This window comes from Poecile atricapillus, chromosome 2 (genome assembly GCF_030490865.1).
Source record: "Poecile atricapillus isolate bPoeAtr1 chromosome 2, bPoeAtr1.hap1, whole genome shotgun sequence".
In the NCBI taxonomy this organism is placed as follows: Eukaryota; Metazoa; Chordata; class Aves; order Passeriformes; family Paridae; genus Poecile; species Poecile atricapillus.
In genome coordinates this window covers 32,087,683-32,159,181 of record NC_081250.1, presented here as the reverse complement: position 1 = coordinate 32,159,181, position 71,499 = coordinate 32,087,683, and the positions used below count along the sequence as shown (strand labels likewise).

The window sequence follows — 71,499 nt, the reverse complement described above, 5'->3', positions numbered from 1 at the left end:
TTGCTCCCAGCTGTCGAGATTTCTGCAGCTGTTAATCCATTATTGTCAAGAACTTTGTAAAAAAGCAAACACTAAAATTCTGGTAGACATTCCCATTTGCTTAGATATAAGTTTAGATACTTTTGACTTAAACTGAAGCACAAGTAACTTTTAAACAGCTAACATTATTCAGGTTTATAGCAATTAATGAAAAGCATAAGTTGTATAATTGTACTAATAAGACCACAGACTGGATGTGTTCATTCCTGAGAATTCACCAAAGTATGCAGAATAACCCCCTCAGTCTGTAGATGTTCATATTTACCCGAGAGCTTGAGCTTAAAGGAACATGCCACAATTTCTCATTCTTCATTTTGTTGTGTGACACTATTCTAGTAATGCAGTACTTCACCTTTTTACAGTGAAGTATTTTCTTAATTTTACATGAAAACTTGTATTCCTGATGGATAAACTACAAATTTCCCTGTTTAGTTTTTAATACTTTGGCCAGTGAGTAAAACTGGTTGTTTAAGGTGGTTTTTGTAAGTATTTTCTACAGCAGAAAATTTAGCCTCTTTTTTTATCGGTTTTTCTGCAATACGCATTAGACAGAACATTTGTTTCACGTTGGCTAAAGCATCTGGCTGCTGGACATGCATAACCACAGGCAGCAGCAGGGTGTTAGGCAGCTGTTAGCAGGCATTGGCTGTCTCTACACAGGCTGGATGTAGAGCTCTTCCTTCCCTTGAAATTTGATCTAGATGTTGTAAAGAAATAACCTGCAGAATTTACAGCAGTTTCCTAATCTGCTTTTGCAATGTAAGATCTTAAGGAACACATTAGAAAAAAATTTGCAATAATTTAAATTGACATAAAACTAGAACAGATAAATAAAATTGCACTAGACAAATATTTGTTGTTATGGTATTAGTTCCAAGGTAGTGTTGAAGGGCTAGAATTTTTGAGAATTCTGCTGGTTTTGCGATGTTTCATTAATTCATGATTGTTTGTTACCTCCATGGTAGTCACTCTTTCAAGCTGGGTGTTGGTATAAAATGTATTTATTATACTGGGAAGATTTAGCTCTAAATAATTAGGATTTCAAATTAGAATCTAAAATGCCATGAAGTGTAGATATGTAACATAATGTTTCCAGTACTCTTGGCTACAAGCCAAATGGTGTTGAAATGAAATTAGTTTATCCTTTTATTTTATCCAGCTGGTCTGGCTTGAACCCAAACATAGCCTCATATTGGTACAACTGAAATAACATAAATCTTCATTCTTTTTTGAGGAAATGATAAAAGAAAAGGTTCTTGGTACTAAATACTGTTCTGTCTATACATATGTGGCTTCATATAAACACTTTTGTATTGGTCTCTAGAGTAACTTACCCAGTGAATTTGTTTTGTGAGTTGACATCACACCTTCATACTGATCGAGTCTAAAGCATTTTTCCTGAGTACCAAAACTTTGAGTTGTGCTTCTTTCTTTTCTTAAAAATTGAAGTTTAAAAAAAAATAAAATAAAAAAGGGCACAATTATTTGTTGTCCAAATATCCAGGGTGCAGGATTAGGAGAGGGGAAGAGTGATGGGGGAAGTAGGGCAGGAAGCAGATATTTCTAAAATTGTCAAACTCTGGGGGTTTGAGCATTATCCAATCACTTCAGACTGTCAAATGGAAAATCTTTGTTAAAAGATGTCTTCTAACACTGTAAAGGAAACCTATTAAGACACCACATATTAGTCTGCCTGGGAGTGGGTAGTTCTGATGAATACCTTCCAAACATACACAGCTGCACCATTCTGCAGGGAAAATGTTATGTAGGAGTGAATCATCTCACATTGTAATAAGAGAAGTTGTTTCAATGCTGACGTTTATAACTGACCTTACTGTTCCAAATCAGAGGGCAGTGTTTCCAAGGGTGGCTTTGAACAGCAACACTTGCAAAACTCATTGAAGCTGAGAAGAATTATTTTTGTTGTGAGAATATGTAACATTTGTGCTGAAAGAGTATGGCCTCTAACCACTAGCTGTAGAGCTGCAGTGACTTTTCTGAATGGATTTAAATGTCGTGAATTGCCTTGATTATCTTACAGAATTGAAAGGTACAGAAATAAAGCTATTTTAGCCACACTTCTCACTAAGGAGGTTTCCTGTGAGAAATTCTAGAAACTTCTAATGGAATTGTCCAATACCTTTTGTTGGTGTTTGAGGCTTACAGTGCTGTATATAGATGTACAATATATTGCCTTTTGTATTTGTATAATTCTACTTTTAAGACTAGATGTGCACATTTGATATTCCCTGAAGTCTGTGGAATATCTGCATCAGTCTATAGATGTCTGTCTTCACATGAGAACCTGAATTTAAGCAACTGCCACACTTTCATTGTTCAGTTCATTATGTGACACTGTTTTGGAAACACAGTTTTTCACCTTTTTTGCAGTGAAGTGTTCTCTTGATTGTACATGAAAACTTACATTCCTAATGTATAGGCTACAAGATTGTCTTTTTAGTGTTTAATAATTTTGGCAGTAAAATAAATTTGGTTTTTTTGAAGTTTGTATGCTTTTGTAAATACTTTGTACAGCAGAAAATTTTGCCTCTTTGCAGACTTTGTTGAAATGCACATTACATAGCAACATGTTTGTTCCGTTTTCATTCTACACATCCAGAAGTCATAGTAAGGTTGACTGCATTATTTAAAATATGCTGAATACCCATTTTATGCAGCGTAGGGTATGCAAATGCAGCCATGTCAGGAAGGACACCATGGCTGAGAAATGCTGATGGGTGAAGGGTGAGCTCAAGCAGATGAGTTGTAAATTGGCAGAAGCAGATGGTGAATCCTGTCAGTAAAGCAGCACTACTTGTGCAGCTTGGTGGTTTTGGTGGTGTGATTATTAACAGTGGTTTGATCCACAGCCATTATCTGCATTGTGTCCAGGGTAGCTCTGGGGGCTATTCCTGCTGGTAACAACAATAGAAGCAAAGGTGGCAGTGAGTACCTTGGCCTTTTCTGTTCCTCTGCCCCACTCAGCTGTGGTGCCTTATTTTTCCCTAGTCTTCCTGCTGCTGCTGATCTCTGCTAAATATTTTTTTCTGTTGCATTTCACTTTCCTTGCCATATCCAAATTCATTTGGGCTTTGTCTTTCGTAACCCCACCTGTGCATGCTTGGATGGTGGATCTCCCCAGGTTGCCTGCTCTTGCTTCCACCTCTTGTGTGCTGCTTTTTTATGTCTAGTCAGGAGCTCCTGGTTCGTGCTTCCATGCCCTCTGCCATCTCTGCTTGCTTTTCTGTTTGTAGCCATAGACTATTCTTTAATGTGGAAGAGATGGTTCTTGAAAATCCTCCAGCTCTCCTGGGCCTTTCTCTCTAGGATGCTCTCCCATGGGCATCTGCAGAGAAATTCCTTGGAAAGGAAGCTCTGTTCTGTAGGTCCAGGGTTGTGATCCTGCATTTAGTTAAGGGTTTTTTTCCTTTGCCCTTACAAATGTAGTCTCTGGTGCAATGCTGTAGAGAAACCTGGATGAATGAAAGAGCTGTAGTAGAGGGCAGCAGTGGGAAATCTCTCTGCACAGTTTCCTATTCTTCAAATGTCAGTCTTTAACTGTGTCCTTTGAATGGACAAAACTCAATTTCCCTTCGTTTAAGTGGGTGAGAAAGGAAATCGATTCCAAGCATCAGAGTAGGTAAAAGTTTTGCTTTGCAAAAGGTAAATTTGACTTGATGTTGTGATTGTCCTGTAAGTGTGTGGGATTTCCAATTTCAATTACAGTGAGTGAAAGGCAGTGCTTTAAATGGGCTCTTAGGTCGTTTCAAGGTCGAATAGCTATTGATTAGTGAAAAAAACATAAATTTCAAGACCTTTTCCCAAAATGTGGTACTCCAAAATACTGCCTGTATTTGAAAGATGAGAGTATAGCTGAGAGCCTGCTGAACAATTCACAGGGAAAGGGGTGTATGAAGGTATTACAGGCAATTAGTAACGAGTTACAAAAATTACATTTGTTCCTACAGACTTCACGGCTGGCTGCCTGCACTGAGCTTGTAATAGTTGTTTTTCATGTTTTATGTTAATCTGGCTCTGTATTAAAGATGACTTCAGTATGGGGGTTTTCTCCCAGCCCACAGCTGCCAGGTAATAAATACACCTGCTAATTCAGGGTAGTGGGAAGAATGTCACTGTGAAACTCCAGAAGCCTTTGTGAAACAAGCCTTCACTTCTCACAGTGCTTGCTTCGTTAACTCGATTCCTAAATAAGGTGGTGTTTAATCATCTGTTACTCTGCTTGTGCAGGGACAATACAGCAATTTAATGGTGCGGAAGGACTTGTGGAAGTCAGTCTGAGTCACACAGCACTTCTGACAAGCTGCCTGGTTGTTGTTCTCATCAGCAGTGCTGACTAATACTGGCAGTCCTCCACACAGACTTGCTTGGTCTGGAGTACGATGGTAGGTTTTTGTGCTGTGAGAGGGCATATTTCAGAGGTGATGAGAAATGTCAGCTTCTGCCTCCACAACAGACAGTAAATGAAGGCATGTCATGTATTGGCAGAAGAAGTCCTTGGTGTGGATATCGTTTTTGCAGTACAAATACTCAACCAGAATAATGAATGTTCGGTGCATTCTCTGGAAAGATACTTCCTTCATGCATGAAGTCACAGAATGGTTTGGGTTGGAAAGGACCTTAAAGATCATCTGGTTTCAGTTCACTTGCCATGTGCAGGGATGCCACTCACTAGACCAGGCTGCTCAGAGTCCCATCTAACCTGGCCTTGAACATTTTCAGGGATGGGGCATCCACAGCTTCTCTGGGCAACCTGTTGCAATGCCTCACCACCCTCACAGTAAGGAATTTCTTACTAATATCTAATGTAAAGTTACTCTCAGTTTGAATCCATTACCCCTTGTCATGTCACTACGTGCTCTTGTACATCATCTTTGATTTCACTGAATCACTGAATCTCACTAATTCAAAAATTGCATATCAGACATACATGTTATGTATGTGTGTATTTTACACATATTGTTTTCCTCTTCAGCTATCAAGGTATGGAGATTGTAAAACTGCCTTGGAGACTCCTGGAGCTGGCAAAAGCTTGGACCAGCACTGGTGTCAGTGACCTAAGATACCATCTAAAGTAGATGTGAAAGTAGGCACTGAAAGCTTGTATTGCCACATGGTTTTATCTGCCAGCAGTAAATGCATTTGGATATAAATTCCAAAGGCTCTTGAAGTTATTCCTTAAAGATCCTTTTGTTGTTTTTTTTTTTTTAAATCACAATGCTCCTATTTTTTCCTTTTGCTTTTTCTAGTTGGTAAAATACATTGTGTTTTCATTATTGTTAATAACCTGCAGTTCAGAATTTATTAATAAATTGGGAGGGAATTTGTATAATGTTATATATGATAACATTTTGTGAACCAACTGTCATACCAAATGTCATCTTTCAGCAGACTGTCTTGCCCCTAAAATGTTGGTGTTTAAGAAATCTGCTATAATAAATTAGCAAAACTAATTTCACAAGGTAACATCATTGATATTTCCTAGGAAATAGTTTACTTGTTCGTTCACTGGGATTTATATTCCTGATTTCAGCCATTAGAAAATGCCAATTCCAACTGGTCTTTAGCAGAACTACTGATTTTGTCTCTCTCTGTATTGACTGGAGAAAGATACAGGCACTGTCAAACTGATTCAGGACATCCTGAGCCAGGGAGATCCTTTCTGACACCCACAAGGTGTTTGTCCCATGTCTCCCTCTCTTCTCACCCTGAACAACTGGCTTAGCATTGCTGCCTTCCTACTGATTCTGACTGAATTGAATCCCTACATTCCCTTTCTTGCTGAATTTAGCCAAAAGAAGCTTTAGCATAGCATCAGTGGCTTCAGCAGAGCTTTGAATGTCAGCAGCTGTCCCTCTTGCTAAAGGCCTTACAAGCAGACAGATGTCTAGGAAGAATAGATCTGGTTTAGTGGTTCTCTGGCCAGGCTGTGAAGATCAGCTTGAAATAATGTGGACAGGTGCTGGGATTTAAGATTCAAACTGCATCTGTTCAGATTATATGACTAACCATGAAGTAGTTGCATTTTCAACCACTTTCAAATGTCTGAAGTATGAAAGGAGGAAAGAAATAGAGCACAAATCTCTCTATATCATTCTTGTTTCTGCTAGTCTTGCTTTATGATGCCACTTAAAAAAAATACCTTTACCAGCTTTCAAATTTTAAGGTAGAATAGCAGCAAGGCTGCTAAAGCTTCCTTACAAGGGGATGATGATATGTGTTCAGCTCTAGCTGAGTCTTCTGACAAATCTTGGTTCTTAACTATTTGGGTTGAGAAAGAGCCCATTGACTCCCTTGCAACCTGTATCAAATTCATATCTTTAAGCTTTCTTGGTTATCCATGAGAACTTGCTTTTTCCTGCTGCCAGCACAGGAAGCCATGCTACAAAGACATTGAGCAATTCCTGCTTTGGCATCATTGCACGAAATAAAGTGTGCTTATGGACAACTAAGAAATTACTGAGCAATGGGTTTCTCCAAGATCCACACTGTTTGACCCACCTTCTTCATAAAACCTGTCATGTGTGATACATACTGCAGCACGATATGTGTGCCCCATTCTCCATGAATGGCAGGGTGTTACTGTGCCTTAGGAGCCAAACTGGATAAAAATGGGGATGTTTAGGAGCAGAGAGAGTTTTGACGCATTCTGGTAATGGTGAGATGAGTAACTTCTTAAATACACCAACAAAATTAGTTACAAGGTAGATCTACTTATAAGGTGCTCGATGCCATTATTCAGTTTCAGGCAGAAAAGCAGCCTCTTGGAAGAATCTTGATTTGCTCTTGAGATACTGAACAGTTTTAATACACCTTGACATTCAGTACCACGTTCATAATCCCTGTAATTATTCCTTCCTACTCCAGTAAGAGTAGGCAGTATACAGCACAAGTGCTGAGGGATAGTTCTGTTTCATGCTTTGAAAGGAGGAGTGTGTCGTACAAAGCACACTTTGTACTGAGCTGTGGGAAAAGAGGTGAATGGGAGGCAAAAGCAGAAGCTTTAAGAGCAGTTCAAAATGTCGCTTCCTCTCTGCCTGTCCCTGGGCATTTTTGAATGAATGAAGAAACTGCACACAATGAGACACATATAAAGCTGTGAGCTTTTGGAAGAAATGTCTTCTTCCCTGGCTCCCACCTGACTGCCAGGGCAGGCATCTTAGCATCAGGCAGAACTTGTGCTGTGGCATTCTGCCCTTCCCTGCCTCTGCTTCCTTCTTGGAGAGGAAGCGAAGTGCTGGAACTACCACAGTAACAAATACAGAGAATTCAGTCCTGAAACAACCTAGCATGGGCTGGAAGAACATTTGTGGGCAGTGCTGGTGGCTGCGCTCTTCTACATAAGTGGAAGTGCTGATGATTTTCTTCTCATGCTTTGCTGTCAAGAAATGTGTGGCTGGTACCTTTTGGAAAGCACAAAATTAAATGCTCAGTGAAGTTGTAGCCAAAGTATAGAGTCTCTGGCATTTACCATGTTAGGAAGGAGAGGAAACTTGTATGGAAAGTTGGCATTGAACATAAAATTTGAGCACCTGTAAGGAACTAAATGAAGAGGGAGCAGAATAGAATGTCCAGTCTAGTGGGGTCAGAAAATCTTTGTGGTGAACTATTGCTAGAAGAAAAAGCTGAATTCAACTTCTGTAACAGAAATTAAAATGTAAATGCAGATTCCTTCACTATAAAAAGAGAACAAAGGGGAAAACATAAAGGGGGAGGAGCAGGAAGCAAGTGTAAGAAAGTATTTTCCAGAAGATTGACATTGCCACCCCATGGCCAGTCAGTACAAGGACAGTGATGCACATCCAATGGCCACAGGTTCCTGTGCTCAGTGTCACTCGCCGCCCCTTCTCGGAAACGCTGGTGGAAGGTGGGGCACCCTGGGCAGTGCACAGCCTGAGCTGCGCATCATTCCCTCCACAGGCACCACGGTGACCCCACAGCATCCCTTATGTGGCACCAGCTCTGAATAGAGGGGACTCATTATGCCAGGGAGAACAACCCCGTGACTCACAAGATCAGTGCCTGATCTGCTCTCAGTTATCTCAGTTAACGTAACAGAAATCTTCATGTGGTTTGTGGGACTGTGCTATACAAAGTACTTGCATTAACCTTTTTCTTTGTGGCTTTCACTGCCTGAATGGATGACATGAAGCTCAGCAAGGTTACAGTCCTGAAGGCACTTTGTGGGTCCTTTCGTCAGAAGTGTGGTCTGACTTGACCAGTTTTGCTCGAATTTCTCAGTATCTGCTCAGTGAGCAGGTTATTAGCTAGCATAAACTCCTCTCTCATCTTGCCAGTCACTTCTAACCTCTACACTATTCTGACAGGCAAATCAAAATGTTAAGTCAAATAAAACATCGGGTCCCTGTTAGGGAATATGAGCAGGCCACCATATGGAAAACAGAAGAAAGTAAAAGGGGAGGTTCAGGGTGCCTTGGCAGCCTTTTCCCTATGGACTAATGTACAGTCCAAAGGAAAGGAAACAGCATGAGAGAAAATACTGACTCATTCAACAGCAAATGTAAGACACCTGAATCATTTTTCACACAGGTATGCAGATGTACCTCTTTGTAAATGTGCATATGACTGTCATCAACAGAACTCACCCCAATCGTATTTCTTGGGAAAATTTTCTGTAGAGTTATCTAGAAGTTGGCTGAATTATCTGAATATATCTGAATAACTACATGACATACAAAATTCTATGAGAACTTGTGGTAGAAGTGAAATACTGATTAGTTAATTAATAAAACAGATAAAACCTAACTTTTTCTAAGGTACTGCATTGTACAGATGAAATGAGAGTTTTGCTGTCATAGTTGATCTGTGCTAATTACAGCAATTATAATACTTGCAGGGAAGGAAATTTGCAAAAAGTATATTAAATGTTCAGCATTCAGCTGCTTGTCAGCTGAAAGGAAGGCAAGTTAATTGAATGTAGCAGTCAATCCTCTTTCTGTTGTTAATCAGTGGTTAATTATAATGTGCAGCTACATGGCCATATGTCACTTGCTGTGGCATAAGAGTAACATGTCGCTGTTATTGATCACTGCACTGGAGGTGCTGAGAGCTGCTATACCCCCGTGCTAAATGCCTTACAGAGAGGTGACTGCTTTCAGTGTTATATAAAAGTAATCTTCATTCAAAGTGTAGGAATTAAAATTAGGCCATATATTCTACCAAAGTCTACGTATAGTATATGTACTATATGTAATACGTATAGTACGTTGTATTAGTCTGATTTTTGAATGGTAAATAGATATAAAAAAATCAAAGAATCATTGAGGTTGGAAAGAATCTTTCAGATCATCAAATCCAACCACTAAGCTAACACTGCCCAGCCCATCACCAAACCATGTTCCCAGGTGCCACATCTACACATCTTTTTAGTACCTCCAGGGATGGTGACTCCACCATTTCCCTGGGCAGCCTGCTCCAACGCTTGACAACCTTTTCAGGAAAGAATTTTTTTCTAATATCCAATCCAAACATCCCCTGACACAATTTGAGGCCATTTCCTCTTGCCCTGTCACTTGTCACCTGAGAGAAGAGACTGGTCCCCACATTTACTCTGGAGAGCAATAAGGTCCCCTCTGAGCTTCATTTTCTCCAGGCTAAACACCCCCATCTCCCTCAGCTGCTCCTTGTAAGATGTGTGTTCTAGGCCTCTTACCAGCTTCACTGCCCTTCTTTGGGCTGAAAACCAAAATAAAATAGATGAAGTGGCAGAAAGATCTCCTAGGAGAAGGCACAGAATTACTGAGAAGAGAGCTACTGCCAAGTGCAATTCTTCTGTAGACTTCTTGAAACTAAGCAGAGCAGCCCAAAACTGATTTAATGTTCCTGGTTATCTGGAAATTGGCTACTTTTAATCTGTAACAGCTTTGGTTGTCTAAAGGACTGCTTTTCTCAAAAGTTTGTTATCTGTTTGATGATTTACTTGTGCCTGCTCTAAACACTTCTTAGAAAACAAGCATGGTCTTCAAATGAGTGTCCCATAGAAATTGATCCTCTCTCTCTCCTGTCCTGATGGATTTTCAGGCTCGAGGACTGGCCTTTGTGGTGCAGATCCTACAAATGACTGTGGGAATGAAGACTAAGCCTTAAACCTCAGAGTCTGAGTGTTGGGTACAGTAGAGCCCAAACCCGTAACCTGCAGCCCCTGAAACTGGAGATGATGGTGTAATTATCACAGTTTTAAAAAGGTAATGAGCAATTAGATAAGCAATGCCCTAGAATATATTGCCAGGTATTCCTCTAAGTTTCCCCTGAAGTAAGCACTTTTCATCTGTGAGGATCAAACAGAATCTAACAATGTGTATGAGGTAAGAAGAGCAATTCAGCATGGTAGAGAAGGTGGCTTAACAATGAAAGGGAGGCACTTTCCAACACATTATGTCTTCTATTCTGCTTCAGGTAGCTCAATGTTGGACATGGGATACAAAAATGTCATGTTTTCTGATGGCAGAAAAACCATTATTAGTTCAGTTTATTAGACTGTGCATTAGCCAGTGTGTTTAATCATTTTTCTTGCCTAATAATTAAAAAAAAAAAATGTGAGAAACGTGTTGAAAAGGGGAATTAAGTCTTTACAACATGTAGTTGTTTGAAGATAAGAAAGTATCCAGTACCCTCACCTAAAGGAGAAAGCAGGCTACTTAAACCTTTATTTATTCACCTGTGTCTGGAAAAGAGGGAATTGTGTATCTGCCTGAATATCTGCACCTACCTACATGGAGGACTCCAAAGCATGGATGAAAAATTAAAGGAAGAGTAAAGGGTAATTAATGCTTTGCCGATTTAGATTAGAGCCTTTGATGTCACTTGCTCCTCGTGACAGCTGCAGCCAGAAAGGCTTGCTCCAAAAGGAGGGCACAGCATTGATCAGATTTCAATAGATCAGCTGCAGTACTGCTTTCTTCTGACACTATTCACAGCACTTCATGGGTGTCTCCAGCATCCTTTCAAAATAGTTCCACTTGCCTGGAATGACAGTGGATATTCTGTATTCTATCAGCAAACATCTTGATTTCTAAATTCAGTGAGACTGGCAGTGTTGCTTCCTGTGAGAGAAGAATGTCCTCCATCCTGGACTGTGTTTTTATTGCATCTACCTTAAACTTCCTTTTTTAGGTCCACAGTTTCCTAGAAGAACATCACATGCATGCAGATTATTACTTGAAAATCAATGGCTTTCAAATTTGTTTTTTTTCCCAGGCCAACACTGAGATACCTCATGGAACCAGAGCTTTCAACACACAGGCTCTGAGCTTCTGTAGTGGCTTTCTCTGTTCAGTCCTAGGTCTTTAGTGCTGTTGCCCTGGTTTTGGAGCATATCTGGAGGCCACCTTTCAGTCATACATGTGGTGTCTGCTCAAAAGGTATATCAGTCATGTGTGCCTCTATGGCATAAGAGCCCTCTCTAATCTAATCTCTAATCTTGGGTTGCTCCCTCTCACCTTGGCCTTCGTAGGAATACATGAGCAGAAAAGCAAGTGGGTGTCATTTCTGACAGGTCTCTCTGCTCCAAAAGACCAAGTGCCTCTGAGAGGCACTTTTACTTCTCAAAGTGCAGAAATCTATCCAGGAGCTGGTATCTACTCAAACACCAGACTGGGGCAGCATGCCCAGAAATGTTGGCATTTGAGTCGAAAATGTAAGTGTTTATACATCCCACTTCCTGCATTTGTCTGTGTAGTTATGGTATGGATCTTCTTTTTCAGGCAGAAACAAAAATACCATTCCACCTTTTCCCTTTTACTCAGATGGTGTTTTGCAGTGTAAGAAAAAAGGAGTCCTTCTGCATAAGGAACAGCTACCATTTATGATTCCTGTGAAGGAGGAAAATGGAATATCTCTGTCATAGAGTTAAACAAGACACGACAGCACTGACACCACTGGCAGCTGACACAGACATCAAAGTGTTACAGCTTGAGGTAAATGGAATTTGTTTGTCCTCCTTGCATGATGGAATGCATGTTTTCAGATAAAATGGTCTTCTAACAGTGTTTATCAGATTTTTCGCCTTTCCTCTGTGTTAACAGGAACTCAGCTGCCCTGAGGTGAGTGAGAGCAAACCAGAGTAGTGCAAACCTGGCTCTGGAGGAAGGGAGCCTATCCCACCATTTAAAGGTATTCTATAGTTTAGGTTTCAAGGCATTTAGTCCATAAACATTTTCTAATGTTTTGTATTTCACTTGCTGGACCTAATCATGACCTTGCAATCAGAGAAACACTTGCCATCTGTACAGGGCTGGGAGGGAGCATGAGATTTTCTTGCACAGAAATGCCAGCATTTTAAAATGCTCTGTTCCTAAATGGGACTTTTACAAGGAAAGCATGTCAGAAACACTAGTATGTGTCTTTTCCATTGCTGGTCTATGTGCTGTATATAAAATATATAGAAGGAAATTATCTCAGTGAGGCTGAATGGGACTTAAAGGAGCCTGGTCTAGTGGAAGGTATCCCTGCCTATGGCAGAGGGCTTGGAACTAGGAAATATATAAGTTTACTTTCAGCCCAAACAGTTCTATGATTCTATGATCCTATTCCATCTTCTGTCTACTCCTGACAGCTTCCAAAGACTGTGCATGCAGCCAAATTCTGCCCTCACTGTCAAAGATCTGCCCATGCCTGTTTTTGTGTTACTGTCACATAAACTTTACAAGGCAACTGTTAGAGGTGCCAGTCTTTCAGTCAGCTCCCCTCAGACTTCTCTCTTGCAATTTGTTAACCAAAACAGTATTTACCATGTACCTATCAGCAGATGATAGAACACCCTTTCCTTCTGTAGCCAGAGTAACACACCAAACCTTTTCCTCAGCATGTGTCCCATCTTCTTGGAGATTTGATAGTCTGAGCTTCATTTGCAACTGATGCCTGGGCTGGCCTCTTTGCATTGTGCCTCTATGCAGGCAGGTTCATGAGGCATTTTTTTAGAGTTTTCCAATGAGCTTCTTTATATTTTAATGAAAATGCTTATGTGATGGCTTCAAAACAGCTGTTACACAGCTGAATGAGAGCTCATTACATTTTGGCAGTGGTTCACGCACCTCCTTTTTTGAGCTCCTGAGTGCTTGTGGCGTTGCTGAATTACTGTCAGCACACAGTGCCTGGCTGCTTTCACAGCTTAATGAAACTTCAGCAGTGTAATTTTGAAACTCTGTAATTTAGTAATGCCTGAATTAAGACTCTTTATCCTTGAAGATGATATAGCAAGTGGATTATTCATTGTTCTGGGCTCTGGTGACCTGTCTTGCCTGGCAAGTCAGAAGTTGATGTTGTCAGTTATGAGCATAGAAGTCCTGACAACCCCCAGTGGAGCAGATTTTATTGTCACCGCAGGCTAGGCTGGACCTCTTCCAGTCAGGTCATCTCCCTCCTCCAGCAGGTCTTGGTAGTCAACTGAGAGTATCCCTCAGGTCACCTACCCTGGTCTAGCTGTGTGAGGGAGAAAATTTGGTTTAAACCTATTTTTGCACATCACTTTTTTCACCCCTCAAATTGATAGTTTATTGTGTGGCAGACACAGTTCTTAGCAAACCAGGCTTTCCCCTCTCCCGAGCTCATTTTTTTGATTTGAGTGCCAAATATACATGTAGGCAGAAGCTTGGCAAGCCTTCTATGATCAACTGTAAGAGAAGAAATACAGAGTGAATTTCTACTCTGGAGCTCTATAGATCTAGAGGCACTCCAGAGAGGACAATTATGAGACTGTGCTGGATTTAAGACATTTTACTTGGGTGGAAAATCCAGTTTGTGATGTCAATAATGATAAAACATTTGAATGTTTGGACACAAGCTTAGCTTCTCAAAGATTTCACACTTATCTTGCTCCCTACTGCCAGTAGCAGCAATTCCTTATTGCACCTGCCCTCTTTCCCTTCAGTTGCTCTGAGGGAGCAGCTCTTTTATGCAGCACTGAGCATGTCACCAGTCCTTGCTAAATTAGCAGGTGTAACATTCTCAATACATTTAGAAAGACCCTGCTCAAGGTTACAGCAGAGGCCAACTGGCTGGTGAGCTACCAGTGGAGTTTCCACTTGCTGCAAAAGTCCGATCTAAATTTGAAAGAATAAATATATAATTATGTCAGAACAAACACAAAACGTGTCTAAGAGCAAATACAGCCAGCTCCCAGGTAACATCTGATTAGTCCTCTGGGAAAAGGCTTTTGCAGTACTTAACACAAGGACTTTGAGCGTCACTGACATCTGGCTGACAAGGTAAATGGACATACATATTGTAGCTTATTTTGGTGTTACTATGGTGAGGGAGAAGGACAAAGATATTTATTTCTCCATGAGTCTTTTTACTGGGAGGCACAAAGGGCTGTACAGCCTGCTGCCCTAATCTTGTAATTTACGGAAGTTGATATGTAAACCCTGCCAAAGCTTGTGAAAGAAAACACAACCAAGTCTCCCTTTCTGCCTGCTACAGCCCAGCCTTGTTGTAACTGAGCCCTTCTAGCAGTCTCCTTCTCTGGCACTACAGATCTAGAATAGTGTGGGGTGTTGGAAGGCATTATTCACGTGTCTGACCAACTTTGAGGAAAACTGTGACTCTGGCTAAGTCCTTATTGTCCTTGTATCAGGCCAACACATTGTTTCCTCATTTTTATTGTTCCAGAACTTGCAGCACACTTTTTCAGCCTTCTTCCTTTACATTCTTTCCAATCCTTTGTTTTTCATGTGGCTTTCCATGGAGTAATTTGTTTTTTATCAATAACTACTCAGCTATGATCTGATGATTATTTTACTCCAGTAGTACATGGATTTCCTCAAAGAAATTTAAATTCCATGTCATGAAATGCTGTACAAAATCCATCTGTGTTGGGCAAACCAGCCTTCTGGAAAAGCTGTAGGAGGAAATGATCATCTATGTACCTGTAGATAAATTGCCACAGAGTTTGTTACTATGCCACATCTAGGAAGGAATGTAAGAATTAGAGCAAGCCATGAGCATCTCTGTCCCTCTCTCTGTTGGGGAATTATGATATGGTCCTCAACAAGCATGACTGTTCATTTGTGTAGCAGTGGGAAATTGCTGTAACACAGGAATCAGTGTGAGAAAGTTCAGTGTGAGATCTTATGAAAGGGGAGAAGGTATTTATTTACAGAATCTTTAAGCAAGTTGATTTTAGGCACACTCATTCTGCTGTAGAGTTAATTCTCTGACACTCTGACACTTGTATATTCTTGATCACCTCAAGAGAGATCAACTCTTGATGGGACTCTCTTGATCAACTGGGACTCTATTGATCAACTCAGAGAATCCCAGTGGCCTGGCCAGGATCCCTTGAGCTTGACTCAAAGGAATGGGGATCCTGCTGCCATGTCCTCACTACAAGTCCTTCACTAGGGCAAACAAAGTGGTCTCTGGTCAGATCTGCCATTTCCCTTAAGAGGCATCAGCTGGTATGTTTTACCTCAGAATCCTGTTTACTTTGGTCTCCACAATTGATAGGCCAGGATGCTGCCACATTGCCTGTTTTTCCATGTTTTCAACACGTGCGTTTTCCAGACAAGCACAACAGGAAAGGCAGGGCGTATCTGACACTGCAGCCTTGGTACCATTCTCCTGGCATCAGGATCCTGGGTCTTTTGCTGTCAGGTCATCTCTGTTGTGGCTGTTTTCAAAGTGCAGGTCTCTGTCTTGACATAAAGAGAGCAATCCCTTAACTTTCCTGCTGGGAATGGTTTTCTGTGTTAACAAGTGTCCATCCATTTAACCCTCTGATCTGCTGCGCCTGCTGGTGCTTTCAAACATTTTCATTCATTCTTAATTCTCATCGTCCTTTACTTTGCTGTTACAGATCACTACAACTGCTGTAGATATTCTTGATGCCCTTTTATTAGAATTCATAACCTCTCTAAAATATCTAATGTAATGCCCCTGCCCCACCCCCAGCCTTTGACAGCACAGAGATGAATGCTCTGTTGAAGTGTAAATGAAGCTTGTAAATGTAATATATCATACTTGGTGAAAGAAACTCTAAAATCTGGGGACACACACACACTATATCCCCTATATCTGCTGAAGCACAAACTTCTTGAAATGCTGAAATATGTGTGAAATAATGAAAACTCTGAGGTGGCCAATATAAACAGCTTTAAAAATAACAAAATTACACCTGCCAAAATAGTAATGGAAAACTGATAGTCTGTATTTCCCATGACGTGCTGGAAGATTTGAACATACTGCTCCCACTGATGTCATGAAGTTACTGCTCTAAATTTACTGCTAGTAGGTGGAAACCAAACCATTCCTGCTTTAATATCTTTTCACTTGTTCCCAGCAATGGAATTTATAGATTATCGCTGACAGGAGGCAAAATGCTGACTCTACCTTAAACCTTGAAGCTGAGGTTTGCTAGTGCTGACCAGTGCTGGGTATGAAGTTGAGCTAGCAGTCAGTGTTAGGTGTGCAGCTACATGGCAGCATTAGACACTTTGAAATGCAGGATAGCATGGTGAAGTTACTAATTAGTCTTTTGCAGATAGTTATTAAAAGCCAGTGGTAATTAACTGAAAACTCACCAGTAGGAGCTTGCATGCTCCTGGCTTTTAGCGTTTTTTCAGCTACTCACTATTATTTGAAAGTAGAATCTTAAAACCTATTCTTTTAGTAACCTTGTTCTTCATTCTGTAACTTGATTAATTTGTGACAGCGAGGCTAAAATTTGTTCCTGATGTCAGTGACTTATGACACAGATGCAGCTAAATGGGATAGCCTGAAAACTTCAGCTGCATTAAGGAGAGAATAAAATTGCAAATGCATGATACCTTAGAGAGAACAGAACGTTACTGATCCAGCAGTTTACCCTATGAGTTCTTACGCAGAGGAATGTTTTCTAGGGACAGGTACTTGAAGACCTGAAAGGACTTTAAGGTACAAGGCTGGATTTATTAGAGTTGGAGATAAATCAAACTTTGCACAAGCTAGAACTTGCATTTTTTTTTCCCTAACATTGAGATCTAATAAAAATGGAAGTTAAATGTGGTTAAGATGCCACAGAAGAATGCAGTAAGAGATGCCACACATTGTCCTATGTACAATCTTAATGCAGAATGTTCGTTCATGATCTAGCATGCAAACATTGGGCCATGGTCTGTGACTATTTTTGTAACCACACACTTTCTGTCTTTTTCAGAGCTTGGACTGGACTCTGGACTCTACACAATTGTACAGAACAAATGAATTAATACAATTAATTAATTGTACAAAAAAATTGTTCTGTACAGCTCAACACAATTGTACAGAAGTGCATGAAAACATTTTTTTAAAAAAATTTGTTGTGGAAATTGGAGTAAAAAAACCCAGTACTATCTGTTCCTGCCTCTACTATAGAACTCCTATGTATCAACCTAATTACTCCAATAATTTTTTAATGTCAAATATTTGCATAGGTGGTTCTAGGTAGCTGAAACACTGAGTGCTTCCAAGCTGCAGCTGAAGTTTGATATATGTGCCTACACATACATCCTCTGAAATGGTGCTGGTATTGATATCCAAGCTGGCTTGTTTTCAGTTAATTCTGATGAACCTGCAGTTCTGTGTACATTTATATACATATAATGCATAAGTGTCTATACACATGTACATAGAATCATAGAATTGCCTGGGTAGGAAGGGATCTTAAAGAACATCTCATTCCAACCCGCTCTCTTGGGCAGAGACACCTTTTGCCAGACCAGGTTGCTCAGAGCCACATCCAACCTGGCCTTAAACACTTCCAGGGATGGGGCATCCACAACTTCTCTGTGCAACCTGTTCCACTGCCTCATCACCCTCACTGCAAATAATTTTTTCCTGTTATCTAATGTAACCCTACTCTGTTTGAATCCATTCCCTCTTGTTCTGTCACTACATGCTCTTGTAATAAGTCTCTCTCCATCTTTCCTGTAGGCTCTCTTCAAGTGCTGAAAGGCCACAATCAGGTCACCCTGAAGCCTTCTCCTCTCTAGGCTGAACAATCCCAATTTTCTCAACCTTTCCTTGTGGGAGATGTGTTCTATCCCTCTAATTATCTTGGTGACCTCCTCTGGACTTGCTCATGTCCTTCCTGCAGTGAGGACCCCAGAGCTGGATTCTGTACATGTATGTGCGTGAGTTGCAGATTTTTCAGAATGAAGACAAGTTAGTTTGGATACCAGTGGCATTCCTGTGATAAGCACAATCTTCCCTGTCAATTATAAAGCAATTGCTTCATGACAGGGACACCAGAACTTGCCAGGTAGCTGGTGAGAAATGTTTGTGCCTCAGTGTTTTCTTCACCCTTCAGAAGTGCTGGTTACTCTGCAAGTCTTAAAGACTTTCTCTGTCAACTGAGAATGCCCTACTGAGGAGGAAGAATATAACCTTATCAGAAAATTGGTTAAATGTGTTTGCTAAGGACTCCCATGTTACGGTAAGATGCCCATGAAATGACCATGGAGAAATAGTTTTAGTCAGTGCATTTAAAGTGAAACAAACAGTAGTTTAGAAAAGGCATTGTAACCACAGGTTCTTTACACGGCAAATATGGCAAATGGTGAATTTATTTAAAAGTATCCACCAACCAGAGAAGGAGAAAGAGAAAAATATGACTCTCCTCGCCTCCCCTCAGTGTGAACAAGGTTAAGTAGCATTTGTGCAAATGGATATATTTCTGGCTTGGAGCCAACTGGGGAGAGAAAGCAGTCACTATAGATAGAATCCCAGAAGGTGTAACAGAAGTTGTAGCAGGCTGTTGGAGGCTGAAGTATGTCAAGAATGAGGTTAGCAATCAGTAATTCCAGAGACTTTATTTAATAAAGTGGAGTCTGCTCACAGGTAGCAGACTCCACAGAATTCTAAACATGGAAGCAATTGCTGGTGTTCTTCTACTACTTGGGACAGTAAGTATAAACATTTTTGATTTACTAAGAGAAGGACACTTCAACACTCAGTTAAGGGTCCTGGCCACTTGACAGCAGCAGGCTTTAAGTTCCATAGATGTAAAAGTATCTTTCCCCTGTCATTAAAACTCTCACTTCTGAAGGAACATAACCAGATGAACTGATCTCGATCAAACACGTATTTTATATGCGGTATAATATTTTTTTTTTTAATATAAAAACTAAGTTTACTTTCCCAATAAGATACTATTTCTTTTTTTTTTTTTTTTTGGCATAGGCACACAACAACATCATGTTCTCTATTCAGACAGTACATCCGTCCACCCCTTATTTTCCTTGTAAAGAAGCACAGGGACAGGCTTTTGGCCAATCTGCCTATAGCAACAGCTACTGCTCTAATACAGTTATTTTGCATTATCTGTAATGTTAACCCTGCCCTCTGTAACTCAGCTGGGCTGGCTCAGCACAACAAACACCACTGTAAGTAACAATGATGTGTTTCTGAGGCAGTAATATCCTAACTGCTTTTAAATCACTAATATTGTGAACATTTCACACATATTTTACAATTAAAAGGGAAAGTTGGGTACAAATAAAATATACACCATCTAGGACCAGTGAAAGAAAATATCATTATGAAGGTAGAGGTGTAAACCTGTGAAGCTTACAGCAGGCAAACCCAGCCATACCCCCAAACCTCAGACTTATTTGCCCCTAATAATGGTTAGCAGTTTCCAGCAATGTATAATTAGGGATTAATAAAATACCTCTGACACTGGAAACCACATTTCTCAAAGCAGTAGGTTTTGTTAATTGAATTATTATCTTTCTCTCTGCTTCTTGAACTAAGGCATCCAGTGGTTTACTATGAGCCTGTATACAAATGCCTTCAATTAGTGGTTATTTCAAGGAGAGTTTATGTTCTGCAGAAGAGCAAATGAATCTTTTCCCTTTTGAGATAATTGCATATTCAGGCCTCTGTGAATCATGGAAAGTGATGACAATTTGGAGGTAACAATTCTTTGTGAGGTGTACAGTTCCACAAGGTACAAGGAGAAATGACCAAGAAGCTTAAAGTGGCCTCTTTTATAATACATTCTTACAAAACTTCACACAGCACTTAAAAATATGTGAAGCCATAACACATTACACATAACAAGAGTCAGACACAGGCTATCATAAAGGTTTCTGGAAAGACTACAGCCTAACTTAATGAATAATAAATATGCCTAAAAATGCAAAGTACTTGTTTTAATAATAAAATACTACTTTAAAGTGGATCTTTAGGCATTTGATCTGACTGCCACCCATCTTCTTGGGAAGTATATTCTTCTTAAGATCTACAACTTGACTATCAGGTTGCCTGCTATTTCATCAGTATAAGCTCTTCAGACTCCACAATTTGGGCTGCTAGAAATAATTTCCATAATGTTTCCAAGAGTTAAAATAGTTTATGTGTGCAAAGCACCGGATTACATCTTAGAAATGTGGATTTTGTTCTTGTTTCTGTAGGCCACCCAGATGGGTAATCTGCAAGGTTACCACTCTATTTCTCAGTTTCTTCATCTGTAAAATGGGGATAATTATATTCACTAGATTTTAAAAAACATTTCAAGATACATGTGGTTAAGAATTAAGCAATGTGAATTATCCCTCATGAGTAACACACAGCACTGACTTATTCACTTTCATATTAGCATCTTTATTTAAACATTTGCAAAACACTCATTTTGTCAAACAGCAACTGCAAAGAAGCTTTTTTCCAGCACAAGGGTAACTAGAATAGTAGAGAAGTGATGAGACACTATCTGGTATTTTAACTTCAAGTAACCGCAGTAATAATAAGAGTTTCCAATTCAAGCCTGCCCTCCGCTGGCCTTAGCAGAACACTGCTAATAAATTTTGGATCAATAGTGTCCTTCTGTAATGAAGTGAAGAAACTAAATTAATAGAGGCTAATGCATTTATTAATTGACTCCTTTATTCAGCATTTATAAAAATTTTGTAATAGTAGTTAAATTATTTGTAATATTTTTTAAAGTCCTATCTAGGCTCCCTGTCAAATTCATGTTTTTCAGGATTTCAAAAGCTCATCAGCATATCATCCATATTAGAGTTGCTGGAACTAAAATACAACATGGGAAGTAATGTTCTGCATGTGGCTTTAAAGAAATTTAATAGAAAAACTACAGAAAAATATTCTGCTTTATACAATTAATGACTCTAAGACATAGTACTGTATGTATTAGTCATGTACTGACACCCTAAAAGAGACCAGGATCAGTCTAGTCTAGTACTGTCACTAGAAGCAGCCTGTCCCCTTAAGTATGAGAGGATAAAAGAAGACCATTTATTACTTTAGAAAGAATTTTCCATCACAAATACCACACACAAATAACTCATCTCTAAACTCAGGACGACTCATTTTCCTTTCTATTTTTAAAGCAGGAAGGTAATTGGGGTGTGGGGAACTATCTTATTTATACTTACACAGATTCAACCAAAGTGATTTCAACCCCAAGGTGACATTGGTGTCTGAAATACAAAATCTGAATCATTATGTACTGGATGATGTGATTGAGCTAAAAAGCCTCTTGTTCATGCATCTTGTCATCTTCATGCTTTGTTATACATAACAGCATTTAATCTCTTGTGACTGCTACCTACATCTAAAATTAAGGAGTACAATATTGTTTCTTCAGATGTCTTAATATGCACTTGAAAAAAAAAAAAAAGGGAAAATATAACTGTATTACAGAAATGGCTTTTTTTTTGACCGTTTAACTGCTTGGAAATCAGGTTAGATTCACAGCTTGTGCCAAATGTGTGTAACAGACTTTTTATAAAGCAGAACATAAGGAATTTTCACAAGTTCCTTGAATGTCCTCTGCATCTGCTAAAATTCTTGCTTAAATGGTTCTCATTCAAAAATGAAACCTTTAGAGTCTATTAACATTTTACAAAAAGCAGCAAAAGGCACACAACTAATCTGCCATTATGGGTTTGGGGTGGGTTTTCTTGTTTATTTGTTTGTTATTTTTTTTTCCCTAGACAGGAAGCTAGGGAAAAGCTACTGGAATCTCATTAATCACTGTAGTACCTACTGCTACAAATCACCCTTTTAAACCAGATTCCAGCATCTAAAATGACTAAAGTGCAGTTGTTCTGTACTTCTAGGAGAATAAAGTTCGAGATTTTTAATAGTCCTTACTGAAAAGCAGCAGCAATGATTGAAACACTGACAGGTATTTCCCTGAAAGGTCATTTGTTTTCTGTGCAGTAGTGGAAAGAGTCTTAGATGAACTTACAGCCATGTGAATCAGGCTGACAATATATAGAGAAGACACACTAGTGTGTCTACTTGACAATGTTTTGAAATTAGTAAAATCTAAAATCGTTTTTCTGGGCTAAATATGGCATATGACTCCACTAAAATAGACAAAGTATGGACAGAAACTGTGTATGAAAGGCAAAAGGGAAGAATTTTAAGAGACAAAATTTTTTTGTAGTAGAGTAATAAAAACTTCATTAACCATGAGTTGCGCTTCATTTAATCTTGATAGCACCAGATGAGACTTGGGGAAAAAAAGACAAGAGCTTTCCTTGATCGCCTTCTGGTATCCAGGAAACACCTTAATTACTCTTCATTATGATACTATATTACTGATTCTAATCTTCCATGTGCTGAAGATCTCAATGAATTTTCAGTAAAATCTGAACTACTGAAACACGAAAACTAAAGACAAACCTAAATGTTGATACTTTTGTCCACGCTGGTTGAATTTCCAAATTTTGAAAGGCAGCTCTTGCTGGAGTATCACCCTCAACAGGAAGCTCAGGCAGCACACCCTGACTGGGCTTGGCCAGAGGAGGTGTGAACTGCTCCTCATCTTCTTGGTCATGGTTAGGCCCTGCTGAATTAGGAATAAGACAATAGGTTTGTCCTTAAGTTTCTGAAGTCAATTCGCCCTAAGTGAACAATGAAGATAAAATTAATACCTATGTTCAGTTTAACTAAATAATTAGTTCAACATTTAGATTTACTATGAACTATTCAGTTTGTATATATACACAACACATTTCCTTTGTCGATTGGGCAATCTTATTCAAGATCTGAAAATACACATATTTTTACCTTTCCTTTTATGCTCTGGACTCTCTAATTTGTATTACAAGTTGTTATAAACTGTTCTAATGACATCAGTAAAACATAGACTGTGCTATGCTTTAAATTCTATTGAAATTAAAGCTGTACTGAATTAAACTTTAATTTGCACTTAAAAAAAAATAAATCTTAGTTTCACCAAACACTCTTCTTGTTTTGGACATTACAAGAAAAAAGAATACTTAAGGATATATACAGTAACTGAAATTACATATAATTTGTTTTACTGGGACTTAAGACAAAACCCAGAACAAACTGGCAAAAAGCCCACACAGACCTTTTTCAGCTCTGCCTGGCTTATTTCAACTCAGAGGTTTTTCTTTTTGCTTTACTACGTTTTCTCCTAGCTTGTAACCCGAGTTAATTAGTAGCTTTTTGTACACCTTTATCTTGCAAAATCTGAGAGTGCATCCAAAAGCTCTATTGTAAATCAGTGAAGCGAGTGCTGTGCATCAATCAGTTGCATTTTCAAATATTTAATTGTCAGAAAAAGTTGTTTCAGCAGCATTTTTTTTTGTAGTTGGATGCTAAAAAGGGCTATTACAGCACTCATTGAAGAGAGAAAGCAGAATATGACTTATAGTTAGAATTTATTTTTCAAATGCTGCAATTCTATGTCCTGTATCAGAGAGAAAAAATTCATTTTTCTCTGCAAAGACATTATCAATTTCATGGTTGTTTCACCACAATACAATTTACTAAGGTTGGAATTGATATAAAAGAAAGTATACAAGCAAAGACTTCGGAAAATCAGAATATATTATTTGTTTTCGTCACCTTGTTTAAATCAGAGTAAAAATTTGCCTAAAATAAGCATCTTTTAAGTCCTTTAAATATAGGTGTGTGCTGTTAAAACAACATATTCTTCAGCAACAAAAATCTATTTGAGATCTGCTGACAAAGAAATGGTTTACATTAATAAAATACCTTTAGAGGAAAATCCTCCTAGAGTTAAACCATTGATGCTCAGCTGCTAAAAAGGGAGCTTAATTTAAAAACAATGAATGAATAAATATGGGTATTAGCTTTGGCCTCAGAAAATCCTTTTATCCATCAGAACTTTGCGTATCAATGAAAGTATATAAGGAATCAGATTATTGTTTTCATCCTTGGCCAAGTACTGAAATCATAAAACCATGCACTGAAGAACTGTTGTATTTTTAGAAAAACTATCTATGGTAAAAGGCAGCAGAATCTCTAAGAGTAACATTTAATTTTCATTATTAAGTAAAAATGGGCAGAATGGGAAAGTCACGCTTCAAACAGAACAACACTTGTGAAGCAGGTAATATTAAATTTTTAAGAACATCAACAGTTCTTCTCGAAGGTCTCTAAAAGCATTTGATGAAGTTCTTTCAATGTTGTCTCACCTCAGACTGCTGATTCTCCTTTCCTGGCCTCTGAAGCTGTAATGAAGAATAATGAGATTATAAGTCCATGTCACCATGTCAGTTTTGGTTTAAATAAATAAATTGTATAGTTACTGTATTAAAGATACAAAAATACTATACTTTGCTGTTTGTTCCTCCCACTCTGATCATCCTACTAATTTTCAATAATTTTCAGCCAGCAGCCAAGCCCCACACAGCCACGTACTCACTATGCCTCACAAACACTGGGATCAGGGAGAGAATCAGAAGTGTGAAGTTCTTTTAAACCCCCAGAAAATACATGGGCTGAGATAAAGACAGATTAATAGGGAAGGCAAAAGCTGTGCACACAAGCAAAGCAAAGGAATTAATTTGCTGCTGCCCATGGGCAGGCAGGTGTTCAGCCATCCCCAGGACAGCAGGGCCCCATCACACCTAACAGTTACTTAGGAAGACAAACACCATCACCCCAAATATCCCCCTCTTCCTGCTTCTTCCCCCCACTTCATATGCGGAGCATGATGTGCCATGGTCTGGAACATCCCTTTGCTCAGTTGGGGTCACCTGTCCTGGCTGTGTCTCTTCACAGCCTCTCATGCACCCCCAGCCTCACCAGCACTACAGTATGAAAAGCAGAAGAGACCTTGGCTTGGTAAGCCCTGTTCAACAATAACAAAAACATCTCTGTATTATCAACCCTGTGTTCAACATAAGTACAAAACAGAGCCACTGTGAAGAAAATTACCTCAGGTGAACCCAGCACAGCATCTGGCTATACCACTTTTCTTGGAAATATCCTCTATCAGACAGTGATCAGAGTACTTCCAACAAGTAACATACAGAAATTCCTATGAAGAAGATTCTAATTTGGACAGAAAATTTTTATATGCATTACAGCTCTGCATTCCAAGCATATTTTGAAACTATCTAAATGCAAAAACTCAGATATACTCACCCCAATGTAATCTATGTCTCAATAACATTCAGGAGACATTTTGGAATTCTGGTTGTTTTGCACATGACCTAATTGGACAGCCTTTGTCTTTGGTATTTTGACTGCAGCACTTTCCATTTCTTTATCTCTGTCTTTTCTGGTCTTTGTGAAACGAGAAGGAACATTTTCCAGATCAGTGGTACTGCAGAGAAGCAGGAATTTATTAGACTAAGTGAATAGGAATACTAAAATGTAATAGAAGGAACATCATTACTAGGGCAAAATAAAAATAGGAAGCTTAGTCGTAACAATGAAGTGAAATAAAATGTCTAGTCATAATAGACTACTGTTTTTACTGACATTGTAAAGATTCATCCTGCAGTGGAAATCTGTTGAAGAGCTCTTCCTTATGTTCTTGTGCTATTTATACTGATTTATGGTATAATCTCAAAGTATGAAACATCCACCATAGCGTCTTTGAAATCTAAGTTCCTCCTAAATAGGGTCAAACTCAAACTTTGCTCCCAGCAAATGAATTTAATGCAGCTTCTTGTCAGTAAATCAGGGAAATCTCAAATGTGAGATTTTTAAGTGCATAATGGAAGCCTGCAGAGATTTCCTATCAAGTTTACAGTGATTTTTCACAGACTTCAATGTGTCACTGCACTTTATCTCCTTCATCAGCCTCTGAATTGCACGTACTGTTGCATGGTTTTATTTTGTGGTTTGCTGAGATAAAGCTTTAGAGGTCTGGAATTCTTTGACCTGAAAGGCACTCTTGGTACTCAAAAAGACAAGTTAAAGGCATCTGACCAAGTAATATTATTTCCCTGAACCTGACAATTCACTGTTTCAGTCATGTCTTTAAACAATCTCAATTCCCTTGTTTGCCCATAAAAATGGAAGTATTTGGCCATTTTACCATGAGTATTAGTGATATTTATTTGCTGTGAAAACACTTGTGGAATTACTGCTAATCAAGTTAATAAAACAGTAGGGATTCATGTTCTTGTTCTGGTTGAAACCTCTGCAATTTTGTTTCTGATTTTTTGTTATTGCTGATCACATGAAGCTCCAAGGCAAAAGAAATTCAGAAGTTTTTGCCACAAAAGACTTTCAACATCTATGGTATCACTAATTTTCTTTTGTCATTCCAGCAACTGGAGCTCTTGTTCTTCTTAGTTAATGGGTAAACCATTCCAAGTGAGTTTGTCTTCATCATCAGCCACAAGAAAAAAAATTAAATAAAATCAAAATCCTAGAAGTGTTATCACAATAAATTACAAACATGAGTACTCATAGCACAAAACTTCTGTCTTCTCCAGACAGAGTCTCCTCCACCTTATGGTCCCCATTTCTTTGGGTATTATGTTTTCTCCTTTCAAAACAGCTCAATGTTTCATGCCCAATAACAGGTACATTTGCTTTATGGGCTAATTGTCAATATTTAAATTGTGTGATTAGTGCTGTCCCAGAACTTTCAGGAAGTATGATTGCTGCTCTCCTTCCCTCTTTGTGTGAGTCAGTAGATCACCAAAGAACTGCTGAGCTCTTGGACCCTCTAACATTCTAGGTGACACAGGAGCCAAATAAAGGCACGGAAAACTTCTGGGGTCAGCACAACCATTTACTGGTTTCTTTTTTCATTGTCAAGGTTTTGTGGGTTTGTTGGTTGGCTAGTTGAGGTCTTTCAGTGCAAATATGATATGTTGGACAGTTTGAGACTATGGATACGTGTTATGATGAAATAAGTGCTCTTCTCCGACAAAATTCTCAGTTTACAGACATCCTTTCACAGCTTCAGTATGTAAGACTATGTAAATCTTGACCAGTAACTATACAGAATCAACACTGGTTTATTTGCACAAACATGCACCCTTGTGCTCTTCTAGCACTGATTTTGTTTGTGAGAAAACTGGCAAAGTAATAACTGTCTTGCTACTGATTTCCTGGCTTTGTAGTTAAATCAATGAAATAACCTACAAGATTTTAGTCAAACATTCAAATTGGCAGACATGACAAATGAAGGCTACCAAGTTTCTGTGCTCTGAAAATTATTCCTTGACTCAATGTGTGAAGGAAAGAAGAAAAGATCTGGTACATGTGGCACACTTTGGTGAGTATTCTTTGTCAAGAACCCCCACAATAACACTATATGCACTGTGTCACATGTGACAGTGTTAAACCAATTCTCAAAGGAGACAGAGCAACTGTTCAACACTTCATATCAGGTGATTTGTACATTCAACCTTCTGAATCCCACTTGCATTAAAATTACAGGAAGGAAAAATACCTTTTGAATTTTATTCCACTACAGTGGGTCATATTTTATTGCAATATTTTGTAAGAGATTATTAACAAGCTGTGCACTGTGATGAACAGTTGGTTTCGTATGTTTAGAAAGAACGAGCTGTAACAGTAACCACAGTGTGAAAACAGATCTCACTTGGCCTCATCTACAAAGAAAAACCAATTTAATACAAACTGCTGAAAAATACGTTCCTGCAAGTCAAAAAAAACAGGTTCAATGGTTTGAGTTCTCTTTTGAGTATGACGTGCCATTACCAGTTAATGGATGTGTCTCTTGCACTACACTGGTTCAGAAGAAGAGTAAATTTTTTATCTTGAAGGTTTGTACAATTCTAATTACACGTACTAATTTGAAAAGTTTGACAAGTGATATACCAAAAAAATTGAAATCCAACACAAACCTGTAGATAGAAAGACTTGTTCTCTTAATTTTCAGTCTGAGTCCCAGAATTTCCCCCCCAAAAGCATACTCGTTTAGGAAAGGTGTAGGCTCATAGTCCTATGAGCTTCATACTGATGTTCGTGATGAATACAGCACTGGTGCCTAACCTTTCCATAGGGATAAGCTATTCAGTTTATAAAGGAGACACTCACAAACTGTATGCCTCTACTTGTCAGATATCAATAAATGTGTGTCAGTCATGTGACTAGAAATACCGGTGTATCCCATGTTTAATGTGTATGGAAGCACAGGGCAGTGGGACTGGTGTACAATATGAAAAGCTGCGCATTCTGTAACATGGCTGCATGTCTGTGCCATGACCTCACCAACATGTTCTTTCACACTCCACACTTTGATTATTCATAGACCATGGCAAAAGCATGCCATGGGCTGCCAGAACCCTTCATGTTACCTGCAGTTTTCTACTTGCCTCTACCTTGAGAGCAAGTAGTGAACTAGAAGCTCCTATTTCTATCTTGAAATGGCAGAACAGGCATCCACACACTGGAAGAGTAAATGCTATATCTGAATAAGTAATATTTATTATATCCCTGGATTCTTTCTTGTCTCTAAAAAGCACTGACTTGCTGCTATTCTTAATGTGACAAGATGGCTACAGAACTTCAAGTAACTGCTGTAGGCAAACCAACATATAACATGCAAAACTTTGCTATAGGTAGGAGACATGATACAGCCTGATGGTGTTAACTGCTGCAGCTGCATTAGTAATAACAGGAACCTGAAGACTTGCATCTGGCGTGGATCTGGCATTACAGCAAAAGGCAGGAGGATACCTGAGAAATAATGAAAACATGGTAAAGACATGATATAACTGGTTGAGTCAGTGGTCAGGGCACGCAAGGACAGAGACCGTTAATTTACTGGTTAAAAAAGAAAATGCTTCAGTGCTTATCTGGGCTCTGAGGTTAAGGACAACAAACTCCAAGTGTTGTGCTGGCAGTTTTTAGGTATCAGGTTTCCCTCTCCCCATATTTCTAGTCAAGTTTTCACTCCCTGAATTCCTTGTTTCCATGGACTGGATACATCACACAACCTGGGATCAAAAATCATGGAATATCCCGAGTTGGAAGAGACCCACGAGGATCGTCGAAGTCCAGCTCCTGGCCCTACACAGGACACGCCAAGAGTCACACCATGTGCCTAAGAGCGTTGTCCAAATACTTTTTGAACTCTCTCAGGCTTGGTGCTGTGACCACATCCCTGGGGATGAAATGAAATGGAAACTGTTCCAGTGCCCAACCACCCCCGGGGGAAGAACCTTTTTCTAACATCAAGACTAAACCTTCCTTGACACAGCCTTATGGAGAGCTTCACGGAGAGGCATTTCCTCCGGGAACACTTTTTCTTAGCATTCCATCTCTACGTTTCACTTACCACAGGTACTTCCTACCCGCCAGAGGCGGCGTGTGCGCAACACCTCGAGAGCTCCGGGCAGAGCAAGCACAAGAGTGCGGCAGGACCCAAGGCGCGCAGCAAGACCCACAGCGCTTGTAGCCCCCGCGCCCCTCACAGCCGGGCGGCCCCGCTGTGCCGATCCCGATCCCGCTGCCGATCCCTCAGCCTGCGGCGCTGGAAAGCGGGCGAGATGAGCCCGCCGGGGTCGCGACGGGCAGAGAACACCCGGTGGCCAGAGCGCCGCCCGCGGCCGCCATTTCCTTACCCGCCCGAGGGCACGGCCAGCCCCGGTCCCCGCCCCGCAGCCCAGCGATGGGTCCCGCCCAGCGCACGGCACTGTTACGAGAGCGGCCGCGCTCCTCCTCCTTCTCCTCCTCTTCCTCCTCCTGTCTGCCCCGCCGCCGGGATGCCGAAGCTTAGCAAGGAGGCCAAGCAGCGGCTACAGCAGCTGTTCAAGGGCGGCCAGTTCGCCATCCGCTGGGGCTTCATCCCCGTAGTGCTCTATCTCGGTCAGTGCCGGGCGGGGGACGCGCGAGGGCCCTCGGCGGCCATTGCCGCGGCCGGGTCTGGGGCGGCGGCTCCGATGGCCGCTGTCCGCCCCCGGGCCCGTCCGGGCGCTGCCGGGGGGCGGCGGGGCCAAGGGAAGAGCCCGGGGGCCCAGGGCCGCCCCGCCGCGCTCCCCCCGCCGCCTGCAGCCATCGCCGCGCATGTGCGCAGGGGAGGGCGGGGTTGCCCTTGGCCGAACTGTGGGACGGGGATTTTTGTTATAGTTGGGTTTTTTTGTTTGTTTGTATGGGTTTTGTTTGGTTTTTTTCCCCCCCTTCTTTATAAAGAGGAAGTATGTGAACCTCCCACTCTGCTCGGCCTTAGTGAGGCCACATCTGGAGTGCTGTGTAGAGTTTTGGGCTCCTCAGTGCAGGAAAGACGAGGGGCTGCTGGAGAGGATCCAGCACAGGGCCACGAAGGTGTTTAAGAGATTGGAGCATCTCTCTTATGAGGAGAGGTTGCAGGTGCTGGGCCGGTTTAGTCCAGAGAAGAGAAGACTGGGAGGAGATCTCATTAAAGCATAGATGTATCTCAAAGACAAATTCCAAGAGATTGGAATCAGACTCTTTAGCAGTGCCCACCTACAGGACGGCGAGCAAAGGCTGTGAACTGAAACACAAGAAGTTCCGCCTCAACATGAGGAAGAAATTCTTCGTGTTGAGGATGGCAGAGCACTGGAACAGGCTGCCCAGGGAGGTCATGGGGTCTCCCTCTCTGGAGACATTCAAAACCCAACTGGACTCGTTCCTGTGTCACCTGCTCAAGGTGACCCTGCCTTGGCTGGGGGTTGGAATAGGGGATCTCCAGAGGTCCCTTCCAACCTAACAATTCTGTAAGAATGATTTTTTTTTGCCCCTTTTCTTCCCGGGAGGCCAGTCCTGTGTGAGGGCCCCTCTGGGGAATGGGCAGAGCACCGGAGCAGCCGAACAGCACATGGGGCTGTGATTTAACCCTGTGTCAGTGACTGCCTGCTGTAGTAGTCAAGGCTGTGCTTTGTGCTCTAGGGAGTCTGTGGTGAGGCGAACGCTGGGAGCACTTCTTTATGGCGCTGAGGGCATTGCCACCCTCTGGCTGAGGTTGAATTTCCTGCAACAGGAATACAGGTTACAGTCTCCCACCAAAAATGGTGTGGCTCCTATTTCCAAGCTGCAGTGGAATGTTAAGGGGATGCCTTGATGTTGTGCCTGGTGCCCAGGATATGTTATGCTCCTGTCATTGGGCTGGCCAGGCATTACTACCACATGGTAGTTCTCCTGCTGAGTTAGAGTTGTATGCCATCAGCTGTCCTTGTTAAAGAGCTTGACCCACTTAGGACAGGCACATGTGCCACAGGCCTGACACTTCTTTGGGGTCCAGGAAGGCTGATCTCTGCAATTCATTTGGCTTACTTTCTGCCCAAACTGTTGGGCTTTTTGGGAAAAGCACCTAAATCAGGCAGGCGTCTTTGCATTGAATGCAAACATGAAAGAGGGCTGGGAGCTTAATGTGTTTCCAGTCAAATCTGAGAGGTTGTTTTGATTAATTGAAGGGAATGCAGTGCCTGGTTTGAAGGGCTTTGACTGTTTATAGATAACCACGGAAATGTCGGTCTCTTCAGCTGTTACAGAAGTGCTTTAACATCAACTACAAGCAAAAGAAGTCACTTCAAAAGCTATGGAAAAACTAATTATCATTTTTAGGTCTGAACTTTAATTGCATTTCTATTTTTAGTTTAGCAATGATTTTGAATTAATAAGTTTTGGGTGGGAATTTCAGCAGAGTTTTGTGACGTAATTTGTTGAAGTTTTGTTTTGATTTTAATTCCATGACAGTATCTGTGGATGTGGGAAAAATGCTCTTTTTTCTTAGTGATATCCGAGTGTCATGTTACTGACACTAATAAGTTACATTAGTGACATTCAGTAAGTTACTTCAAGTTGTATAAAGCCACCTTACTGTATTTACAGTTGCACTAACACCAGGGTATATTTTTTTGTACACTAGTATATTTTTGTTATGTAGCAGTGAGAAATTTAAGTTGTAGTAGTTTAGGTTCATATTTCCACAGAATAAGTGGGCTGTATACACTTCTGTGTAGCCTTATAAATTTATCTGGTTTTCTTATATAAAAATACTGGGGGTGAGGGGAGGAGCCAGGAACATTCACACACAGTGTGACTGCAGTTCATGAATTTTTATGCTGTGTTGCTGGACAGTATGGCAGCCAAAGAACTCGGGTCAGGATGTCTAATAGTCTCAAATCATTCAAGGTTATCTTCAAAGAGCTTTTCCAGTGCCTGTGAAGTTAATGGAACTTTTTCCATTAACCTTTGTGGCCTGTGTTTCAGGCAACATGACATTAATTATTTATTTTCTGTAAACGAGGGAAATAATATATTTTTCATGAAACATTCACTTCTAGATAGCCAGTGTAGTGTTGAACAGTCTCTGAATTGCACAGTTCTGTTTCAAGACTTTCATTTTACAGTCCAGAGAGCAAAGATACTTCATATGCTAAATCTTCAGTTGCTTTCCTAGCATACATATACTTTAGTCAATTGGTATACTTGAGTCACTGGGGACTGGGGATGAACTCTTTATAGTTAACTTTCATTTAATTTTCCTGGGTATTAGAAAATAACTTGTTTCTTTGCAAGCTTTAGTATTATGTAGCTTTTTCCTAAAAGTGCCAATCAGAATAGAAGATTTGAGCTTTAATTGATTAAACATTTAGCATTCTGTCATGCTAAACGGAGTGAACTGTTACTAAAAAACTGCTTTTAAGTTGTGTGTTAGATATCATTGGAAAATTGGCTGTTAGGCCTCAAGGTGCTCACTCTACACCAGTTTTAGGTGCCTTTGTTGGTAGAGTTGCTAGGTTGCTTTCTGAACAGCATTTAAAACCTGTGGGTTTGTGTGTGTAAAAGTATGTATGTCTTGATCTCTGGGATAGATGACTTCCTTCATCTCATACAGTTGGTTGACCCTGAATTTTAAGTCAGGTAAAGATGCAGATAAGACTCTTGAAAAAAAAGAAAAGTCTACACTAGTATTTCTTTTCTTTGCTTTCTATCCCTCGTAAGAATATGCATTTTTTATTCAGGTTAGTGCACAGCTTCATTAATCACAATTCTCTGTTCAGTAGGTGTTTTTTTATTGTTATTTAATGGGCTGTAATAATTTGATAAAGATTTAATTATGTACACATTAGCACATACTTGTTTATTTTTATGTATGTATTAATGTATGTTTCACTTCAGGTTTTAAAAGAGGCGCAGATCCTGGAATGCCTGAGCCAACTATCTGGAGGTATGTATTGGTTCCAAATGTACATACAAACTCAGTGCAGATAGTTACTGATTTGGGTGTTATCTCTGGCCAGCAACAGTTGTGAATGATGCTTCCATCCCTTGTTTTTAATTGTTGTGGTTCTTGTTTCTTTGGAAATTCAAATGACAAGTCAGCAAAGTTCTAGTTCTTGGGAAGACCTTAATTTTGCATAGTTTTTAAGATACGGAACTTCCTGTGTCTTTTGCGTTACAGCTGCCCTTCTAATCTCTTATAGAGCTAGTTTGTGCAAGTTTCTGCACTGAAGAATAACTTCTCAGATTTCTAGCACAACTTGAAACCAAAACCCAATCTCCTTCTGCCTTTGCAAATGAGGGAATAGCACGGCATAAAAGGTGCATGAAATAATGGGCTGTATCCTTCAGTATTAGTCACTGTCATGAGGCAAAGTACATTAGGCTCATATTGCCTCTTTCTTGTGGGACTCTTTGTTATGCTGCAATGTTATGGCATTAATAATGCTTAAGTTCTAGTGACATTTAAGTTTTATTGAAGGGCTTCCTTGGGTCTAACTAATTAAAGTTTTGGAGAAAGGTTCTGTTTTTCAAGAAATGCCTTTGATTACTGGGCAGGACCAGGTATTCCTAAAACAAATAATTGATGGACTGTATTGTGTGCAAAGTTAAAGATTAACTCTTCTGGCTTCACATAGTTACAGTGTCTAGAAGTCCCATTTTTAGGATTGAGTGATTCAGTAGAAAGAGTAGAAGATACGGGAAAAAAAGTAGTAAGATCATGTTACAATTTCAGTGGAATCTTCTGTTGTCTTAATAACCAAGTTCCGGCAGCTGTTTTCTTGCTGACAGTGTTCCTGTGTTTAACTTCGCTGGTGGTTTGAGACTTCTATTTTTCGGTGTGCATGATGTGTTTTGTTCCAGAATATATCTATGTGGATACTACAAACAGATGTTTGGTCTAATCTGAAGCTTACAGATGCTCATTTTTGAGAGCATGTGTTGATGCTCTGTAGGCTTAAATTTTACTTTAAAGGTGGCATTATTTCAGTATTTTTGGGGCTAGTGTTTATTCTGTACATTTGTAGGGCCGTTCCTCCGGATTTGTGTTTTACAAATATCAATTTAAAGACAAGTATGTGCTGCAAATCTGACTTTTATTTCCTCCCCCTCCCCTTTCAGTTTACTTTGGGGATGAAGGCTGTGGTGGTCCTGTTGTAGATGCAGCCGATGGACAGTGTCAGAAGATACGTACATTCCAGAGGATGAGGCCGACACTTAGACCAGCTGGATCAAACAGCTTGCTAATGACATAGGTTGTACATACAACAAAATGAAATTTATATGGACCTAACTTATTTGCATTACGGTGTAATTAAATAAATACTGTTTGAATGGATACACTTTGGTTTTAAGTCTTTACGTAATATAATGTAGTAGTTTATTTATTACAGAAGCCCGTGGTGGGGGTTTTGTTTTGTTGTGGTTTTTTTCAAAATACAGTGATATTTAATGCCCATACTTATTCTTGTTAATGATTGCCTTTTGGGTAAAGATTCCTCTTTATCTTCACAGTAACCAGAAAATTGAGCTAATGTTTTAAATTAGCTCCAGTATTCTTCAAAGGTTCCTTGCCCAAATGTTGGTAAGCCTATGTGGCTGGTTACTGTGCTGATCCACTTTGGGTTTTTTATCTCCTTCTGGATTATTTTATCTGTGGATACAGTAAGGATTGAGGGATGTGTATATTTGTGTTTTCTAGCACAGTCAGATATTAAAAAAGTATCCTTTTCTGCTAAACTTACCTATAAATGCCAGCTGTGTTTTCTGGGATTCAGGATGGGGTGGGAAGACACAACAGTTGAGTGCTTTGTGTATATCTGTATAAATTGCTCTTAGTATAAGAGAAAGTTACTAATGTATAACTGAAGGAAGAAAACAAGTACACTAAATAAGGTATGTGCTTCGTTGTTATGCTGAAGTCTTGCTCTTTGGACCATGGTTGTTTTGGTCTCAATAGATTTTTTCCTTTATAACACTGAAGCTCAAGTACTAAAATGGTGACTGGTTTCTGTTAAATAGAAGCTGTTCTGGGTAAATTGCTCTCTCCCTTCCAGAACTGTGCAGGGTAGTTTGTATCTCTGTGGTGATTTTTAAAAAATAATGTTTATTGGCTCCAAATTATCATTGCAATGAAGGTATTCTGGATTCTGGCATGGCTTTTTTTCTTTAATTCCACAGATTTTTCAGGCAGTTTTTACATTAAATGTAAAATAGGAGAGATAATGTAGAATAATGTAGAATAGGAGATTCCTCAGTTTTTCATCTGCCATGACAGTTCATGGTAAAACGTTACTGTGTTTAAGGGCTGTGATTGGAAAAAGAGAGAGAAATGAGCCAAGGGAAGAAACTTAAATTGAAAGGCAAGAATTGGATAGAAAAAAGTGTAAACTTTTATGAGAGCTAGTGCAAATCAGCATGTTCTTTAAAATTCCATTAATCACTATAAGTCAGTCAAATGCCTTAAAATACTGGCATGGCTAATGCTAATAGACTGCTGACAGTGGCACAGAGCAAGGACTGAATGCAGAACAGTTTCTTGTGACCGTATATGCTTTTGCTAGTGCAGCCTTTCTAGTGCCTTTTCTCTTACAATAACTTGGCATTAGTGTAACTGCTCATATGTCTTAAATTATGAAAGAAATTAATTTTTTGATTATTTTTCTTGACTGATCCTAATGATAATAGTAATGAAATAATCTGTTGGTACGTGGTGGTGGCTTTAATTATGATAGGAACATTTTTCTTCTGATGAGTTCCATGCAGTAACCTGAGATATTCAATACTAAGAGATACAGTATTTTGTGTGAAGTAACTCATCTTTCTCAATCAGATTTTGCATTTCACACGGGTGTACAATACCCAAAATGCAGCAGTGGGTGGAAGGACCCAAACACCTGCAGAAGTATATTTCATGTGCTCTGTTGTATGTCTAACATTTGGGGATGTGGTTTGTGGGTCGTAACCACCACATGGTTCCTCTGGCTGCTTTCCAAGAAAGATAATATTTGGCAAGAGGTAGAGAAATAGGGAAGTGTTTCCTCTTTCATTAAAAGTTTTACAAAAGCATGCATATGTCAAGCACAGGCCGGATTCTGTGACGTCTCCATGCTGAAAGTTCGTCGTAAAAATAGTTGCATTTCAGGTTTTTTGCAACTTGGAATCAATGGATAAATATTGCTTATGCAATTCTTACTTTAAGCACATTGGATAGGAAATTTTTGGTAATTCACTGCTACTGTAGTATGTTTCAGGGAAGTCATTAGCATACGACTCTTGGGTTTTCAAATTGAGGAGAAAAAAGTCTCTTATAGTACCTTCAAATCAGGTTAAATTAAATGCCAGTATGTACTATAATGTTTTTTTGTTTATATGTCCCGACTTTCATTCCATATAGTGCTCTTCCTGTAATTAAAATGCGAGTGAAACTTCTCTTTAAATAAACATTTATATTTTTCCTTGGTGGAAAAAAAGAAAAAAGAATAGGTATGAATCATTAAATCTTGGTAATTAATTGTAAGGTAGCAAAAAAAAAATTGGAGATATTTTTCTTCAGGTTTAAAGATGAAGAAATCTTTGGTTTGGATGTTTTGAAGCTACTTTGCTTCAAACAAAGTTTTTGCCATTTTCACAGAATTTGGATGTGCCTCTGAGAGCGGATCAGTGGTTAAGGAAGTTATACATTAAACAGATTCTTGTGAAGAATCTTAATTCTCTTAAATAAGGTCAGGAATTACGCTAGTTTTAGCAAGACTGAGGTATTTTTGGTGGTGCCAGGGAGAAGAGGGCAGGTCTATGGAGTGAGGTGGAAGAGCTCTCATGTTGGTCAAGGCTGGGGACTTGAATTAGGTATTATTCATTTCAAGTGCTTTAATCTATGATTTTTTCCTTTCTGTTTTTCTCCCAGTAGAACTTGAGAAAATTTTGTTTTACTGTCACACGGTCACATGGGAGACACTTAAAAAAGAACAAAAACGAGTTTTCCTGCTTGACAGTATTGATCTCTGTCACTGAATGAGTGCCTTCCACAGCCAAGTGCAGATTATTTTCTGTGATGGGGTTTGTGATGGAGTCCTGTGAACTCTTAATGTCAGAATAAAGCCAGTGAGCACAGTTTACTGAAAAATGGGCTGTGGCTACCACAGCAGAGTTCAAGGCTGCAATGTGGATGTGTGAAATAAAATAATTGATGCTTCCTGTGTTTGGTGGAGATTGAGGAGAAAAAGTCTCTTATAGTACCTTCTGACTTTGAGGTATCCCACTGATCTCAGCACGGAGATAGGGATTGTTTGGCTTTTTACTTTGTGCCATCAAAGCAGAGGAAGGTGGAGTGGTGCTTGTGGTTGCCTCAGTGTCAGGGAAATGCTGCCTGTCACTGGAGCTTGTTGTACCTGGTGACAAGCAGTTGTGCAAGGGATAGAGAGGGAGTCTTGTGAGTTTGGTGGTTTTCTTGGTCTTGGTGTATGGGCTGTGTATCTTCTGGTAGCAGGCTAGGAAAAGAATGATCAGTTTAGTGTCATTGCTAAAGGGAAAAAAAAATCTGGCTTTCAATATAATTTTTTTCTTAATAATTTAATCTACAAGAAAGCTATCTGTGTGCCCCATAAACTCTTCAAGGCCTGGCCAGTTGTGAAGCAAAGTGATCAGGAATTTGTAACAGGTTTTTAATTCTGCAGCAAATTCCCAGTGTAGGCACCACTGGTACAAAAGTAACTGTACTGTGTTGAATCACAGTTATAAAACGGAGATGCTGTGATTTTTTTGTTTTTATTTCCCTTGAATGAATTAATCCCCAAAGCTCTTATTAGCTGAACCATAACATTTAAACACATAAACTGTGCAGACCAAATCAATGTTCAGAATTTTGTTACAATAGGCCCATATTTTGCTGCTTTGTATGGCTGTCTTCCAAAATGGCTGTAGGTGACAAAGAGCTACTTAATATATCATCTTCTTGCATTGTGTGGCAAATGAAAGAGACATCTAATATAATGGTTTTTATCAGGAAAATTTCTAAATCAAACTGTATATACCCTGGATATTTTTGGAAATATTTTGTTACAGGCTTGGAATTTAAGCTATGATGATACGGATGATATTTGGAAATTAAAGCTCATTACATCTGTTTTCACCACAGGAGGAGAGACCACATCCTGTTAAATGTCATATGACTAACTTAATTTTCACAAATAACAACTTAATTGCAATTTCTAAATACTTTTCCATAATGGTGTGTGATGCACTAGCAATTTCTTGGTTAAGCTAGTGGGTTACATACATTGTTTCTTGGTTGTGCTTATGTTAATTCAGGATTGGAGGATGGGTTAGATTGAATGTGTACCTGCTGTGTAGAAAAGAATATTGCGGAGCAAATCAAATCTCAGTGTTTTGATTTTGATGGTGAATGTTTGGTTTTTTAAAATGTTTTCTCAGGAAAGATTGAATCTTGGATTCTGGTCACTGAATAGAAATCCAGATTGCAAAATTTCTGTTGAGTGTTTCTGCAAAAGTCAGTCTTGAAAATATAGGAGGATTTTGTTAAATATGTTTAGATTACAGAAATTGATTAGATTACAGAAGTTGATTTTGCTAGTAATTCATGGAAAAAGTAGTACTTCAAGACTGAAGACTGCAGCAGTTACATTTCTTGGTGGCAAGGGGGTAGGTGGGTCTTGGTTTTCCCCTTTTTAAGAAGAGGAAGGAAATTCACTGAGAGAGATCAAAAATTGTTATCTAATCATTTTACTTGAAAAGCAATTACTTAGTCACAAGGTTTGTAGTTTATATATCTTTTTTTTTTGACAGTACCTTGACCCTGAGGACTTTGATGTATACTACTGCATACTTACCTTTCCATCATCTTTTAAATTGAAATTGGAAAATGTTGTAAGTTACAAATAACAATGGCAAACATAGGGGAAAGTTTGCCATCAAGCAAAGCCAACCTAATGGCTCGTTACTGCTGAGAAGTGGTGCTGCTGCCATGCTTTACTGGTGGTGTAACTCTTCCATCTCTTGTAGCATCAGCTTGGTTTTGCTAATCTCACCATCAGCTGTTAATAAAATCTGTGGAGACAGTAGAGATGAATGCAGCCTCTTTCAAGTAGTTGTTCTCTCTGCCAAAATATAGTGTTTACACCAGGTAGGGAATTGGCACTGCAGTCTGGGAAGTCGGTCAGGCTGAAATGTTTACCACTATTTTTTTTTTTCTTAGAAATTTTTTACAGTATAACAAAATAGAGAAATGGTACTTCAGAGACTATCTCTTACCCCCCCAGTCCCCACTTTTCTATTACAGATGCCTTTAATATTAGGTTGGGTTGTCTTTTTGGTGTTTGGGGAGTTGTTTTGATTTTTTGTTTTTTCTCTCTCATGTCCAGCATTCTGGTGTTAGGGGAGCTGGTCTTAGGGATATTTTGTTTCTCATCCTAAACACTGTTTCTGAATACCGTGGGCTTTTCTTGCATACTGTATAATATATGCATGCTTTTCAACATAGCTTTACCTTCTTCCTTCTTTGGGAATTCAGAATCAGGATGAAGGGAACTGGTAATCTGTGAAGCATTCCAGAATCTGTGTGAGGTTAATGACTGAGGATGAATGGAAATGAGGGGAAGGGCTCTAGCTGGGATGTGCAGGGCAAGGCTGGTCCTGGACAGCAGCAGCCAAAATGCTGCTTTGGTGGGTAATTTCCTATTTTTGTAGGTAATTTTTAGGAAGTCTTTTTTTTTATTTGGGTTGTGTTAGTGGGGTTTTTATTGTTGTTGTTGTGTTGTTTTTTTGAGTTTTCTTTGCTCAGTAAGTTGGCTTGCAGTTAGGAAGAGCTCTTTTCAATAGAAATGTTGAGGCAGTGTTGCTGAGTGTAGTTAGGACTGCTCACTTTTACTATTGTTATAAGTTTTTTTATATGTTTGTGCTGGCCTGCTACACAAAATAAATGCCTTTGTGTGTTTACTGAAGTAAAATAGTTTCTACACAGCAAACTGGAAAAAGGATGATAAGTTGGTTCATTTAAGAGGCCATGTAACATGCTCAGCAGTATTTAGGTCTTCTCTGATTTCATCTGAATTCTCCACTACAACTATTTGTGTGCCAGAAACACCAGTGAGTGTTGGTTTCAGCAAGTGGTGCTGATCCTAAGAGCAGTCCCTAAAGTTGCCACTGGGATAGGAGACTGATGGCCAGCAGGGCAGCTGTTGCATTGAAGGACCCTGAAAACTGTGGAGGGTGAAATTATGGCAACCCAGTGGCACCGTCAGGGTGGTGCAAAGGCACTTTGCTCCAGGAAGGGCTTGAAAGTTGACCTCCCCACCCAACAAGGCTAATTTTTGCTCATCTTCTGCACCCTAAATGTGACAGCATTTACATATTTACTAGAATTGCAGACAGCCTGGGGTAAGCTGAAGGGTGCTGGTGGAAGTGTTGGTGCTTGTCTATCACTTGAAAGGGATTTCAGCACTCCAGTTCTTACACGATTTTTGGCGTTTCAGGAGATCAGTGTGAGTCTGCTTAGATGCAGTGTACATAGTAACTAATGGTGACCTCAGGCAGCCAATCTACTCAGAGAAGTGAAACCAGGAGATGCCTTTCCTTTTAGTCAGGTTTGGGTTTTTTTGTTAGGTTTTTTTTCCCCCCTCTCTATTCTCACATAATAGTTAGGTCCAGCGTGGGATCCACTTTGGGTCTTATAGCCGTGATTGGCATAATAAAGGCCAGAAAGGTCTCTAAACAAATGGCCACTAAAAGAAAATCCCTGTGAATGTAAGCAGTGAAAAGGCTAAGCCAGGCTTTCCTATGTTTCCTGGAGCATGTGCCAGGACAGTTAGTTAAAGTAGGATCTTACGTGCTGCTAGAAAACCCATTTACCACAGACATCTTTAAAGATCTCCTTGAGATCTCCTCATTCTTTCTCCAGATGTTGCTCAACTTGAGATGACAGTTTTACCATATTGGGCAAGGGAGTGGTTTGGTTTTGTTTTGAGCATCTGAGATGTGAGCAGTGGGTGGACTGGTCACTGTTTTGGCATCCCCAGTGGTGGAATGCATATGTGGACAATCAGATCACTCAGAGGAAGAGGAGAGTTTGCTGACATCCTTATCCACATTCCAAGGCATGCACATCTTCACTGCTGTGCCAGAAGGAAAAGTGAGGGTAGTTAATAATCTACCATTTTTAGGGACAAAGCCTGAGGGACTTCTGCTGCCTGCATCCCCTGTATGGTTAGTGAATTCCTCTGAGTTTGGGTATATGAGGTACCTGCACAGCTACAGTGCTGCAGATGATGCAGCCAAGGAAAGTTTCAGTGGTTTGGTACTCAGGCTTAAGTCCTGTTCTGTTCTGTTTGGTTGTTGTTTTTCCACACAAGTATTCAAGAATATGCATTCATGGTATGTGGCTTGTCCATACTAGTGAAATATAAATTGTAAAAGACAAATGCATGTTGCTGCATTGCTCAGAAGCAATGTGTTGATTTATATTGCTTAAGGAAATAACCTACATTTTTTTTCTACTTCTTGGGTTAGGGGCCAGAAATGTTTTACCACACTTGGAAAATTCCCCTGGATGACAGCAATAAAACTAATCAGAGGAGAGTATTCATGTCAAAGTGGTTAATGTGTTTGTCTCACCACTTTACTTGTTTAAGAGAGACTATTTGACTTGTAAAAAGATCCTTACAAACAATTTTATTGGGTGCTCCTTATTAACTATAAGGCACTTGTCCATTTGTTTCATAGGAGCATTGATGATTTATCTTGTTCATTCTTAAGTGCTGTTTTCAGTGCAATCTGGTTCCTTCATATCCCATTTTAAGACTTATATGGTAACCAAATTATCTGTACGTGTGTACATATGTGCTATGTAGAGAACGGGCCTAATTATATAGAGAAGTTCTTGACAGTGGTTATTCTGATAATTGCAGGTATTAAAAACTGGATATATTATAGTGCTTTAGTCTTATTTAAAGTTCACAGAGATTATACAAGCTTTTTTTAGAAATTTGCTTTTATTTGTCCTAAAAAATATAAAAGGTTCATAAATACCATCTCTCAAATATATAAAAACATAAGTTATACAACAATTTTTCTGGGTTCTGAATTTTTTTTATGAATACATATTAAATAAGTGTATCTGAATAGTACCATTAGAAAAGAAATAAAATACATAATTTAAATTATTTCTAAATATTGAAAATATAAATAAGAAATATTAGAAACTAATAAATATTTTAAATACAATAAATAAGTTCCTAGAAGGAAATGGGAATGTATGTAGATGCAAACCTTCGTTACTATTTCTAGTTCTTAAAACAGAACAACACTGTTATCTGCCACCTGACAGATTTGTAACAAAAGGATTGTGCCTGAACTAAAACATTCAAACACTGAAACTCCTGGTGTTTTTCAGATAGCGCACAGCCCTCACTGTCTTCTCCATAAATGAAGTAAAATCTCGGAGGATGAGATGGATGGTGATCTTCTCTGTCCAGGCCTTAATGGACTTCAGCTTTGTGTGGAGGGATTCCTGAGTAGCTGCATCTGGGATGATCACTTCTTCGGGATTGATCACCTGTGAAAAAGACACGATTGGGAGGGCCTTGGTTAAAACACTCACTGAGCCTGTTGGAGAGCATCAGTTTATATGTTCCCAACCTGCTGCATATCCACTCTTTCTGCACTGCAGACAGCAGCCCTCCCTGGCACCTGTGCTTTCCTCCAGCCCTGTTTCTGTGGAGAGGTGTGAGGAACGCTGATGCCTGATATGATTGCTGTGTAGGAATCTCTGGGCTATGCTGTTTGTTCTGCTTTGGATGCAGCCTCTGGCATCGCGGTCCAACAGGCTCTGAGCAGATCGATACACCCCTCCTGCTCTGGCAATCACATGGCTGCTTAGGTAGGGAGGAGCTGATCATGGTTTGTCCTAACCTGTCCTGCTCCATCCTGAGTCATAAGTTATTGGCTGACATTCTCTCACATTTTGTAGCAGATTAACAAGTTTCCAAAGATGTCAAACTTGTTTAGCTGCTTAATTCTTACTTTCCAGGTATTTAGTCACATGTGAGACTAAGTGCCACCAACTTTCACTGATATGTGAGAGCATAACTACAAGATGAGTAAAAGTTATTTATCTAATGCTGACTCACAGCCCTATACACCCAGTACCTAAAGGCCTTTGAAGAACTTGTCCCAGGAAGTGGGACTTCTGAAAATGGGAGTTACACACTCAAATCATGGAGCTGTTTTAGGTAATTTGGAGTCCAAAGTTCTAGCCAGCATCTGCCTAATCCTGTGTTTAGGACCTTTCCTACCTTTTAACAAGTGACAGAAGATGCAAACCTTGTGGAACATCTTTTTTGTTAAATATAAGAGAGAAATATTCTTCCTATCCAGGCTACTTGGGAGTCTGTTCTGATCACAGCCCCTTTTCCTGGTCTGCCCAGTTCCTTATTGTGCTGTGGTGAGGTCTGTATCTGGATATCTAGACAGGTATCATGCTGGTGGATCTATTTAACCACAAGTGATAGATTCTGGCTTTGCCTTAAATAGCAGATTTTTCTCTCTCAAAGCAAAACTTCCAACCTGAAGATCAAGGCTTTTTCTCAAAAACTCCATAGTTTCTACAAATGCAGATTTTGATCACTGTGTTTAATTCTGCCTGTTTTGATTACCTTGGTCAAAAAAAAAAAAAAAAGTAAAAACCAAAGCCCCAAACCCAACTCAAAGAACCCAGTCCCTCTCAGTTATGAAGCAAACTTTCTGCAAACTTGTGTATCAAGCTGGAAGCCAGTACTCAGTTGCTGTCTTATGACAGGACTATTATTCTCAGCTAGCACAGTGTGAAAAAAAAGCAGTTCAGCTTCCTTTCACATAAAGAATGATGGGCATAAGTAAATAAGTTAGGAAAGGTATGGCAAACACACAATGCACAATAGGCTTTTCACATGCTGAAAATTGCCTGGAAGGAAATAATGCCCCAAGACTTCTGCAGTCCTTACCTGGGTGGTTTTTAATCAGGCAAATGGTTTCCCCAAAGACAAAAGGAAGTGTTTGTATTAAGGATTATTAAAATTAGCAAGAACTACAGGAATTAAGTGAGTTTTTGAAGTGTGATCTTTCAAAGCTCTCCAAAACATGAAAGATTTTTTACAAGCAAAATATGTGTTTTTCAGTAGGTATATTGACAGCAGTATCTCAATATACCATACAGTGTTAATTTGCCATACTAACCATGGCTTAAAAGTTTGGCTTGGAGAGTTTTAAAGATAAATAATATTGTAAAAATACACCTGGCTTTTTCTTTTTAATGTGTGCTTTTAAGAAAAGTTGCTGACTTCTCCGTGGGTTCCAACATTAGCATGGGCTGAATTACAGTTCCACAATTAGAAGCAAGCTCCCTGAAAAGTCTTATTTCTATCAGCCAGTTTAATATATTTGTTCTTAAAACAATGATGCATTTAGTTGGTTTGGAAATTATAAGTAACAATAAAAAGTAGGAGGAAGAGTTGTTTCTTTAAGAAAGGAAAGTAAAACTTTGTAAAACCTCTTAAGTCATAAGGGTAAGATCTGAGCATAAGGAACTGTCACCTGTTTTTTCAAGGAAGTGAAACATAGCAATCCTCTATTTCACATAGCATCCTCTATTTCTGACTTCACATCAGTGTTAAGCCACAAAAATTATCAGAGTGAATTTAAAACCAACTCACCATCTGTCTTAAGGTACGTGCCAGGTGCTCTGTACTATAGGATAGCGATTCAACATTTTGGTTTTCACTAATAAAAGTTTCTTGTATGTATTTGAGGTATGTCTGAAATGTATAAAGCCCACTGGAGATTTTCCTCAAGCATTTATCCTGAAATGAGAGAAAGGTGAGAAAGTCACTTAAGAGTTCAAAATGCCTTGATCTCAGTGCTGTGTGCAGGTTAGCAGATGATGCTTATATAGTGTGGAGGTCTGGCTAGAGCCGGCACAAATCTTTAGGTCAACTTCCACAGTTCTTTTGGGCAGGTAAAACCTGCCCCAGGTATACAGGATTAAACCAGAAAGGAGCGCGGTTCCTTGCCTCATTAAAGCCGGCGAGCAGACACCCATCTTCCTCCGTCACCTTGGGGAGGTTGAGGTTGTTGTGGAGGAGCATTTCCATGCTGTTCTGGCAGACGGTAAACTTCTCGCACATCTGGGGAGAGACACGGAGAGGTTTGTTCGTACCGGGCCGGGAGTGTGAGCGTGTGCGAGCCCGCGGTGCGGCCGTACCCACCTCGTCCCGCAGCTGTGCCGCCCGGGCGTGCAGCAGCCGCGCCAGCCGCAGGCTGTCGGGCAGCGCCGCCCGCCGCTCCGCCGCCTCCTCCAGCTCGGCCTCCCCCGAGGAGTCTGCGTTGGGCAGCGGGGCGGCGGCGGCCCGCGGCACCAGCAGCACCAGCAGCAGCGGCAGCAGCGGCAGCAGCAGCGCGGCGCCGAGGGCGGGCGGCCGGCGGCGGCCGGGGCGGGCACGGTCGCAGCCACAGTCCCGGGGAAACTTCATGGTGCGGCTTCTTCTCTGCTCCGGCTCCGGCCCCGGCCCCTTCTCGTCGGCGAGGCTGGCGGGTTGAATGAGCTCCGGGCATCCCTGAACGTGTATTTATTGAGGGGGCTTCGAGATTATTCATGGCCTGGGAAAATCCGGCATGAGAACACGGGGGGTGTGTGCTCACGGAGCGCGCCCGGCTTGACAGGGCTGCTCGAGAGCCGGGATTGTGAAACGGGCCGGGGGGGGCAGCCGAAAGCGGCCGGTGGGAACATGAAGTAATCGTGCTCCGTAACTCCTTGAGGGCCGGGCTGCCCCCCGCAGCCACCCCCGGCTCACCTGCCCCGCGGGGTCCCGGCCGGGGCTGCAGCCCCCCCGGTCCGGCTGCCTCCGAACCTGCCAACTCCAGCCCCACGGAAACTCCTGGAAATAATACATGTCATACAAGTATGTGTGCATATACCTACGTATATACACACATACTTTATATATGCTATTTACTTCTGTGTATCTTAATATTTTAATGTGGTTTAATGTTTTTTGGATTTTGTATGATGTATCTTTATCTCTGTATTTTAGCTATTTTTATTGTTTGTATATGTGAAACTAAACACCCTGTTTAGGTGCTGGGTAGTACAAGTCGCAAGTTGCCTCTTTCCGAGTGAACTACGTGTGGGTAGGATTAAATATATCAAATGCTTTAAATGGACCAAAGCCAGCTCCTACGGGAGGGTGGCTGCAGGAAATGCCACAAAGTTCCCTGTTATCTGCTGCCTTATCTCTTTCTGCCTACCTGGTAGCTGTTGCAGGAATTTTAACCTTTCAGGGGGACTCTTCACCCAGGGCAAGTGTGCCTGTTGAGATTAATCTTGTAGAATGCAGGCTGTCAGAGTCAAACTGTGTAAGGCATGCTGACATTGAACTTGTGGAATGTCTTGAACTGATTTTGGCCAAACTGCTTTTTAATTTTTTTTAAATTTGAAATCGGTTATGTTTTCTCACAAACGGAAGACCAGAGTCTGCATTGGAAACTGCTAACAGAAGGGTACAGAGTGGGGAGAGCAAAACGTGGGGAATAAGAGAAGTGTTGAACTGTTAGAGACAATACAGAAACTGAGAAATACCCCAGACACTTCTACTTCATTTACTAAGAACAGCCTGACAAGAGAACCTCAGGAAAGAAGCAGGGTACTACTGTTTTTTATTTAATGTCTCTCTCTGCCAGTAACAGAAAAGCAGCTGTGGTAATTTTGCCCAGTGGAGAGATATTAGAGCTGGAATGGAAGTGTGACAGCAGTTTTCAACAGCAGCAATCCGCCTCTGCTCAGGTCCCTGAGTGTAGCAGGGGAGACATCACTAAAACAGTATCTGCTGTAATGTTGGGTCAGCGGTGTTAGGTATAGAAGAAAGCAGGCCACTAGCAGTACGTTTGGCTATTATCAACGAAAAGATCCAACTGAAATGTGCTAAGGGATTAAAATAGCCAGGCCAGATGAGCTCAAACCCTGGTATTTGCTTTTGGAGAACCATCAGAGGCAGATACATGAGGGAGGGAACTCCTGCCTACTTCTTTTTCCACTTGCGATAGCACATGGATGTACATGTCTCAGGGATTTCCTTCCGCTGCCAGGCGACTCATAGGCTGTTCCCTGCAGACAGTCAAACTTTTCCTTTACCTAACCTAAGTGAAAATACTATTCTTAAAATGATGAAAACTTGGTAGAAGGCTGTGTTTCCTTAATAACATCTTTTCAGCAAGCATTCTGTAATTTAGTCTTGTCTGTAGCTGTGTAATTCTTAATTTTGTAAATTTATTTTTTGAGTTGTCATGTTCTCATTGTATCATGAAAGTCTCTGTTCCTTAGAAAATTTCAGAGAACATTTTTATGCTGATCACTGTAACAGTCCTGCTGATGTGTGTAGTTGCATCTGCAGAGTGAAATGAAAGAAAGTTTCAACTGTTCCTCAATCTAAAAGTATCTAAGCCTTCAGTTACTGTTTTCTCATTTTGGGGTTTTGTTTACTTTTTTATATGAATGTCCATGTGACTTTTCAGGATTACAAAGTATACTTACATGCTCCAGTGAAAGGTGCTAATTAATGGCTTAGAAACTCCATTTGATAATCTAGGACAAAGCATAGCATTCAAAGGAAAAAGGAACTGGAATTTGCACAATAGCATTAGAATACTTCTATTAGTTTGGACAGTTTCTTATGGAAAATCACTTATTTAATTGGTACTGTACACAGAAGAAATACTTTTGCTCTGATCTATCAATAATAACGTTTAATTTTTAGGAGGGCTTAAAGAGGTCCGCACTGTATTACTAATTAGTCTGTACTGTACTACACTGAATTACACTGACTCATCAGTTGTCACGTTGTTCAAAATTCAGTAAGCCCCAAACAAGCAGCACTCGCTCATGAGTTACCTACAGATCAGGAGATCTGCCTGGTACTTAAAATGTAGGAGTATTGGTACTGAGACTCTAACTCATAGTCTCTGGATGCCAAGGAATTTCTTTCCTGCATGTCATCTTTGTAATACTGCAGATTACTGTTCTTGCATCCTTTTATTTCTATTGCACTTCATTTCACTGTACAAATTTTTTTCTTTTTCTTTTCATTTATACTGTCAACAAGATGGCTGCATCCTGGTATGTAAAAACTTCCTAAGGTGGGATTTCAGAAATTCTCAGTGTTTAACCAACTTTTTCTTCTGTCTGTGACATGAGCACATCTCTGTAGGAATAGAGGGACCATTTCTGAACATTGTAAAAAATCTCTCCGATTGTCATGCATGAAAATTATTCCTGGTTCCCATCAAGGGTCTGTTTATAGCCAATCTAGGATCATCCCATGTGTGGTTTCTATTAGGATCAATGTGCAACTCACTGACCAATTCTGGAAAAGATTCTCTTTCTTCTAGAGCTACTCTGCCTGGGAGCAAACTTGTGCCACTTTTGCTCTTGGTAGCCTGGGAGATTTGCAAGGAGGAGCCTGTTTTCAGGAGAGGTGGGTGACACCAACCTGGAAATGCTCTTGTCACTGAAGAGTTCAACAAATTGCAGAGCTGTCATGGTCAAAGCTTGTCTTGCCTCTTCTGTCAGCCATCAGGCATGTCTACAAGGAGCCCCACCATGTGGATTTTGCCAGGGCAAAATCCAGTGCCATTGGCAGCAGCAGGAGACCTTGCTTGCCAAGTGTTGTGAGTCAACATAAATGTCGTTCCTAGATGGAAAAATAAGGTCATTCAATGAAGTAGAATTACCAGGGTTGCAGTAAGTTTCACTCCGATCTGTGAGTTTGGTTTGACTGTCTTTTTCTTTCTAATAATCTCCACTATTTTACAGTAGTAAGAAAACCAGTAATGTTCATTTGGGGATTATGACTTAAAATAGTACTGTTGGTAGTAAGAGAAGAAATACAACTGAAAATGTGGTGTTCTTCTGTGTAAGTGTTAGATTGTGTGTGGAAGAAAGTGCCAACTGTCAGAAGTAGGATCATGACAACCACTTCCAAATCACGCAAATAACTTCCAAATATTTTGAATGAGGAGGAAAGCTGTTGTCTGGTTCCCCTGACATATTTGTGGTAGAATTCCTCAAAGCTTGTAATGAGGGAACTTGAATTCCTACAGATCTTGTAAAGAGTGTCAGAGTTCTTTGTAATGTTAAACCAAGCTGCCCTGTGCTGTATTGGAAGCGAACAGGTTGAACAGGTCAGTAATGCCCTGCGTTCATGTTTCTCATAAGCAAACATTGCTTTGACAAGCTGCATGTCACCAGAGAGCCTGGTGCACTTGACTAGCAACCCATCACTTTTGTGGCTTGGCAAGTGCTTTGCTTCTCTGTTGGTTGTTTGCCAGGTAACTGCAAAGTTGTTTGGGGATTTTTCAGTGAAAAGCTTTGGGGATTGCGCATTTTTCTTTCCTAAAGGAAGACTTGCATCATTTTTAAACAAGACTAAGATGTGTAGTAAGATTTGATTTTTTTTTCTTGAGTGCATCATATGCAAATACCATGGATTTCCTTGCCTTAAGCTAAATCAGATGTTTAGAGTAAAAATTTTTGCTTACCTTTAAATTATGTCTCGGTTTTCATCTTTATCTGCTTAATTTCAAGCAGGTAAATACTGCTATGGTCTTCTCTAGTCAACTTACAGCAGACAACTTCCAGCCATACAGTCCCTAGGTGAAAGAGGTCCTAAATATATGGGTTATTGGGGAATATCTGAATGCTACGAAACAAGTCTAATGCTAAATGTTCTTCAAGTCAAAATGATTGCGGGCATTTTAATGCTGGAATGGGAGTATTGTGGCACCTGGCAGTGAAACTAGATTTGTACTAGGAACATTTTGCAGCCATGGCTGTGCTGATAAATGACATTAGGAAGCAATTTGATGAACTTTTTTCACGGAAGGAAGGTAGCTATTGCTCTGTCTCTGTCACAGCACAGTGTGCCTGATGGGGTGAGTGGTGCCCCCTTTTAGGGCTGCATGAGACACCGGAGCAGAGAGCTGGACAAGTTAGAAATACTAGCAGCCTTGGGTCTTTCACAAGCAGCATGCTGTTGTCTGGCTTGTTTTGTGAGCATCACCCACAATGACAGCACACGGTTTTGACAGGGATCCCATTTTGTCAGCATTGTGTTTTGAATTATTGTAGGGCTGTACTTCTAGAGAAATCTCTGTCTGTTTTTAAAAATTAATTGACTGTAAGTTCCACTTGTGTTTAAGGAACTTCTCAGTTCCCATTGAGCTTGCTTTCTAAGCATGAAAGATGAAAATTCAAAGAATTTATATAATGAAGAAGAGTAAGGTATTTCAGTCACCAGAGAAGATGACAGAGCTGAAAATAGAACACACTGAGGAGCCTGAGTGTATGGGAGGTACTGAATAGTGTAAGTATTTATCTTCAGTGTTTGCTATTTTGACATGTGTTTACATTTAATGTACCATTAACGTGGAACATTAGACGTAGATTGTGTTTTACAAAGCATTCAAAAGTGGGGTTTTCCCTCCAAGGAACTTGCTCAATGCCAAAGGAAACTGAAGGGTGTCAATGCTTCTAATCCCACTCATGAATGCACACCAAGTCTAGCTCACCTCATTAAAAAGGATCTATTTCACTCTTAAATAAAAGCTCATGTGTCGTTCCATGAGACATCTGTAAATATAACTATATTTACCCTTGTCCATGCCCAATGTTTTTGTGCCCATAATCTCATTATCAGACTGTTGTCTTGCTTGGTTTGACATTTAGCTGTGCATTCTCTTGCATTCTCATTCTGCTTTTCCTGGTGATTGCCTTTCTGTAACTTTGTAAATTACCTACACAAAAGCCAAGTCATGTAACAAAATTTTCATGCTTTTTCCTGGAAAGCAGCAGTTTCTTTCTGTAGTGAGAACAGAAGGTGGGTGGTATCAGTGGTAAAAGTATTGGTGTGGAGTATAAGTAACTCCACTGTTGGAATGAGATGCAAGGCTTCAGTACGTTCATTTTGGGAAATAACTTTTCAATGGCACTTTATGTGTGCTGGAAGTTGCTCTTAGCAGATGTGAACTGGAAAACCAAAATGCAGAATGCATCTTCAGTAAGTGTTGTGTGCTTTCATAAAGGTTTTCTAACTCAAGGATCCTGTAGTGACACAGTGAAGCTGCTGTGGAGTTTGCCACTTTGGTCATACCATTTTGTTGAGAAAACTGAGTATCACTACTCAGAAAGTGCCTTTCACACTGTGGGATTTGAGTCTTTCTTCCTTTCTGGGTGAGTTCTAGCAAACTTCTTTATTATTCTAAACTGATTTTGTGAAAGGGAACATACTTACCATAGCAGGAGCCCTTTTGCGTTGCATGCTAGCACACTATAATAGGGATTAATAGGCTGTGCTGGATCTGTAATATTCACTCTTTTCACAGTGCTGTTCTTGAAGCAAAAGTGTCCTGGAGGCCAGGTTAGCTATAAAGACTTTGGTCCATCACCAGAGGATCTGAGTGGTCTTGGTCCAACAAATTTTTTCCTTCAGATGGCCAGTTAATGGTCTGATGCTTTTTTGTTTAGATTGCTCAACCAGGATGTGGGAGATGTTGAATCATATCCCTTCCTTATTTAAACGGATTATGAACCCAGATTTACTCCTTTACAGTAAAGTCTCCCAACTCCCAAGAAGAATATTGGCCAAAATGGTTTTTTATCCCTCCTCTTAAAGTGAACCATTTTTTTTTGTCAGAAAGAGAGTATCAGGAGCCCATGTGCCACCTCAGTGGGTTGACCTGGATTCCAAGGGAAGTTTGCTCTAGTATGTAGTACAAAATATTCAGACATTGGGCAGAAATAGAAAGTGATTTCCAGGGACACCCTGACCCCAGAGCTGTTGAGTAAGCCTGGGTGGAGGTGAAGGCTTCACTTCCTCCATGGGCTGCTTCTTGGAAGGAAGAGCTGGTTCCTGTGATGAAACGGAGGAGGATTGGCTGGCAGGTCCTCCCTGGCAAAGGGTCATGACTATCTGGGAGTCATACCTGCTTCCTGAGGGGAAAAAGCTCCTCTTCCTGGAGTTTCTTTTGTACAGGTGCAAGAGCTTCTTGTGCAACACACCAGTTCTCACATACCCTTTTCTTGTCAGGGGGTCTGTGTGTGCATGGCAGGGGAACACCGCAGCTCTGCCTGCTCTGATCAGGTGCTCCTCGCTGTGAAATCCCCTGGTATCGCACATCAAAAATGCAGACTGTACTCAGTGCTCAGACTGTACTCATTCCCCTGCTGATGTTAAAATTACGTGTGAGACCAGAAGTTAAAAATAAAAACCAGAAGCAGTCAAGCTGAACTGCTCTGAAACGAAACCATTCACCCAGAACTTCCCCCAGCTCTTCCCTGCAGCTGATGCTACACCCGGCCCTTCTCTAAGGCTGCAGCCACGTGTGACAATGGCAGTTTTGGTGTGGAGAGGGAACTTCTTGGGAATCTCCCTTTGTACTTTAGCTCAGCATCATCAACCATCACTCCCTGCTGCTCTTACATAGATTTTCGTTGTTACTCACAAATACTCAAATATTGAGATCTCTATGGTCTACTTTTTTCTGATACTCTTTGTCTGGACTTGTTAGTATCTTGTAAGTGCCTAGACTTTCAAAACGTGCCTATGTGAAGGCAACAAGGGATATTGTCTTTATTCCCTGTGAATACAGGAACAATTGGGAAACATGAGCAGAGAGCATAGGCCTTGGACAGAATTACAGGCATTTTAAGAAAGGATAAATTAAACTTTTGTGTTTAATTTCACACTGTTTTCATTATCTGCTTGCAATAGTCTATGCAGTTTTTCTCGTAGGATGTTACATACTTTATACATTTTGCAAAACTACTGCTTTCTAAAATTCGGCATTCCACTATTTTTTTTTAAAAGTCATATGGAAGACGCTCCATGGAGACTGTGCTGTTACCAACTGCACATTAAATCTTCCATTTAGCCTGGGTACCACACAACTATTTAGTGAAATCTGCTGCTTTCTGCATAACATTTAGCACGTAGTTCCACAACTGTTATAAGCTGATAGAGAAACATAGAATCAAACATTAATGCACTGCCCTCGGGCTTATTTATTATACAAATTTAGTTTAAAGCTCTTTCAATGAGCCCTGCTAGCTCCTGGGAAATGGGGACATGCTACCAAATGGGTACAAATGTGAGAAGGATGCTACCAAAAAAGAGTATCACTGCCAGTCTGTATGCTGACTTCTGCCACTAGTCACTTTTTCTCACCACTTCCCATGTGTGTCAGCACTGGTGTTTGAGCCGTTATGTCAGACTGGGGAGGGGATCTAGCTGGAAAATAAGACACCAAAGGAATTTAATTGTTTTCATTAGGATCCAGTCTGTGATCTGACTGAGTCTCTGCCTGCCTGAACACTTGTGTCAGTATGCTGGAGCAAGCTGCAATGCCTAACCCCTGGGAGAGTATCAATAACAAATTAATAAAAATCACTGTGGTTTTGTGTAGAACATAAAAAATGTTATACCTCATCTCAAAATAAATTTCATCTCTCACACCTCCAGAGCAGTGTACACTCTTGAAAACAGATTAAAAAAGGAGAAAGTTTTAAGACATTGATGTGGTCACCACGTTTTATTAACAAACAAAGCCAGTAGCTAAAGTCAATTTGAATTAATGGGGAATTTTGTCTCCCCACCTACTTTCAACTCCAGACAATTTTTAGGACAAATTATTATTATTATTGTTATTACTATTATTATTGTTGTTGTTATTGTTATTATTGCTATTATTAGTCCCTGACTCGTCTTTTTGGTCAGCTCTACCCTCTTGCCCTCGGAAGGCCATTGCACATGTTTTAAACTGTTCGGACTCCATTGATTTTGGTAGAACTTCACTTGCCTGATGAAAGAATGAAGAGATTCATGCAGCTGCATGACCACTGTCAGTGCATGCTTTGCCATCTGAATGGGTAAGTTGACAACTGTCAATTTTTTCTCCTATGTAATGGGGTTGCAAGACTTGTGTAGACAGCAAATTTCATGAGCCAATAACCCCTGGAAACAGAGTGTTTGAAAGGAGCATTGATGTGTTGGACATATGGTTTATCCAGAGCTCCCAGTGCTCTTGGGTCTACGGAGAACATCTGCAGAATAAAATGCCTGAAAACAGTCAGGAAAACAAAGCTGACTCTCCTGGCTTATGATGATGGTGATGAAAAAATGGTTGGAATGCTTCTTTAACATTTCTGGAATTCCATTACTTTTTGTTCCATGTTTCATATCTTCCCTATTGTGTCCCTATTGAGAAAATTTTTGTAAATCATTTCAGGGAATCGGTCACGGGGGTAACAAAAATATCTGCTTCTCAGAAGAGCAAGATCAGTGTCACATCAAGGAAAAGTTGTTTTAAAACTTTGTCAAACACAATGTAAAATTACTGTAAGAGAGTGAACTCAATAGCAGCATTTCTATTAAATTCATTATGAAACTGGCACTGTCTTGCATGTAAAAGGAAAGACATGGGAAATGGCTTCTACCATCCCTCCTAAAATCTGTTTAGTTTGTTCACTCTCTCTGAGCCTGAGCTCCTTCTCATCAGGCTTTGAGGAAACTCTTTTAAAAGTAGTACGATCAAAGCCAAGGCTAGCATAGTAAGAAATACACTCATTTTCTAAGATATCACAGGGAGGAAAGTAAGTCAGATGATATCAGAAAAGGAGGAATTACTAGTTGCAAATATTAGATGACATCTGTTTGAAATCCTTTGCCATTGACGCAGGACACTTCTTTGCCAGGGGACAAAGTCACTCTGCCTGTTCTGCCACTTCTCCCCTCAAGTTGGTCCCTTAAGCACTAGTAATTTTGATGTAGCCTGAAGTAACTCTTCTTATAGTGTTAAGATTAAATGTTTCAATGGAATCATGATATTTCATAATTCCAAAATGAAGTCACAAGTTTTCTGTAGTAACAAGCTTTTTATTTTGAAATATATTTTCTGTGGCCACTTGCTAGAAGTGAGACTTATTGTTAAAGATTTTGAAATAGATTATGTTTTCTAATTTGAAAAAAAGGTTTTAACACTTCTAATTTGTTCAGTAAAGGCCTTTCCCTGAATAGCTCCCCCTGACATGTGAGGAAACCTGTAATCCCACAGTCCCTTGATACCTCTGAAGTTTGCTCTTAGCTCCCTACTGTTATGTATACTTTTTGTATCCTCAACCCCCCTCACCTGCACCTAGGTTCAGCTTCATCAAATGTGTTTTCCCCAAAATCTCCTTTTGCCTAGGATGTTCTTTATTGTGGTATTGCATGTGATAGACTTCCTTTCAGTGTTAAAACAGCATCACCTTACAAAGTATAGACAGTTTATGCTTTGACTTAGATTGAGAAAAACCATGGAATATAATCTCCTCAGATAGTCTCAGAGAATACTTTTTTTCCTGATAAAGCACTGGTGAAGTCCGTCAGAGCAGCTCATGCACATACTTAGTCTACTTTCTGCTCTTTCCTATTGTATTTTTCACTTTTGCTTCTTGCTTCAGCATTTGCAGCCTGCCATTCTCACCAGGAGTTTATCTGGAAGAACAAGGTCACATGAAAAGCATCCTTACACTACTGCAAGCCAAGGCTCCTCTGCAGCCTTGCAGATGAAGTATCAGCAAGTTTTCATCACCTTCATTTTCTTCCCTTCAGTAATCTGGAATGCTTTTAGTAAATCATAAGTTATTTACATGAAATATAAAATATTTCTTTTTATCTGTGAATGCTCTAAAAATTAGGAGTGGCCCCTGGCATGTCCAAATTATGGGAAAGCTATGATAGCTGCTCAGATTTTTTTGTCTTGAGCACAAAGTGAATTAGGAATGAGAATCTAGAATGGGTTTTTTTTGGTGCTAAAATGGGGCATATTTAATGAGGTGGCTATTTACAAATTGAATATATATTCAGTGATGTCTAAGTCATCACCACCATTGGCTCATGATGTCCCTTGCTCTGGAGCTCGGTGATCATGTTACACCTCAGCCACAAATGTTCAGGGCAAGGGGCTGCCGGCATTGCCACAGGGCTTGGCTGGCACCAAGTGCTGCCGCAGGAGCGGATGATTCAGAAGCCACTGGGCCAGACTTTCTGAACCACAGCTCCTGACGTCTGTAATGTCGTCCTCAGTGACACAGCTGCCCTCTTCCTGATGTAAAAAAGAAGCATGATTTCTTCAGCTGTGTCTGATACCTCGGCTACAGACAACATTGTGCAGCACTGTGGTATAGTGAGCTGTACGGTGTGTCAGCTATAATGAGTAACAGGAATGACCCCCTGCCACAGGTGGTTTCTCTGGGAGAGGAGAGCATTCCCACTCCTCGGGCTCAAGCTTCCTAGGGCTGATTATCAGAGAAGCTGCTGAAAAGTCCACATGGTATTTTACAGGCTCAAATCGAGGGGAAGCAGCTCCTCTCACTGCTGTGGGATGGTGAGCACAGTGATCATGCTCCTCTCTGCGGTGGGGAAGCTCTGGCAGAGGGATGCTCTCCAAGGTAAGTTTTAGCATTTGTCTCTAAGGAGACAGAGGATGGCCTCGGGCACTTCACTTGGCCTGGAATTGTTCCTGACTCTAGAAGCATCCCTGTTTGCATTATTGATTTCCCCAGCTCCTTTCCCAGGGTTATCTCAGGTGTGGAAGAATGGCAAACAGGTACTTAGGCCCATATTTCCAAGCCAGTCTGTGACACTGCTGGTGGCTGTGGGGCTGCACGGCAGTGGGACAGATGGGGATGGCTGCTGGGCCTTTGTCCTTCAACAGAGCTTTTTTAGGAATGCTGTTTGGAGCCTTTAACTTCAGCACACATTTCTCAGCACACAAGGAGCTGGCAGATGCAATTGCCTTCCTCTCAGGCAGAATTTTATGCAACATGGCAGGAATATGTTAAATGTTTCCTGAAAATAAATGAAAACTTCACAAGACTAATACAGACTGCAAGAGAGCACCAGGAGAAAAAACCATGCAATATCCTGGCATGTAATAACATGTTTAGGCATAGTAAATAATCTGTTTTACATAAATAATGTAGTTCATTCCCATTACAAATAACCATTCACATATGCATGATTTGCGTAATTTCTTTCTGCTGATGTCCAACTTTCCAGTCTTTTGCATTCTATTTATTACTGTCAGTTTACAGTAATCTACAGTACTGATAGATCTAATTTTTGACAATTCATGCAGTATACAATTTTTTTTCCCTAAACAAATAGCAGTACCCACAAAATTTAGCTTTTAAGCTAAGTGTTGTTACTATTGAGCTGCAACAGAAGTTGAGGTTATTGTTGTTAGCAGTTTTTTCTCATGTGATGTTTAAGTGTTTTTTAATAAAGGTTTGGTAAAGGACTAAACAGATGAAAGAGTTGGATCTAGTTTAAATTGCTAGGACGAAATTTCAGAATTAGGATGCTTGTAGTATGTTTTGAGCAGAGGATCAGGGATTTCATTCACAACTCTATTTGAACTTGGAAAGTAAACCTGTTTAAATGTGGAATATCATATTACATCTTGTTTAAGAATGTATTTCTACATGGAGATTCTTTAAATATTACAGGATAAAGTTTTGCCCCTCCAAGGAGTGTTTAATAAAACTAGGAGATGCCAACAAAATGCACCTTGCTGACATTTCCCATATTGCAAAACTTTAGTTATGGGCATTGTAAAAGCAGTGCTGGTAATTATGTTGCTGGGAATTGAAAAGGATAACACAACAGGGATAATCAGACATGTCTCAGCAAAGAAAGGGATTAGAGGGAAATTGAAATCTCTCCTATTGGTGGTTAACTCCTCATTAATGATTTCATGTCTTCTCATCATTGTTTTTCCAGCTAGTAACTCCAGAAATGAAACTGCAGGGTTATCACAACATTTTGGATCTTCATAACCTAACAGATAAGCTCTTACAATAGAAATATAGTTGAAGAAATTCCTGCCTTCACAGCTATGGAACATAGTGCCAACTGTTGCGCAATTTGTATCTTGTTGCATGCTTTTGGAGTAAGTATAAGTGAATTTGGATTTCAGTCATTTCATTATCAGTCACAGCCAGCACAGCTTCATGAGAGGAAAGATCTTCTTATCAAAACTGATTTCCTTATGATAAAGAAACCCACCTAGTTGATCAAAGGAAGCCAGTTGATGTAATTCTTTTGGGATTCAGTAAATCTTTCCATACTGTTTCACAAAGTATCCTTCTGGACAAAATATCCAGCTGGATAAATACAAGTTGCAATGGGTGAGGAGCTGGCTCATGGGTTGGGCACAAAGGGTTGTAGGGAATGGGGTGACATTAGACTGGGGACCTGTCACTAGTGGAGTTCCACTGGGCCCCATCCTTGGCCTTGTGCAATGTCTACGTTTATGACATGGATGCAGGACTGCAAGTTCACAGATGATACAAAACTGAGAGGAGCTTCAAAGGCAGGGAGGCCCTGCAGAGACCTCAACAAATGAGAGGCCTGGGCAGTCACCAACCACATGAAGTGCAGCAAGGGAAAGTGCTGGATTCTGCACCTGGGATGGGGCAACCCTGGATGTTGGAAAGGGGAAGGTGGAGAGCAGTGCTGTGGAAAGGGACCTGGGGTCCTGGTCGATGGCAAGTTGAACATGATTCAGCAGTGCCCTGGCAGCCAGGAGGGCCAACTCTGTCCTGGGGGGCTTCAGGCCCAGCATTGACAGCCAGGCAAGGGAGGGGATTGTTCTGCTCTGCTCTGAGCTGGGGCAGCTTCACCTTGAGTGCTGGGGGCAATTTTGGGTGCCAAAATGTGAGAAAACTCTTAGAGGGGTACCCAAAGAAGGGCAGCAAAGATGGTGAAGGGCCTCAGTGGGAAGCCATACAAGGAGCATCTGAGGTCACTTGGTCTGCTCAGCCTGGGGAAGAGGAGACTGAGGGGAGACCTCATTGCAGTTACTGTGTCCTCCTGAAGGGAAGAGGAGGGACAGATGCTGGTCTCTTCTCTATTGGACCAGCAACAAGGAATGGCCTGAAGCTGTGTAAGGGGAGGTTTAGACTGGCTATCAGGAAAAAGTTCTTCCCCCAGTGGGTGGTTGGGCATTGGAACAGCTCCCCAGCGAAGTGGTCACAACATCAATCTGACAGAGCTCAAGAAGTGTTTGAACAATGCTCATGGGCACATGGTGTGATTCTTGGGGATGGTGCTGTGCAGGGCCAGGATTTGAACTCAGTGAGCCCTGTGGGTCCCTTCCAACTCAGCTGATTCTGTGGGTCTGTGATTATCTTTCTGGCACTTCTGTTGTTCAAGATGCAGTGAACGTATAATTATTTTTTTTTCCAGAAAACTCCTGGGTTATTGTGAGGCAAAGTGTGCCTCTGAATTTGACAGGGACTGGTACATGGAAGCACAGGTCTGGTAGCAAGCATCCCTAGTTTCAGACCTCTTAGGTAAGGACCATAACACACATAGGAAGAAAAGCAAACTCAGACCATTTAGTTAAAAATGTGGAGAGAGGAGGTGACCCAGGCAGTCTTAAGTGGTTGGCTGCAATAGTACGCAAAGCTCTCAGGAAAATTTTGAATGAAAGGCAAGTAGAGGTTGGGAGGTGGATAAAATGAAACATGACTTTGTAATGTTGGATTGTGTCACCCCAGTACACTCATTGAGAAACTATTTCCTACACAAAGGAAACATGTTTCCATCCTGGGAATTTCAATTAAGCCTCTTCATGGAATCTTGTGGGATGGAGTGAGGAGGGAGCAGGGAGAAACAGGGATTAGGTGTGCAGGGAGCTGGCAAAAAGAGACAGAGCACTGCTGAGTGTTAATAAGCAGATGGTGAGGAAGGAACTCATGAACTGGGTGCTGTAATGGCAGCAAGTATGCTGTAAGGAAATAACTGTGGAAGGGATGGATGCTGCTGTCTGTGGCAGGTATGCTGCTAGGGTGAACTTAGAGCAGTCTGGTGAGATATATCCAGCAGAAAATGGAGAATCTTACTGCTCTAATTCAAAGACATTTGTGAGATTTCACTTCAATTTTTCATATGCTTCTGATTGCTCTATGTCAAACATAGAGCAATGAACTTTCAAACATGAACTTTAACTGAAGGGTGCCAATAGTGGTCAGAGGGATGGAGGGCTTTGTGCTGAAAAGGAAGTAGGAAGTGGATACTGTGTTTAGTCTGGTGAAAGAAAGCCTCAGAGGGGACCAAGACTGCTTCTTATTAGCATTGTAACTACCAGAGAGGGTGCCAACAAAGTGATGGGACTAATCTAGCCTTGAATAGAAATGTATTGTTGAAGTAGGAAAGTGCTTCCTAATAATGAAACAAATTTTCTAACCAGAAAAGTGTTATACAGTGGGACTGGTCAAGTGCCTGGAGGCTACTGAATCTCCATCCTTGCAGGTGTGTGAAACTTGATTGGATAAGACATTTAGCATCTTGATCCTACTTCAAAATTGATATTTCAGTAATGGCCTAGCTGGCCTCCAGGAGTGCCTCCTACCTGAATGATCCCATGCTCCATTAGAACAAAAAGTTCCCAGATACCTTGCACAGCACATGAGTATGAAACAAAAGGCCTCAGTATTGGTTCCACAAGTTTCAGAGTATTTTACTGGAGAGCAGAGAATGGCAAAATAATGAAAAAAAAAATGAGGTGATGAGAGCTGAAAAAAATTTCTAATTTTTCAATAAAAAAGAGTACAACTGAGGCAGAATTCAGATATAGAAAAGGAGTGGGTGGAAAAGCAGAATTAGGATATAGAAAAAGAGTGAAGGGAAAATAAAAGAATCAAAAGAGAATTAAAGGGAAGAGGGAGAGAGACAAGGTCAGGAGATGCCCAGATTTGCTAAAGAGTTCTGCAAAATTGAATTTTCTTGGTAGGTCCAATAATTCTGCCTCTCCTAAATCATATTACTTATATGATCACTTAGGAAGTGATATGAAGTGGGGAAGAAAATTCGCCTGCCCTTTATTTTTGCATTGTGGAATTACAGAGCTTGCAAAAGATGGGGCTGTAGCCTAAAGTCAGCAACAACATTTTTATTCAACCCTCTCTCCCTACCTCTTCATCTTCCCCAGTAAGGCTATGCAAGCTGGTAGGACCGTCTCTATGAGACAGAGACAATTGTTTCTTCAGGCCCATCCATCCCTGAGACCAGCAGAAAAAAATCCACTTTTTGTTTGTAACTCAGTTTTCTACCAGTGTCATTCCGCTGAAATAAATGCAGGCAGTTTGGCTTTTAGTTCATGTACAGGGGCTGCTTGCTGAGGTGGCAGATGCTGCTCTCCCAGCACCTCCGTGGGCAAGGACACAGGTCTGAGAATTGAAACAGAAACCTCCCCAGGGAAAAGAAAACCACATTTCTAATTGTTTGGAAGTGGCCCGTATTCATTGCCCAGAGGCAGACAACAGTGAATGGACAGTCTCCTTCCTAGTGACTCAAGGACTGCATTCCTTGCATTTGGAGTTCGCTCATTTGCCAAAGGAAGATGTGTCACTCTGAGGAAAGCATCACATCATTCTGGTGAAACATCACCCACCTTTGAATGTATTGTCTGGCACCCAAGGATGTGACAACAGAGAAATGTGATAGCTTGGCAAGAGAGGCCAAGTGAAAATTGGAACGTGTCTGTACTTGTATGGAAGAGGGATTCTCAGATATTTTCTTTCACTTCTCTTACACTCAAGTTTCCCTTTTCCATTATAGTCAAAAAGGAGTAACTGTCTCAAAAGCAATAACCTCAATCAGCTGCAGATATGTGTCTCTATGTCTTTATATTGCACATGTTTCCTGTCAGGACACAGTGTCTTTCTCACCACAGCTGTAGTGAGTAGGCTTGATATTCTTGAGTGGCTGAAAATTTGCTCTGCACCCTCTTCTGAACTCTGATCTGTGAGAATCACCTCTTGAATACATCCTTGCTACTATGCCTTCTAATATCTCCTTTCAGCTTTAGGAGCACTCAGTCACTCAGTTCTTTGGATCTGTCTCCTGCAGTGTGGTTTCTGTGCCTATCTCCTGTTTTGGATGCCAAAGACCTTCCTTTATTGGATCCACCTTTTCTGGTGGACAATCTGGCTGTGGCTTGTCTGTCTCAGTGGAGGATGCAGTGTCCCTTGAAGGCAATGCTACTGAAGCACACCCAAAAAACAGTGAAAGGAAAGCTGTACTGTCTCCAGGATGCCAAGGACACCTTTGCAGGAGCTTGATTCCAGAGCTGGACCTGACTACCAGTGCAAAGACCAGTGCCACCTCAGGAGGTAAGGGTCATGGCTGGTGCACGATGGAGAAGAAGAGAGAGGGAGGTGTTTGGTTTGAACTTAGTGTGGATGGAGGCAGCAAAGGACGGGGAGTGACTGTGGAGCTGTTTGGAAGAGAGGCCTCGGACAGGGAGAGGTTTGGTTCAAGAACTACATGAAGAATCAGTCATTGTCAGTGCCACCAGCCTCTTGTGGATGTCATGGTAGATGGGTATTAGGGACCACAGGCACATCTGACAAGAAGAGATAATTTCTACAGATGGCAGTTGTATTCCTGTTCACTCACTAAAGGGAGAGGCCAATATTGCTTGGGAGAAGGAGAGATTTAAATACTGAGGGAAAGAAAATGAATGAAATGAATCAATGGTAGGCTGTATCTATTGGTGAAGGGAGGCTGGCAGAGGGTGCCCTGGACAGGGACACCCAGACCTCTGTGTTACCAGAATGTATGTGTCCCTATTCCGGCTAATACAAATATCACTCTCCAAAACAACTTTTTGGGCATACTTTGGGGGTCAAGACCAATCCATGGCCACTCCTAAGATGCAGCTTGTGAGCATGCAATCTAGTTTGGAAAGTGAGACACTTTAATAATGTGAATATGAGCTTCAGTGCCTGAGAATGGCTTTAGTCACTATTCACTGGCAAAGTTGAAGCATTAGATATTTGATAAAGTTTCTTGCACCTAAATTAGAGCAAGAAAGTCCTGGCAAAACTGTCTAAGGAAGAGGAAATCTTGGGCATGAAGTTCTTATAAGTTGGGGGCAGAGTGGTTGGAAAGTGGCCCAGCAGAAAAGGACCTCGGGGTGCTGGTTGATAGAAGCTGAACAATAGCCAGGGTGTGCTCAGGTGGCCAAGAAGGCCAGTGGCATCCTGGCCTGTATCAGCAATGGTGTGGCCAACAGGACCAGGGCAGTGATTGTCCCCTGTACTCAGCACTGGTGAGGGCACACCTTGAGTCCTGTGTTCAGTTCTGAGCCCTTCAACTCAGGAAGGACATGGAGGTGCTGGAGTTTGTCCAGAAAAGGGCAATGAAGCTGGGGGTCTGGCATACAAGTCCTGTGAGGAAAAGCTAAAGGAGCTGGAGTCGTTTAGCCTGGAGAAAAGGAAACTCAGGGGAATTGCGACTTACTGCTCTCTACAAATGCTCAAACATCTTTTCCAACTAAATTGGTTCTGTGATTCTCTAATTCTATTGAGCCAATCTACTGCACTGAGTGATGATTTTTTGGATCCTACCTTGTAATTACCCAGAGACAGGTCTCTGTTTACCTCCTTTGCCATGCACTGCCACAGCCTTTCTTTGTTTTTCTCACCAGTTGTGCCAAATACAGCCGATACTCACAGCTTTCCAAGGGCACAGTGCAGCATAGCCCAGGTACACCACTGGAATACACAGCCTATGTTTGAAACACAGTGCTGGGACCCGCCCTTCTTATGCAGCCCAGCAGAGGCATGATTACATCACCCCAAGTGCCAGATGAATCCTCCATTGTGTCATCTCATGCTTCTGTTGTGTTGCCTCACGCTTACATTGGAGAAATTAAAGTCTTAGCATTGTTGTACAACCAGTAGGTTGGTCCTTTCTTTTTCCTTGGAAAGGGAAACACTTCTCAAGGGAAGCACTGTCATCCATGAAGGATGCAGGACACTCTTCTTGCACAAGAAGGCAGGGGACAGTGTAGATCTTGTAACTTGGCTGTACAGGGCCTTTTCAGGACTGCCAGGTCTGAGATGGCACAGAGCGAAGAAGTTCTTCACCAAAATCCCCTTGTTAAAGGGGGCCAATTGAACATGCCATTGCCAGCTGTGGAAGTTTGAATGAGTGTTACAGCTGCTTGGTCAGATTTTGCTGCCTTGGTTTCTGGTTGACAGGTGTTATAATGGAAGCCCAGTCATTTCAATGTAATTACCTGGGTTGGAAGCATAAGGCCTAAGGTCAGGGAAACTTCTGCTTCACTTAGCCTTTGTTCAAGACAGCAACCAAATACACACAGTAGGTGAAATATATGCCTAAAAGTCATTGAAATTGTATCTATGCTTTAAATGTTTTCTTGATACTGCTTAATCCAGTCACCCTTTCATTTATGACCTCATGAAATAATTTCATCTGGATTAAGCTAGAATTAAATCCCTGTAATTTAAAGACGAAACTTTACACCTGAGTGTCTAAAAATATCAAATTACCTACTACAAACCCAAGTTATACAACTTGGCTTTGCACTGCTGCTCCACACAGTGAAGGAACAGCAGAAAAAAAAGAAAGAAAGAAAGAAAGAAAAATTATTAGAAGATGGAGTTTGCCCTCCAGCTGGACTATGTTCTTGTAAAAGCAATAATCTGCGTCAAAGTGATCTAAACAGAACAACCAGCAAAGGAAATTAAAACTGTCATTCTTTGACACAGGATACTGCTTGATAAGAATGCAGAACAGCTGTAAGCTAAATGAGCCACATAATGGCTCATTTTCATGGCATCCTTTATACAGACTTCACAATAATGTTACCAGCCTATGGCTCTTGTCTGGCAATTAATGATTTGTGTTGGTAACTTATTTTTGCTATTTAGAAATGTATTCTTCATATTTTGTTGAAAAAGTAACAGGATAAGCTGTAATTTGTAGCTGCTTTTGGAATGTGAATTGTTTTCTAAGTCTTCTGACAAAAGAAAGCACAGTTTCCAGGCCTAAATCCTAAAAAAAGCAAAAATCTGAAACAGACTTACAAGTTTTTTTACGTGCATAGTTTTAAAGAACAATTTTTACTTATTTTATATGTGTGTGCATATATATACACATATATACATAAAATATAAGTTAATACATATTTTGAAAACAAAATTTAAAGAATAGATAAAATTCTGTCAAACAATTCAGTGAAACCCTGTTCTCATTTGGCTGCTTACGTAATTTTAGAAAAGAAGACCTTGGCATGTGGAGAAGCTAAAGCTTTTTTAAACTGCTTTATCTTTCATCCATTTTCAGTCGTTTCAGACAAGTTTACTGGAACCATTTCCTGGGATTTCTTGGAGTTGCGAAAACACATCCCTCTGACCCTCACTCTGCAAAAAAGACCCACTTCAGGCCCTGCACTGAATGGGTCTTACCTTGGAAAAGAATTTCATTGCCTTCTCCTTTGGACCTGAAGGTGCAAATAGCATTCAGGAACTACCATGCAAGTTAGATAAAGAAATGCTCTTTTTATTACTGCTCCAAGATGGGAAGAAAATAGCCACCCATGCCTTAGGAGAGAAGGGCAGTGGAAATGCAGGCTGCTGCACCAGCCTGGGTGCCGGTGTGTGTGGTGCTACCGAAGGGGCTGTTGGGGGTCATTCTGCCTAGAGGTGGGAAGAGCGACAGGATCCTCACCTCTGTTCTTCCCTCTCCACTGGAGCCCCCCCAGGCAAACCTTTCTGCTTTATTTCCCACACTCTGAAAGATGGGAGCTCACTCAGCTAATCCCATATGTCCACTTCTGTTGTGTCTTGTAGGTGGTTTCACAGCATAAGCCCTGTCAGGAGGATACAACAGCAGTATTGCCACTCTCACACCATGCATTGAACAAACATCCCAAAGAGCAGGGACACTTAATGTATAATATGGTTTTAATTTCCAGTATTTGCTTTACTGGGTATATGTTTTGCTTTGCTGGGGCATATTTAGCTGTTATTTAAACTCCTATCTATGAACACAAGGCTTCATAATTGCTTTTTTATTAGAATTATCAGTAGTATTACTATTAGTGAAAGTCTAGTCCACTTTAAGGACTCCAAAGATATTATGGCTTTAATAACACATGTTGGAACCCTCAATAAAGTTGTGAGGCCTCATGAGGCTCTAAAATGAGTGAGACTGCAAATAAATGCTTGCCTTCAGTGAGTTTGTAGTCATTTTCCCTGAAGACAAATTGCATCAGGAGGAAAACACAAGGCAGTTAAAACTGCTGGTTTATTTCAGAATAAAATTGCAGGGAACATTACTGTCAAAGCAAAGTTAAACATCCTGTCAAGCATGTATAAAGGCCTCAGGTCCCACTTCAGCTGAGGAAACATCTTTGCTGGCATTAGTCTAGCTGGGTTATGTTCTGTAAAATGTCAATTGTCTGCCATTCACAGTACTAATACATGGTAAGGATTAAATGAAAGTTACATAACGTTCAAGAGTTGAAAATATCTCAAGAAAATAAAATTCTTCTTTGTCTGAGGGAGTCTGTGTTTCTCCATTATGCTCCTGGTGTGTTTGAGAATTAATGAACTAGCAGGGAGAGATTTTCAACTGCAGAAATTGCAGCCATGTGGCCATCTGCCATGGTTTTTACAACTCATCTTGATTGGATTTCTGAACACAAGGTGCTTCCTTTGCTCTTCTCCATGCTGATGCTCAGGCTGATGTGGTGGCTCTGGTATTAAGAATCATGGTCTCCTTAGAGAACTCTGCTTGGCACAGTCTCACAAACCTCACAGATGAGGAGCTGAGACTCTTGCCTAGGAGCGTGGGTGATCTGCCCTCAGGGCAAGACCAGGAGCTGACTGGGAGCCTGAACTCACCACTGTCCTTTTTACATCTGAGCATTATGACCTGTTGCTGTTGTGCCCTTTTTTAGTGTCCTTCTCCAGCTGGACCACAAACTCAATCTACAGGCATAGCTGTCATGCTTAGGGAAAACCTCAAAGATTTGACCCTCACATCAAATTGTGAAATAAAAGACTAGAGGCATTCAGAACAAGTCATGTACACTCACCTCCATGTCGTCCTCCAGAAGTCTCTGAGTTGGCTTGTCAGTATTCTCTTCCCATTTGGCATGTTTTTCTGGGTTTATGAATAGCCACTTCCATCAACAAGCCTATGACATATATGATATACACCAGCCTTGGGTGACAGAGAGGAACTACACAGGGACATGAATTCCAAGCTACCTATCAGACAGAAGTCTGCATAGAGTTGTTCAGGGTTTTTTGTTTTTTGTTTCTTTGGTATTTTCTTGCAGCTCATTTTGAAGTTTTGGGGAGCAATGTCATGCTTTTGGATCAAAGCAAAGGAATGGCAGTGCAAATAAGTCAGTAGACTGGGGAATAGTCTATTAAATTTTTCTTAGACTGAATTTTGATGTGTGTTCAACCAACAGTAAGAGAAACAGATGGTGAGGTATGGATTTCAGATGAAACAGTTTCCAGATCTGGTTTGTGCCTGTGCTGCTGCTGGAGAGGAGGCAAAAGAGCGGGGGAAGAAGAGGAATAGGGATAAGCAATATGGTACTGGAAGGATTACTGCCACACTTCTCTTTTGGCATAGATCTTTCCTTAACACACGGTAAGCTATGACATGTGTTGTAACTAGCACCGAAGAGGGGTTACTGCTCAGAGCGGACTCGTAAGAGAGCTACGTGCAGCTTTGAGCTTGCGTGCACAGCTGTCCCCAGGAGAGACACAGTGAAGTCATGGTGGTCCTTGGATGACCTCTGGCAGTCTGGGTTGGAAACTGTGTTGCTCAGGCAGATTAGAAACCAGGGCCTGAGCCAGGAGCCTGATTTAGCTACATCTGTGAGCATGCATGCCGAGTGCTTGCAAAGTTGAATTTAATTCAGGCCTCTAATTTCATCTGTAGGGGCTGCTGATGTTTCCCACTGACAGTTTCTTGGTTCATCCTTTGTCAGTGGCCCAACACCAACAGGGTGTTCTAAGATGTTGCCAGGGTTTGTCAGCAGAATTTTCAGGAGAAAAACCCACCTGCATTGCCCATTTTAATTTCAGAAAATAACAGAGTGCTGAGCAAGGAGGCTTGAAAGAGAAATACAGCAACAAGGGAAAGGATTGTTCACCATGACTGATGAAAATGACATTGCAGATCTCAGCTAGTGTTTCATGGAGTAAATCCATGAATGGATTAATGGATTTTCTTGCAGTAATTCCATGAATGCATCCAGTAAATAAGAGACCTTGCAGCTTTTGCATATTACACTATTTCAAATTCATGACAGCATCATGACAGCATCATGACAAATCCTACCTTTTCATGCTGTCTGTAACACAAAGGATCCAGAAACAGCTTGCAATTAGCCAGGTCTCTGCTGTGACTAGGTCACATAATCACAGCTGCCTCAATGTCGCTGTGTGTCACCTTTCCCTTTTCTGATATTTAAGTACATTTAGGTTTTATTTAGGCTCTTTATTTTAGTTAAGTTCCCTTTCCTATTTACCTGCTGGCTATAGTCTGCATCTTGTGTTGTAAAATCAGGGTAGGGAGTATAGGGGTGGAAGTTCTGGTGAATTATGTAACTTCACAGTGAGTTAGAGATGTGACATTTGCTTCTGGTTGGGGTCTTCAGACTGTTGTGTAACATCAAACAGTGGGAGCAAAACCACTGTAGGTTCATCCAAAAGGTTTGGCAAAATTAACATTTCCTGAAGTGTGAGCAGGGCAGGCTAAAATTCTGAAAAACTCCTTTAACTCATGTTATGAGCTGGTACTCAGGTACCATTCATTGCTCTGCAGCACCACTTAAGGGAATCACATGGAAGAGAGCATTTGGACAGCATGATATCCCCACAATGCCTTCTTGGGGATGAATCTTATTCCTATCCTTTTTTTTGCTTGAAGAGGTGGAAAGTCAAATTAGGCAATCATCTTGGAAACACACTTCATTGCTCTGGTGCCCTTGCTCTATTTCTCTGAAAAGATAACATGATTTATTAAAGGGTATATCCTCTTTTTGGAGGGATATTCCCCTAAAAACATGACATAATATAAGGCTGTGGTGGCAGAATTTCTTCCTCCCATTTTCTCTTTTTCCTGTGGAAAAGCTGGTGATCCAGGTCTGTATTATTATGAATTTAAACTACAGTATATGTTAGACAGCTCATCTGTGGTTCACAATCCTGTTTCACTTAGCACCATGCCACAGGAGCTGCCCTAAAAAGATCAGTGGCAAAAAGCGCTTCACAGAAAAGGCAACAATGTCATCTGTACTTCCAATTCTCCTGTGTAATTTAAATCCAACCCAGCTACACAAGAAAATACAAAGTATCTCTTTATAGGCAATCACGGCATACCTACATGCTCAGATTGCTAAATGAAGGCGGGAAGGAAGGGTGAAGTCAGCAGCTCAAAGCCCAGATTTTCCTGACTCACTGCTGTGTTCCAGCTGTGTCCTCCAGCTGCTTCCACGCAAGTAACATTTTCTGCTGAGTCACGGCATGACAAGGCATTTTCCCCTCATGATTAATCCCTTCTCTAAGAGCAAACTTGCTTCTGATTTCTGCTCTCTTCTGCCCTGAGGAAAGTGCCTGGGTCATGGCAAAAGCAGATCTTTCTCCTTTTTATGTTATTTCCCCCCTTTTCCTGGCTACTGCTCACTCCTTGCTTTATCTCTGGAGTATGGGAATAACCACAGCTGTTTTAGGGAATTGCCACTCCCATTTACTATCCATCTTATTAACCAAACTCTGCCAGAGAATGTCTGTAAATGAGGATTTTCTTTGGCACAAACTGCTGTGGTAGCACAGCGCTTGTAATACTCCTGTTGCCTTTGCAGCTCTTACTGTATGTTGCAACAGCTTGCACAGCCAGTTTCCACACTGTCACTGGCTAAATCATTCTTGGCATCAGTGGATAAGCTTTCCAGAACCTGCAACCCAGCTCTGACTAAGCCAGGACAGGAATCCTGGTCCTGGGCTGTGTTTTCTCTCTCAAGTGTTTTGAAACATTTTGGATTTGACATCTCTGGGCTGACCTCACTTGGGCCATGGAGGAGCACACTGACCTCCCAAGTCATGGAGCTGGAGGCACCTGTTTTCAGCAACAGCAGTGTGTGCTGGAGCAGGTTGGGTCCAAAAGTAAACTGTGAGGTTCAAATCCTGCTTTTAGTAAACCAGGTGCTGATATGGGTCAGTGATTTATTGTTCTATTTATCACATGTTTCAGAGAGCAAAATGTTGGGTTTTTATATTTTGTGGATAAGATTCTGTGGAAAACCCATCCAGTGAAATCTGTGAGCTCTCCTGTAATAAGATAAATCTGTGATCTCTCCTTTAATAAAATAACATAGCTAAAACCACAGAACATCAGTATTTATGAGGCAAACAAAGGCACCACAGCTTGGCCCAAGGTTTCAGACTAGAGGCCCATGTTCATGGAAGGTGTAATCTCTCCAGCTGACCCTGGAGAGAGAAGGCAAAGTTGCTTTCAGTTAGAGACTTGTAGCCAGGGCTTGATTAAAAAATTTGAAAATGCAGAGCAGTACAAGTAGGAAATCACAGGGAAAAGTGTTTTCATGCAAGTTGGAGAGCTGTCACAATATAATTATGTTTGAAACATATTCCTTAATTTCCTTTGTACAAACCTGGTGGCACAATGGCCCTTTTGTCATATCCCCCTACTCTCTCCAGCTGGTCACTCCTGACACAAGGAACAGCTGTCACAACACTGCTACCAACAGAAGGTTAAGATGAATGGATGTGAGCTGAATCTACTCTATCTGAGGTCTCCAGTAAGGTTACCAAAACAGGAAGGCTGGGGAAATGTGAATTTTGGGAAAATGGGAAATTTGGCAATTGTCATGAAATTTCCAAATGTCCTAAATATGAACAGAAGAAGAAATAGATGGGATTTTTTTTTTTCCCCCCACTTTAGACTGCCTTGCCAATAATTAGATGTCAGAGCATCAGAGAAATGTAGAACCATTTAGGTTGGAAAAGACCTTTAAGATCATCAAGTTTAAGGGTTAACTCAGCTGCCAAGTCCACCACTAAACCATGTCCCCAAGTGCCACATCTACATGTCTTTTAAATAC

At 40.7% G+C, this 71,499-nt stretch overlaps 2 protein-coding genes, 1 long non-coding RNA gene and 1 other non-coding gene across 7 annotated transcripts; 1 reads left to right on the top strand and 3 right to left on the bottom strand.

The window, feature by feature from the left end:
- Positions 1-18,404: 18,404 nt before the first annotated feature.
- On the bottom strand, positions 18,405-29,687 carry LOC131575751 (uncharacterized). 4 transcript variants are annotated; one of them, XR_009276848.1, is made up of 6 exons: positions 29,552-29,687; positions 28,896-28,950; positions 25,426-25,606; positions 25,216-25,332; positions 24,471-24,506; positions 18,405-22,849 (listed from the first exon to the last, which is right to left on the bottom strand). It is a non-coding gene; the product is annotated as an uncharacterized LOC131575751 (long non-coding RNA). The 4 variants fall into 4 exon arrangements; XR_009276847.1 differs by having other exon boundaries at positions 25,216-25,606; XR_009276850.1 differs by having other exon boundaries at positions 18,405-22,846; positions 25,216-25,606.
- LOC131576796 (small nucleolar RNA SNORD93) lies at positions 24,129-24,216 on the bottom strand. The gene has a single exon (XR_009277074.1). It is a non-coding gene; the product is annotated as a small nucleolar RNA SNORD93 (small nucleolar RNA).
- A 220-nt stretch (positions 29,688-29,907) lies between the features above and the next one.
- Positions 29,908-34,798, top strand: TOMM7 (translocase of outer mitochondrial membrane 7). Its single transcript, XM_058831635.1, has 3 exons — positions 29,908-30,081; positions 33,358-33,406; positions 34,582-34,798. Exons 1-3 carry the CDS (start codon positions 29,979-29,981, stop codon positions 34,595-34,597), a joined length of 168 nt encoding a protein of 55 aa, XP_058687618.1. The 5' UTR covers positions 29,908-29,978; the 3' UTR covers positions 34,598-34,798.
- A 5,474-nt stretch (positions 34,799-40,272) lies between these two features.
- Positions 40,273-69,831, bottom strand: IL6 (interleukin 6). The gene is made up of 6 exons (XM_058833154.1): positions 69,765-69,831; positions 67,453-67,554; positions 45,714-46,382; positions 45,519-45,632; positions 45,162-45,308; positions 40,273-43,027 (listed from the first exon to the last, which is right to left on the bottom strand). The coding sequence occupies exons 3-6, from the start codon at positions 45,975-45,977 to the stop codon at positions 42,836-42,838; spliced, it is 717 nt and encodes a 238-aa protein (XP_058689137.1). The 5' UTR covers positions 45,978-46,382; positions 67,453-67,554; positions 69,765-69,831; the 3' UTR covers positions 40,273-42,835.
- Between the last annotated feature and the right edge of the window lie 1,668 nt (positions 69,832-71,499).

Bases quoted from the DNA above. Each gene is read 5' to 3' on its own strand.
- TOMM7 (XM_058831635.1), top strand. From the start codon at position 29,979: ATGCCGAAGCTTAGCAAGGAGGCCAAGCAGCGGCTACAGCAGCTGTTC. The intron at 30,082-33,357 runs GTCAGTGCCGGG...GTTTCACTTCAG, and splicing joins CCCCGTAGTGCTCTATCTCG to GTTTTAAAAGAGGCGCAGAT.
- IL6 (XM_058833154.1), bottom strand. From the start codon at position 45,977: ATGAAGTTTCCCCGGGACTGTGGCTGCGACCGTGCCCGCCCCGGCCGC. The intron at 45,633-45,713 runs GTGGGTACGGCC...GTCTCTCCCCAG, and splicing joins CGGCACAGCTGCGGGACGAG to ATGTGCGAGAAGTTTACCGT. The intron at 43,028-45,161 runs GTGAGTTGGTTT...TCTTTTTCACAG, and splicing joins CACGTACCTTAAGACAGATG to GTGATCAATCCCGAAGAAGT.